Source organism: Rhinatrema bivittatum, chromosome 19, assembly GCF_901001135.1.
Source record: "Rhinatrema bivittatum chromosome 19, aRhiBiv1.1, whole genome shotgun sequence".
Classification (NCBI taxonomy): Eukaryota; Metazoa; Chordata; class Amphibia; order Gymnophiona; family Rhinatrematidae; genus Rhinatrema; species Rhinatrema bivittatum.
The window spans coordinates 11465739-11537827 of record NC_042633.1 but is presented as its reverse complement, the minus strand read 5'-3'; the positions used below and the strand labels follow the sequence as shown (position 1 = coordinate 11537827).

The 72089-nt window shown below is 44.9% G+C and overlaps 1 protein-coding gene across 1 annotated transcript; it reads right to left on the bottom strand.

Moving 5' to 3' along the window:
* Positions 1 to 18859: 18859 nt before the first annotated feature.
* On the bottom strand, positions 18860 to 68099 carry LOC115081146 (extracellular calcium-sensing receptor-like). Its single transcript, XM_029585652.1, has 5 exons — positions 67956 to 68099; positions 65605 to 66444; positions 61658 to 61885; positions 42436 to 42559; positions 18860 to 19773 (listed from the first exon to the last, which is right to left on the bottom strand). The coding sequence occupies exons 1-5, from the start codon at positions 68097 to 68099 to the stop codon at positions 18860 to 18862; spliced, it is 2250 nt and encodes a 749-aa protein (XP_029441512.1).
* Between the last annotated feature and the right edge of the window lie 3990 nt (positions 68100 to 72089).

The following is a 72089-nucleotide window of genomic DNA, read 5'->3' as shown; positions in this document are numbered from 1 at the left end:
AATTAAGCTGCACATCAAACTTTTTGCACAATGTCCTCCAGTAGCGAGCGGTGAACTGGGGTCCCCGATCAGACACTATATCTTGCGGGAGTCCATGAATTCGGAAGACATGTTGTGCGAAGAACTGGGCCAATTCTGGTGCAGTCGGTAATTTGGAAAGTGGAACAAAGTGGGCCATCTTAGAGAAGTGATCCACTGTTACCCAGATGACTGTGTTTCCTTCAGAAACAGGCAGGTCTACCACGAAATCCGTGGCGATGTGTGACCAGGGTTCTACAGGTATGGGCAAAGGTTGCAGCAACCCCCATGATTTTCCAGATCGCGGTTTTTGTTTAGTACAGGTGGGACATGAACTGACGTAGGCGTGGACATCTTGCCTTATGGTGGGCCACCAGTAATAGCAATTTAACAAATGAAGTGTTCTTTCGCGGCCAGCATGGCCACCTGTAAGGGATTCGTGGGCCCAAATCAGAACTCTCCTTCGAGAACGTCATGGAACCATAGTCCTCCCCAGAAGGCGTACAATTGTACTGGATAAATTAACTTTTGCAGGATCTAGAATATACCGAGGAAGTTCCCCCTCCTCCTCCAACTCTGAGGTACGAGATAACGCATCTGCTCGCACATTTTTGGATGCAGGCCGGTAGCAAAGCACGAAGTCAAAGTGTTGAAAAATAGAGACCAATGGGCTTGCCTGGAATGTAAGCGTTGTGCCTGACATAGGAACTCCAAGTTCTTGTGGTCCATGTAGACAGTGACAGGATGTGCAGCCCCCTCCAGCCATTGTCTCCATTCTTCGAAGGCCAGCTTGATTGCCAACAGTTCTTTATTTCCTATGCTGTAATTACATTCGGTTGCAGAGAATTTCTTAGAGAAGTACGAGCATGGTAATAATCTCCCCGAACTGGTGCTTTGGCTAAGCATGGCTCCCACTGCTATATTGGAAGCATCCACCTCCACTATAAACGGGCGAAGGGGGTCTGGATGACGCAGGCAAATATCCAGTAAAAAGGCCTTCTTAAGGTCTTCAAGTGCCTGACAAGCCGCCTCCGGCCATTCCACGGCATCAGCCCCTTTTTTAGTGAGTGCGGTGAGTGGCGCCACCCTGAGGGAGTAGTGAGGAATGAAGTGTCTGTAAAAGTTTGCGAAGCTGAGAAAATGCTGCAAGGCTTTTAATCCTTTAGGATGAGGCTAATCCTTAATAGCTGCCACTTTCTCAGGATCCATCAGGAATCCAGTTGCCGATACAATATATCCCAGAAAGGGAAGAGACTCCTGCTCGAACATTCATTTTTCCAACTTAGCATACAAATGATTGTCTCTGAGGATTTGTAAAACTTGTCTTACATGTTGTCGATGCAACTCTAGGTCTCGGGAATAAATTATTACGTCATCCAGATATACAATGACTGAAGAATGTAGTAGATCACGAAGTACTTCGTTCATTAGGTGTTGGAAGACTGCCGGGGCATTGCATAACCCAAACGGCATGACAAGGTACTCATAATGCCCGTCCCTGGTGTTAAAGGCAGTCTTCCACTCATCACCAGGATGAATCCGGACCAAGTTATAAGTGCCCCGCAGATCCAGCTTGGTGAAGATCCTGGCTCCTTGTAACCTGTCTAGGAGTTCAGGAATCAACGGAAGGGGGTAGCAATCTCACTTGCTAATGGCATTAAGGCCTCTATAGTCGATGCATGGCCTTAGGGAACCATCCTTTTTCCCCTCAAAGAAAAACCCCACCCCTGCAGGCAACTTGGAGGGTCTGATGAATCCTCTAGCAAGGTTCTCGGCAATGTACTCCGACATAGCTCGTGTCTCTGGCAAGAATAATGGATACACCCTCAAACGAGGTGGTGTGGTCCCTGGTAACAGTTCAATCGCACAGTCAAAAGGATGATGTTGTGGCAGAATCTATGCCTTTTTCTTGGAAAATACATCTGCAAAGTCTGCGTAGGGTGCAGGCGGAGAAATGGAGGTGTGCGAGAGGGAGATGCAGGGTGCGCACGGAACTTTGAGACAATTGGTGAAACAAAATGGACTCCATTCCGCAACCTGTAGAGTGTCCCAATGGATGACTGGAGAATGTAGCTGTAACCATGGTAATCCCAGTACCACAGGGTGGATGGCTTTCTCCAAGATTAGAAAAGAAATTTATTCCGAATGCAGAACAACGGTACGAAGCTTGCTGGGCAGACTGGATGGGCCGATTGGTCTTCTGCCATCATTTCTATGTTTCTATGTTTCTATGAAGAGTGAGAGGAACCGTGGAGGTGGAGATATTCCCTGGAAGGAGTGTCCCTCGAATAGAGTTAATTTGTAAAGGAGGTTCACATGGAAGGATGGGAATTCGTAGCTGTTGTACCAGTTCAGCCAAGATAAAATTCCCACCAGCCCCAGAATCAATGAAGGCGAGAGTCTCAAAAGAACCACCAGGATATTCCAAGGTAATAGGTACAGTACATTGAGGAGCAGAGTGACACAGCCTAGGAGCAGCTCCCCTATACATCCTAGGCTCTGGCGTTTTCCGAGCGCTCCTTACATTGGGCTAAAAAGTGTCCCTTATTGCCACAGTAGAGACATAAGCCCAAAGTTCAGCGACATCGCCTCTCCTCCGGAGTTTGCCCCAACTGCATGGGCTCCTCTGCTGAACCTTCAGAGCGCACTGCTCCTTGGCTCGGCCCCGACGACATGGGTCTGGAGAACACAGGGGCTAATGGCACTGTACACCGAATTGGAAGGCCCTCTTTGGCCCTCTGTTGTAAGCGGCGGTCAATTCGCCCAGCCAAGTCGATGACCTCATTAATACCGTCAGGGATATCCCGAGCTGCCAATTCATCCTTGATACACGCCGACAGGCCCTCCAAAAAGACTCACCGCAGACTATCCTCCCGCCACCCTACTTCTAGGGCGAGAGTACGGAATTCAATAGCGTAATCTGCCAAGGAACGGGACCCTTGTCATAACTGTAGTAGTTCCGATGTGGCTGTAGATAAGCATGCGGGTTCATCAAAGGCTTGTTTGCAGCTAGTTATGAACTGTGGCAGGCTGTTTAGCAAAGGGTCATTACGTTCCCTCATGGGAGAGGCCCAAGTCATCGCCTTCCCATCAAGCAAAGACAGGATGTATGCCACCTTCACGGAGTCTGTAGGAAACTGGTTGGGTATGAGAGAGAACCTGATGTAACATTGGTTCAAGAACCCTTGGCAAGCTTTAGCCTCCCCAGAATAGCGAAAAGGTGCCGGCAACTGAGTAGGCGTGTTCACACTAACCACAGGAGCAGAAGGGAGCACCTGGGGAGATTCCGGAGGCATGGCATCCAAACGGTTCGCCAAGCATTCCACAGTAGCTGCAAGAACATCCAGGCAGTGTTGCTGCTGCTGCAAGCGCTGAGCCATTCCGGGAATGGCCTGGAGGCCAGGTCCATGACCTTACAAACTGTTGCGGACGTAACGGTGGACCCTTGGACTGGCCTGATGGAGTGGGATGGAAGAAGAAGATGAGCACTCCGCTGTGAAGAGATAGGCAAGAAGGCGGAGCCAAACTGGACGTAGAGCCAAAGTCTTCACCCTGGAAGCCCGATATCTCCCCGGGAGGAGCCTGTGAGGACCTGGGCCGTTGGGACTTAGGTGGCAGCGAGGCTGGAAGAAGAAATGACGTCTTCACCCTGGAAGCCCGAGATCCCCCTGGGAGGAGCCCGTGAAGACCCGGGCCGTTGGGACTTAGGCGAGGGCAGCGAATAGATGAGAAGACAAACCAGGGTCGAGGCGGGCGGCAGACACGGAGAGTCAGAAGCAGGCAGGAGTCAGGAACCAGGGAAGTAAGCCAGGAAGAGTCCGGAACAAAGGTGAAGATCTGGAGCTGGAACTGAAGCGAGACCAGGAACAGGAACAGAATGTCCGGAGCTGGAACTTAAGCGAGACCAGGAACTGAAACAGAAGAGCTGGAGCTGGAACTGAAGCGGGACCAGGAACAGGAACAGAAGATCCAGAGCTGGAACTGAAGTGGGACCAGGAACAGGAACCAACGGAATATCCAAGCAAGAAGAGAACAGCACAGTGCAACTAACACCCAACAGAGAACCTCGTTGCAAGGCAATTTGTTCAGTCAGACGCCAGGCTTAAATACTTGCTGGCATCTGACGTCACTCCTGGGGGTGGCCCGCGGCCTGGCGGGAAAAGCCCTTTAAAAGGTACCTCCTTGCGCGCACGTGCGACTAGGAGAGGAGGGGCCTTGTTTTGAGGCTCGGTGGCGTCTCCCTCGTGGAGACGCCGCTGCAAGAATGCCTGAGCAGGCTCGACCACCAACGGGTCCTATCGTCAGCAGACCGGGGAAGGGAACACGAGCCCAGCGAGTAGCGGACCCCGTCGTCGGCGTCCCGGAGGAGGAGGTAAGGGCCCGGTCGTGAGACTTGCGACCGGGACCACAACAAATTGAGCTCAGTCCGTTCTTCCTTTAGATGGTTGAGTAGCCTATTAGATATATTACTCACTATATTTATAAATGCTCTTTAATACCTTTTGCTTAATGTTCCCCTTTTGTGTTTTTTTCTTTTTTATGTTTGTAATTGGATCCCTTATAGTGGATTTATGGAATTGTAGGAAAGTGTTTTGTATTTCCTTTGTTTGTTTTTGGATACATATTTATTTTCCTTCTTCCTTTACTATTTCAAGATTGTATTTCTTGATTCTAACTAAAATCCATAAATAAAAAGTTTAAAAAAATGAAAAATTCATCTAGCCCTTTCAACACTTGTCCAGTTTACCTTTTAAAAGCTGCTCATGAGGCAAAGTTAACTATTTGGGAATATTATTTAGTGTGTTTGTGTGTTTGTGCCTTTAATAGTCAGAAACCAGTGAATAAACAAGTTAGACTGTTTGCATTTTTAAATAGTCAGTCAATAAGGTAGCAGTAGGTAGGCAGTGAATAAACAAGTTAGACTGTTTGTATTTTTAGTCAGTCAATAAGGTAGCAGTAGGTAGGCAGTGAATAAACAAGTTAGACTGTTTGTATTTTTAGTCAGTCAATAAGGTAGCAGTAGATAGTGTGTTTATTTTTAAAAGTCTGCAGAACTGAGTGTTCTCCAGACTTTTAAAGAGCTGTTTGTTTTAATACTAACTGAGTGCATTGTATTGAAAAAAAAAACCCACAAAAAACAAAACCCACAAAAAAGTAGCCAGAAGCTAGAAATAAGCTAGGAGCAGTATATACCAAAGTAAAAAAGTTGAATAGTTCAGCTCAGTTACTCACCTTGGAAAGGTGTTGAGGTAGTGTGATTGGGTTTGAATAGGGACCAACATTTGTTAATCAAGGGAGCAGTGAGTCACTCAGGCTGACTAAGTGTGAAGATTGTGTGTTTGTGAATAGGTACTATTCTTTGTTAATCAGCACAGCAGTGAGTCACGCAGGAAATCTAACTGAAAGGTCACTCAGGAAATCTAACTGAAGTGTACATCTCCTAAGGGATTGTTTTGTACTAATTAACCTTAGAAGCACATTATAAATTCGAAGGAAAGAGCTCAGTAACCCACATTCCAGTGGAAACACTGAGAGGAGAGGATCACCTTGCTGGTGGCTGAAAGGAATCAGTAAGTTTTTGCTTGGGACATTGACTTTTTTAAAAGTATTGGGGCAAACTTAACTATTTGGGAATATTATTCAGTGTGTTTGTGTGTTTGTACCTTTAATAGTCAGAAACCAGTGAATAAACAAGTTAGACTGTTTGCATTTTTAAATAGTCAGTCAATAAGGTAGCAGTAGGTAGGCAGTGAATAAACAAGTTAGACTGTTTGTATTTTTAGTCAGTCAATAAGGTAGCAGTAGGTAGGCAGTGAATAAACAAGTTAGACTGTTTGTATTTTTAGTCAGTCAATAAGGTAGCAGTAGGTAGGCAGTGAATAAACAAGTTAGACTGTTTGTATTTTTAGTCAGTCAATAAGGTAGCATTAGGTAGTGTGTTTATTGAACTGAGTGTTCTCCAGACTTTTAAAGAGCTGAGTGTTTGTATTTAATACTAACTGAGTGCATTGTATTGAAAAAAAAAAACCACAAAAAAAAAAAAAAAACAACCCACAAAAAAGTATCCAGAAGCTAGAAATAAGCTAGGAGCAGTATATACCAAAGTAAAAAAGTTGAATAGTTCAGCTCAGTTACTCACCTTGGAAAGGTGTTGAGGTAGTGTGATTGGGTTTGAATAGGGACCAACATTTGTTAATCAAGGGAGCAGTGAGTCACTCAGGCTGACTAACTGAAGTTAGACTGTATTTCCCAACCTTCCCACCCCTCACCCACCCACCCCTAGCTCATCCCTTAATTTATAGGCAGGTGCCACTTTCACAAAAAAAAAAAAAACCATCAACAAAAACTTTATTGAGAATTCGATCAGACCCCGGTAGGCCACTACCAGACACATAGTGAATTCACTAATACATTTAAAGGAAGTTAGACACATTCCTACTCCCATAGCAACCTAAAACTTAACTAGGAACTGATCAAAATTGAGATGAAGGCAGCAGTCCAGCAGCAAGAGGGGGGCTTCCCAGCCTTTTGCATCGAGTGTCACATGTATGATTTTTTACCAACCTGTGAGAAGTTGTACATGTGCATGCAATGCAAAGAGCTCCTGGCTCTCAGAGAACGAGTCCGATCTCTGGAGGCTAGAGTGGCAGACCTGGAGGAGCTGAGGCAGACAGAGAGGTATATAGATGAGACCTTCAGGGACATAGTAGTCAAGTCCCAACTTCAGACTGGCAGCCCTGGTGCTGCCTTGGAGGAAGAAGGTCTCATAATGGGAGAGCACCAACCAGGTGTAGCAGGAAAGGATCCTTTAGCAAGGACCTGCTCTCTAGGTGATGCATTGTCCTTTCGCACTGAGGATATCTCCCCAAGGCCTACTGCCCAGGAGGGAAGGGTTAGGTCGGCAGTCATAGTTGGTGATTCGATTATTAGGAATGTAGATAGCTGGGTGGCTGGTGGGCGTGAGGATCGCCTGGTAACATGCCTACCTGGTGCGAAGGTGGCGGACCTCACGCGTCACCTAGATAGGATTTTAGACAGTGCTGGGGAGGAGCCGGCTGTCGTGGTACACGTGGGCACCAACGACATAGGAAAATGTGGGAGGGAGGTTCTGGAAGCCAAATTTAGGCTCTTAGGTAGAAAGATTAAATCCAGAACCTCCAGGGTAGCATTCTCTGAAATGCTCCCTGTTCCACGCGCAGGTCACCAGAGGCAGGCAGAGCTCCGGAGTCTCAATGCATGGATGAGACGATGGTGCAAGGAAGAGGGATTCAGTTTTGTTAGGAACTGGGGAACCTTTTGGGGAAGGGGGAGTCTCTTCCAAAGGGATGGGCTCCACCTTAACCAGGGTGGAACCAGACTGCTGGCGCTAACCTTTAAAAAGGAGATAGAGCAGCTTTTAAACTAGAATAAAGGGGAAAGCCGACAGTCGCTCAGCAGAGCATGGTTCGGAGAGAGGTATCTTTAAAGGATACTAATGATGCATTAGAATTAGGGCATCCCGACAGTGAGGTTCCAATAATTAGAAAAGTAGTCCAAGTGCCTGTAACTAAAAACTCACCTGAGCTAAAAAATTCTAACTTATCCCTATCAATTAAAAAGCAGAATAAAAATACAAACAAAAAACAAACTTTGAAATGTTTGTATGCTAATGCCAGAAGTCTAAGAAGTAAGATGGGAGAATTAGAATGTATAGCAGTAAATGATGACATAGACTTAATTGGCATCTCAGAGACATGGTGGAAAGAGGATAACCAATGGGACAGTGCTATACCGGGGTACAAATTATATTGCAATGACAGAGAGGAGCAGTCGGGAGGAGGTGTGGCGCTTTATGTCCGGGATGGCATAGAGTCCAACAGGATAAACATCCTGCATGAGACTAAATACAAAATTGAATCTTTATGGGTAGAATTCCCTTGTGTGTCAGGGAAGACTACAGTGATAGGGGTATACTACCGTCCACCTGGTCAAGATGGTGAGATGGACAGTGAAATGCTAAGAGAAATTAGGGAAGCTAACCAAATTGGTAGTGCAGTAATAATGGGAGACTTCAATTACTCCAATATATAGACTGGGTAAATGTATCATCGGGTCACACTAGAGAGATAACGTTCCTGGATGGAATAAATGATAGCTTTATGGAGCAATTGGTTCAGGAACCGACGAGAGAGGGAGCAATTTTAGATCTAATTCTCAGTGGAGCACAGGACTTGGTGAGAGAGGTAACGGTGGTGGGGCCGCTTGGCAATAGTGATCATAATATGATCAAATTTGATTTAATGACTGGAAGAGGAACAGTGTGCAAATCCAAGGCTCTCATGCTAAACTTTCAAAAGGGAAACTTTGATAAAATGAGAAAAATTGTTAGAAAAAAACTGAAAGGAGCAGCTACAAAAGTAAAAAATGTCCAAGAGGTGTGGTCATTGTTAAAAAATACCATTCTAGAAGCACAGTCCAGATGTATTCCACACATTAAGAAAGGTGGAAAGAAGGCAAAACGATTACCGGCATGGTTAAAAGGGGAGGTGAAAGAAGCTATTTTAGCCAAAAGATCTTCATTCAAAAATTGGAAGAAGGATCCAACAGAAGAAAATAGGATAAAGCATAAACATTGGCAAGTTAAATGTAAGACATTGATAAGACAGGCTAAGAGAGAATTTGAAAAGAAGTTGGCTGTAGAGGCAAAAACTCACAGTAAAAACTTTTTAAAATATATCCGAAGCAGAAAGCCCGTGAGGGAGTCAGTTGGACCGTTAGATGATCGAGGGGTTAAAGGGGCACTTAGAGAAGATAAGGTCATCGCGGAAAGATTAAATGATTTCTTTGCTTCGGTGTTTACTGAAGAGGATGTTGGGGAGGTACCCGTAATGGAGAAGGTTTTCATGGGTAATGATTCAGATGGACTGAATCAAATCACGGTGAATCTAGAAGATGTGGTAGGCCTGATTGACAAACTGAAGAGTAGTAAATCACCTGGACCGGATGGTATACACCCCAGAGTTCTGAAGGAACTAAAAAATGAAATTTCAGACCTATTAGTAAAAATTTGTAACTTATCATTAAAATCATCCATTGTACCTGAAGACTGGAGGATAGCAAATGTAACCCCAATATTTAAAAAGGGCTCCAGAGGCGATCCGGGAAACTACAGACCGGTTAGCCTGACTTCAGTGCCAGGAAAAATAGTGGAAAGTGTTCTAAACATCAAAATCACAGAACATATAGAAAGACATGGTTTAATGGAACAAAGTCAGCAAGGCTTTACCCAGGGCAAGTCTTGCCTCACAAATCTGCTTCACTTTTTTGAAGGAGTTAATAAACATGTGGATAAAGGTGAACCAGTAGATATAGTATACTTGGATTTTCAGAAGGCGTTTGACAAAGTTCCTCATGAGAGGCTTCTAGGAAAAGTAAAAAGTCATGGGATAGGTGGCGATGTCCTTTCGTGGATTGCAAACTGGCTAAAAGACAGGAAACAGAGAGTAGGATTGAATGGGCAATTTTCTCAGTGGAAGGGAGTGGACAGTGGAGTGCCTCAGGGATCTGTATTGGGACCCTTACTGTTCAATATATTTATAAATGATCTGGAAAGAAATACGATGAGTGAGATAATCAAATTTGCAGATGACACAAAATTGTTCAGAGTAGTTAAATCACAAGCAGATTGTGATAAATTGCAGGAAGACCTTGTGAGACTGGAAAATTGGGCATCCAAATGGCAGATGAAATTTAATGTGGATAAGTGCAAGGTGATGCATATAGGGAAAAATAACCCATGCTATAATTACACAATGTTGGGTTCCATATTAGGTGCTACAACCCAAGAAAGAGATCTAGGTGTCATAGTGGATAACACATTGAAATCGTCGGTGCAGTGTGCTGCGGCAGTCAAAAAAGCAAACAGAATGTTGGGAATTATTAGAAAAGGAATGATGAATAAAACGGAAAATGTCATAATGCCTCTGTATCGCTCCATGGTGAGACCGCACCTTGAATACTGTGTACAATTCTGGTCGCCGCATCTCAAAAAAGATATAATTGCGATGGAGAAGGTACAGAGAAGGGCTACCAAAATGATAAGGGTAATGGAACAACTCCCCTATGAGGAAAGACTAAAGAGGTTAGGACTTTTCAGCTTGGAGAAGAGACGACTGAGGGGGGATATGATAGAGGTGTTTAAAATCATGAGAGGTCTAGAACGGGTAGATGTGAATCGGTTATTTACTCTTTCGGATAGTAGAAAGACTAGGGGGCACTCCATGAAGTTAGCATGGGGCACATTTAAAACTAATCGGAGAAAGTTCTTTTTTACTCAACGCACAATTAAACTCTGGAATTTGTTGCCAGAGAATGTGGTTCGTGCAGTTAGTATAGCTGTGTTGAAAAAAGGATTGGATAAGTTCTTGGAGGAGAAGTCCATTACCTGCTATTAAGTTCACTTAGAGAATAGCCACTGCCATTAGCAATGGTTACATGGAATAGACTTAGTTTTTGGGTACTTGCCAGGTTCTTATGGCCTGGATTGGCCACTGTTGGAAACAGGATGCTGGGCTTGATGGACCCTTGGTCTGACCCAGTATGGCATTTTCTTATGTTCTTATGTTCTTATTTCTCCCCGACTTTAGCTCATCTCATAAACATTTTCCTCAATTTGGGTATTTTTCCTGATCAATTAATTCAAACTTCTATTCTACCCATTCCTAAGGAAACAAAGTCAGATGTCACTGATTTCAATAACCTACAGCCAATTGCTACACTAATCACACTTGCAAAAATTCTTGAATCAGTCATTTTACACCAATTCTCTGACTACATCAGAAAGAATGCCATTTTTCATCGAAATCAGCAAGATTTCTGGAAAGGACACCACATGGAGATGTTACTTATATATTCATTCAATACAATCATTAACGGATTTGATAGATATCTCAGGTGCATTCAACACCATTGGTCATTCAATTTTACTAACAGGTCTTCAATCAATTGGCATTACGGGATTAGTCCTCAACTGGAGAAAGTGCAGAGAAGGGCAACTAAAATGATAAGGGGCATAGAATGGCTGCCCTATGAGCAAAGGCTAAAGAAGTTAGGGCTGTTCAGTTTGGAGAAGACCCAATACGGTAACTATAACAGGGGTAATATACCTGTCCTTAACTCAGTAACATATACAAACAGATAAGGACATACATGTACTTATTCTCAAATATATTTTGTACACAATTATACTAGTTTTTTTTTTTTTTCCTTTTTTTTGTTATAGATAATTATACTATTTAAAATATTTAATCCAATTATTAAAATATCAAAATAATTCTCTAAATGATGTCATTTAATTTAAACAGTATTCCATTAAAAAACTAATGGTTACCAAATGTAATAAATTAATCAATTAAATTAATTAATTTCAAATTTATTTTTGTTCATTTTTAAACAATTTTCTTATCATGTGGATACCCCAAACATCCCCAAAATATTCATAAATATACAACACATATACCCATAAAATACATGTATCCATTCATTCACACCATGCACACATACTTAAAATCCCCAACATATTGCACATTTCCCATAAACATCTATGGTAAGAACATACAGTACACGAGTATTACAAGAATGAATCTTCAAACATCAATTTTTTATACAAATTCACCATTATTATATGTTTTTAACACATTAATTAAACTTCCTCAACAATAGTTAGAAGATCCCACTCTATTCAATCAGTTGCAATCGCAATTGTTGAGGAAGTTTAATTAATGTGTTAAAAACATATAATAATGGTGAATTTGTATGAAAAATTTGTATGAAAAATTGATGTTTGAAGATTCATTCTTGTAATACTAGTGTACTGTATGTTCTTACCATAGATGTTTATGGGAAATGTGCAATATGTTGGGGATTTTAAGTATGTGTGCATGGTGTGAATGAATGGATACATGTATTTTATGGGTATATGTGTTGTATATTTATGAATATTTTGGGGATGTTTGGGGTATCCACATGATAAGAAAATTGTTTAAAAATGAACAAAAATAAATTTGAAATTAATTAATTTAATTGATTAATTTATTACATTTGGTAACCATTAGTTTTTTAATGGAATACTGTTTAAATTAAATGACATCATTTTGAGAATCAGTTTGGAGAAGAGACAACTTAGGGGGCAATATGATAGAAGTCTAAAAAATCATGAAAGGACTTGCACAAGATAATGTAAATTGGTTATTTACTCTCTCAGATAATAGAAGGACCAGGGGGCACTCCATGTAGTTAGCAAGTAGCTCATGTAAAACAACATGAAGAAAATTCTTTTTCACTCGGCACATAGTTAAGCTTTGGAATTCAGTGCCAGAGGATGTGGTTATAGCAGTTAGTGTAACTGGGTTTAAAAAAGGTTTGGATAAGTTCCTAGAGGAAAAATCCGTGAAATGATATTACAGTAATTAATAAGCAATAGTAGCTTGTGATTTTTCTTAAGTTTGGGTACTTGCCAGATACGTGTGACTTGGATTGGCCACTGTTGGAAACAGGATATTGCGCCTGTTTGACCATTGGTCTGACCCAGTATGACATATCTTATGTTCTTATGTTCGAACTGGTTTAGGTCTTTCCTAACTATACACACTCAACAAATTCATGTTATGGTTTTGAGGTGTTTGGGTGATTCTTGGGTGCTGCAGTGATGGCCACTCCCACGGGGAGGAGCCCCGTGAGGAACTGCAGTACCATGCTAGACTCAGAACGCACAAACACAGAAGATTGTCTTTTATTAAACAGCTTGTAATTACCACCAGAGGTGGCAGTAGTGAGTTGATTCTGTAGCAGCAGTCTAGGGGTCCTCGGTTGAGGAGACCCGTCCCACAATGGTGGTGTAGGGAGCTCCGATGCAGGTTTTCAATATGGAGCTGTAGGTGAGACAGACTGGCAAAGGTTAAGTTACTCACAACACTGTAGCTGTATAGATGACGATTCCAGCAGGCAGAAGTAGTTAGCTCACAGGCACCAAGATAGACAGCACAGGCCCTCGAGGAGCAAGTACCGGGATCCCTGGATAGGCACCTGAAAATAAGCATAGGGCCCCCGAGGAGTGGGTACCCAAGTTAGTAGAACCTCGGAGCTTCTAGTGGCAGAGTAGCTCAGACCGGACAAGTCCAGTCCTTGCTAACTCAATCAGTCAGCAAACGAAGGGCAGGCTAAATACCTGGATGGCATGACGTCACTCGAGGGGGATGCCCCCGAGGTTCACGCCATAGCTGGAATAAAGACGTGGGTGGTGCACGCGAAGACACCCTAGGAGGCCCTCAGGAGTAACATGGCAGAATGCCTTGTCATAGCCATTCCGGGGATGCCGGGGAGTCCGGCTTGCAGATGCGGTGGTAGCCATCTTCCCAAGGCTAGTGGAGAAAGCGAGAATTGAGGTGAGGCACAAAGGACAAAGCCATCTGAGTCTGACAGACGCAACAGTACCCCCCTTCATAGGTCGTCCTCCAGACGCCCTACCTGGTCTTGGTTTCTGATGATGCGATCGCTGGAACTGATTCAGCATCTCCTTGTCCATGATATTAGCCAAAGGTTCCCATGAGTTTTCTTCAGGTCTATAACCCTCCTATGACAGGAGGTATTCCCAAACTCTGCCTCTCTTTCTTACATCAAGGATTGCATCTACTTTGTACTCGATGTCCTCTTCTGCGTCTACAGGCGTAGGATCAGGTGTCTTGGTGGTAAATTTGTTGAGAATGAGCGGTTTCAGTAGTGAGACATGAAATGCGTTATGAATCTTAATTGCTTGAGGATGACGTAGACTGTAAGTGAGATTACACAGACGTCAGAGGATGGGAAAGGGTCCGACACAGCGTGGAGTGAAGCGAGCTGATGGTAGCTTGAGTCTGAGGTGTTTTGTAGACAGCCAGACCTTGTCACCAGACTTGAAGTCAACGAGCCTTGCAGTGATGAGCGTCATAACCCTTTTTAGCTCAGAGTCCAGATTTATGGAGCATCACCTTAGTCTTCTTCCATAGTTGTTGAATTTCATTGGCACTAGATTGAGCTGTCGGGGATGACACTGAAAGATGGTAAGGTTAGTCGTCCATAGACCACTTTGAAAAGTGTAGATCCAGTAGATGTTGCTGGATGGGAGTTGATGGTGAACTCGGCCCATGGTAACAGTTCAGCCCAGTCATTCTGATGTGAACCAATGCAGGCACGGAGGAACTGCTTGAGGGTATGGTTCATCCTCTCAGTTTGACCATTTGACTGAGGATGGTAGGATGAGGTGAAGTCGAGAGTGATATCAAACTTCTTGCACAATGCCTTCCAGAATTTAGCTGTGAATTGGACACCTCTATCTGAGACGATGTGTTTAGGCATGCTGTGCAGGCGAAAGATGTGGCTGATGAATAGTTTTTCAAGTTCCATAGCTGTAGGCAAGCCAGGAAGAGCCACAAAGTGAGCCATCTTTGAGAAACGGTCCACTGTTACCCAGATGGTATTGTTGCCTCCAGAGAGTGATAAGTCCAACACAAAGTCTGTGGCAATGTGAGTCCAGGGCTCATCTGGTACTGACAAGGGTTGAAGCAGGCCCCAAGGACGTCCGGGCTCAGATTTTTGTCTGGCACAATTGGAACAGGCAGCTACATATACAACAGTGTCCTCTTTCATTGACGGCCACCATAAGAACATAAGAACATAAGAAAATGCCATACTGGGTCAGACCAAGGGTCCATCAAGCCCAGGGGCTGATGGCCAGCGCCATCTTTAAAGATGGCGCCGGCCATCTTTACTCATCAGCCCCTATTATACTATACTCTATAATAGGGGCTGATGAGTACAGATGGCCGACGCCATCTTTAAAGATGGGGCCGGCAATCCAGTGCTCCTACCATGTGACAGGGGCCGGCCAATGGCACGGATACCCTGTCACATGGTAAGCGCAAAGGGGCATCGGCGCCATTTTTTTTTTAGCTCAGCTGATGCCTGGGAAAGGGAAATAGCTCCCCGAGGCCCCCCTGGACCACCAGGTAATTTTAAAAGGTTATGGGGGGGGCGGGGTCGGGAGGGTGGGGGAGGCTAAGAGGAGTCGATTTAAAGGGTTGGGTGGGGTTTTTTTAATCTGACCATCGGCGCCATTTTAATTAGTGGCAGCCAAAATGGCGCCAATGGCCCGAAAGGGGGAGATCGCACCGGGACCCCCCCCCCCCACTGGACCACCAGGTAATTTAACATTTTGGGGGGGGGGGGTTCCGGAGGGTGGGGGAGGGTAAGGAATTGGTTTTAAAGGGTCGGGGTGGGTTTAGGGGTTGTTTTGGTGTGCCAGTTTTCCCGCCCTCCCCCAAATAATTCCCGTGCCCTATTTAATGATTTAGGATGATTTATGACGATAAATCGGGGGCATTTGTATTGTATCGTGCACTCTAATGATTTAGGATAATTTTAAAATTATCTGATGATAATTTTAATCGTTCAAAAACGATTCACATCCCTACTGTCCACTATTCCACTGTCGACCTCCTACTTACCTTCACCTTAATAATTATACTATCCCCAGAGCTCAGAGATGTGCTGGCGGGACCGCTGTGCGACCTGTTCAATAGATCCCTAGAAACGGGTGTGGTGCCGAGTGATTGGAGAAGAGCGGTGGAGGTCCCGCTTCACAAGAGTGGGAACAGAGAGGAGACTGGTAACTACAGACCGGTTAGCCTCACTTCAGTGGTGGGAAAAGTAATGGAGTCACTGTTGAAAGAGAGAATAGTGAACTATCTACAGTCGGGAGAATTGATGGACCAGAGGCAGCATGGATTCACCAGGGGAAGATCCTGTCAGACAAATCTGATTGACTTTTTTGACTGGGTAACCAAGGAATTGGATCGAGGAAGAGCGCTCGATATCATATACTTGGATTTCAGCAAAGCTTTTGATACGGTTCCGCACAGGAGACTGGTGAATAAAACGAGAAGCTTGGGAGTGAGTGCCGAGGTGGTGACCTGGATTGCAAATTGGTTGACGGACAGAAGACAATGTGTGATGGTAAATGGAACCTTCTCTGAAGAGAGAGCGGTTTTAAGTGGTGTACCGCAAGGATCGGTGTTGGGACCGGTCCTGTTCAATATCTTTGAGAGCGACATTGCGGATGGATAGAAGGTAAGGTTTGTCTTTTTGCAGATGACACTAAGATCTGCAACAGAGTGGACACGCCGGAAGGAGTGGAGAGAATGAGACGAGATCTAAGGAAACTGAAAGAGTGGTCGAAGATATGGCAGCTGAGATTCAATGCCAAGAAGTGCAAAGTCATGCATATGGGGAGTGGAAATCCGAATGAACTGTATTCGATGGGGGGGGGGGGTGGGGGGGGGGGGGGGGGGGGGGGAAGGCTGATGTGCACGGAGCAGGAGAGGGACCTTGGGGTGATGGTGTCTAATGATCTGAAGTCGGCGAAACAATGCGACAAGGCGATAGCTAAAGCCAGAAGAATGCTGGGCTGCATAGAGAGAGGAATATCGAGTAAGAAAAGGGAAGTGATTATTCCCTTGTACAGGTCCTTGGTGAGGCCTCACCTGGAGTACTGTGTTCAGTTCTGGAGACCGTATCTTCAAAAAGACAAAGACAAGATGGAGGCGGTACAGAGAAGGGCGACCAGGAAGGTGGAGGATCTTCATCGGATGCCGTACGAGGAGAGATTGAAGAATCTAAATATGTACACCCTGGAGGAAAGGAGGAGCAGAGGTGATATGATACAGACTTTCAGATACTTGAAAGGTGTTAATGATCAAAAGACAACGACAAACCTTTTCCGTAGGAAAAAAATCAGCAGAACCAGGGGTCACGATTTGAAGCTCCAGGGAGGAAGATTCAGAACCAATGTCAGGAAGTATTTCTTCACGGAGAGGGTGGTGGATGCCTGGAATGCCCTTCCGGAGGATATGGTGAAGACCAGAACTGTGAAGGACTTCAAAGGGGCGTGGGATAAACACTGTGGATCCATAAAGTCAAGAGGCTGCCAATGAAGAGTGGGTGACTCGCCAGAATGATGGCTACTGCCTGGAGTCAATACCCTTATTAAATAAACATACACATGTTTACTGTGACTCGAACATCGCTCTAAGCTTCAACAGCAAGAGGAAATGTGGAAAAAAGGATTCACACTCACAAAGAGGGGAGTAGCTGGCTTGTTACGGCGGTTACTACCCCAAATCAAATAAGCCTGATACTTCACTTTCAATGCATATACAGCATAGCTCTCTGATTCAACGGCAGGGGAGAAGAAAAACTGATACTTCACACATCCAGCAGAGCTCTCTGCTTCAACGGCAGGGGAGAAGAAAAGAGGGTTCACACTCACAAAGCGAGGAGTAGCTGGCTTGTTACGGCGGTTACTACCCCAAACCAAATGTGCCTGATACTTCACTTTCGATGCACATCCAGCATGGCTCTCTGCTTCAACAGCATGGGAGAAGACTGATACTTCACGCATATCCAGCATAGCTCCCTGCTTCAACGGCAGGGGAGAAGAAAAACAACCAATAAGGGCTGTATAACATAGTCTGGGTAAAACAAATAAGCATGGGTGTAGCTTGCTTATTGCGGCAGCTACTACCCCTAACTAATCAAGCTAGATATTTCACTTGGATGCAGCTCCATCACTGCTCTCTACATTAAAGGTGGGGGTGGAAGGGAAATAGAACCAAGAGCTAAGAGAAACAGATAAGTATGAGAGAAAAAATGTGTGAAGCTTGCTGGGCAGACTGGATGGGCCATTTGGTCTTCTTCTGCCGTCATTTCTATGTTTCTATGTTTCTATGTATTACAATGAAAGTCTGTAATCTCAGAATCACCATTGACTCTGCTCTATCCATGTCTAACAATATTTCTGCTTCGTTTAAAACATCATTTTTCAAGATTCATCTACTAAAGCGCCTTAAGCCACTACTATATCCATATGATTTCCGGACTATATTACAGGCCCTAATTCTTACAGGCCTTGATTACTGCAATGCTCTATACCTAGGTCTTCCATCCACTGACTACTATCTGCCCCCTTCAACTGATCCAAAATGCTGCTGCACACATCTTGGTTGATGCAAAGCATTGCGATCATATAACACCTGTTCTTGCTTCAGTACTTTGGCTGCCTGTCTCTTACCGCATTCAATACTAAATCATTATGATTATTCACAATTTCCGTTATACAACTTTGTCAATTTGGTTATGTTCAAGTTTACATATTTATCAACTGATTTGTCATCTTTGTTCATTAAACAAGTCTCCTTGAAGTACCTTTCATAAAACTAGCCAGTTTAGATTTAAGAAAGTGTGCCTTCTCCGTTGCAGGTCCTATATTATGGAATTCTCTCCATGATTCCTTAAGGCTTGACTCCAGCTCTAAAGAATAAAAAAAAAATTAAAATCCTATTTCTGCAGCTTGGCATTTAATCATTTAGCTCCTACTTAAGGCTCCATTTCTCTAGTTTTGATGTGAGTTTATGTAACCCCTCCTTTTTATGAGAAACATATTGCCTTATGTTCACGTTGTCTTAATGATTTGTGTTGTTGTAGATCTTATTTTATTATGTACGTTTTTATTGGAAAATGCTTCAATACTTCCCTATAAAGAAATGGTACACAAGCATTTTTAAAATAAATAAATAAATGTGTTGATTCAACCTTGTTACTTCTAAGTTTTAATATTCAGCTTCACAGAGGGGTGATTTTTTTAGATCAACTGTCAAGCAAGTCCTTATTTACTAGGGCTGCTGCTTCAAGAAACTGTATTTTAAGAAAACACGATTACATCATGCAAACTCAGATGTTTATTAATGAATATGATACAATTCAAATACATTGTTTACTTGAGGCTCCCTATGGCTTTCCCCATTAGGTATTCCTTGGTGTTCATGTCTGGTCTGATTAGGATGATATAACATTTGGGGAAGAATATACAACCCAACAACCCAACACTGGAGGACAATATTGCAAATATTTCCACAGCCACTGTGTATTTTCCTGTTGTGCTTAGATAAGCAGGAATAAAAGAGATCCAGACAGCAATGAATATAAGCATGCTGAAGGTGATGAACTTAGCCTCATTAAAGCTATCGGGCAACTTTCTAGCTAAAAAGGCTACAATGAAGCTAACAGTAGACAACAAGCCCATGTATCCCAGCATGCAGTAGAATGCAGCCAATAATCCTTCATTGCATTCAAGGACTATCTTTCCCATCTGGGATTTCATGCTCATTTGGAAAAATGGGGGAGCCACTATCAGCCAAGTGACACAGATAAGGACCTGGACGAGGCTGCAGGCTAATACCAGGGCGTTGGGCAGTCGTGGACCCACCCATAACTTTAAGTTGCTGGTTGGCTTGGTGGCCTTGAAGGCTATGACCACCATGATGGTCTTGGCCAGCAGGCAAGAAATACATATAACAAATACAATGCCAAATGCCATCTGACGCAGCAAGCAGGTCAGTTTTGTGGGGTGGCCTATGAACACTAATGAGCACCCAAAGGACAGGATGAGAGTTAATAACAGGAGATAGCTGAGTTCACGGTTGTTTGCTTTCACAACTGGGGTGTGGCGGTTCTGGATGAAGACAACAAGGATAGCAGCTGGCATCAGGGCACCAAGCACTGAGAAAGCAGCCAAAACAATGCCCAATGGTTCTTGATAGGAGAGAAATTCAATGGTCTTCTTCTGGCATCCATCTTGTCTCCTGGTAGGCCATTGGTCATCGGGGCACTTCATGCACTCCGTGGCATCTATAGGAAGAAAAAATTCCATATGTGGCTTTGATGAGGAAAATTTGCATAGGAACATCATTCCCTTTAGAGATTCTTTATCTTGTCCCATCTTTTTTATATCATCTTGTTGAATTACAAGTTAAATCTATGTAGCCTGTTAGTGGAGGCATAATTATTTTGTGTATAATTTGTAATGATTGTATTGATGTTGCATTTTTTTTTTTAAATGTAACTTGCTTGTGGAAGCTTTGCTGTCTTGAATCCTGCCTTCAGTAAACATTTTCAAACGGAATTGCAGTTTGTAAATTAATACATTAAATTAAATATGGCAAAAGAAAAAGGCTTATTGTTCTGCCTGGTGAAATCCATACAATAAAGTCTAAATGGACAAATTATCCCTTGGACATGAAGCCTTTTACCATAGCAGTTCATATAAATATTTTATTTACTTTCACAGTCCTATGGAAGACAGAATTCTTTCATAGTTGTGTTATTTTCTATTCAATCATCCAAAAGAAATGAGATAATAATGTTACCAGCTAACTTCAACAGGAAATTCTAATGATTGAACCTAGCACTCTTGTTCATCCCCTCTGTCTGACCCTGAACAGTCTCTGACCCTCAGATTAAATTCCTGTCTCCCCACATATTTGTAAGTCTGCTGCCATAATCTCTCATGGAGTCTTCCATACCCCTTTACTCTATTAATCATTGCCATTGTGCTTTCCAGGGATGTGCAGGTTTGCATATTATGTGCGTCAGCTGATGGCCATTTCTCCCTGGAGGTACTGGTTTATCTGGGCCCCTAGGTCAGTCTCCCTCCAACAGATAGACATTACCATGTTAGCTTCCAGGTCCTTATAGGTCTCTTCTTGAAGATGGCACATCATAAATTACTTATTATATGCAAACTACTGAGGGACTTCAACTCAGGAAAACATCACAGGGCCTAAAAGTATAATTTAGTGCATTCAAACCTTCAGAAAGCATGGGATCTTCTTAGTGTTTGGGTAATTGCCAGGTTCTTGTGGCCTGGTTTGGCCTCTGTTGGAAACAGGATGCTGGGCTTGATGGACCCTTGGTCTGACCCAGCATGGCAAGTTCTTATGTTCTAATGTTGTTATCAGGGTTTGTAGACATGCTTTCATTTGATAATGTTCTCTATGCTTTACTAAGTTGTTACTTTAGCTAAGTTCAATGAAGGCTGATGTTTGGTATGGGATGCAGTCTATTCATTTATTGATATCAATTGCTAGATATATTTTTGTTTTTATTATGCATGTTCTTGTACCCTGCTGTGAATGTTGGATTCTGCATGTACAATTTTTTAAATAAATAAATAAAACACAAGGCAATTGGGGGTGCTCTTGAGCAGCGACCAAGATGGCCGCGTGATCCATCTGCTCTGAGAGATCCACACATGTATGGGATATCTCTGCTCTTAAATCTACACTGAGCAGCATCTTTTTTGCTTCATTTGCACATCTATAATGTCAGTGTCAAAGTCTGGGAAGATAGAGGCAGCCTTTGCAACCGGAGGAGGAACTAAACGAGCAAAGGCCTACCCTACATCTCCTGACAAGTCCTCCTCTATGAGGAAGATGGCATAGGTGGACCCCGTCCTAACAGAGCATAGATCACTAAAAGAAATGCTCCAAAATAACATGGACTCTACTGTTGCGATCCACGAGGACCTCTCGGAATTATTGCAATGCTTCTCTAATTTCGCTTCCGGCCATGAAGGGGTAGAAGCGCAAACAGAATCTCTGCTTTTAACATCTGCGCAGCTTCCCATTCTCTTGCAAAAAGTGGAGCACTTGCAACAGGATCTCAAAGACCTCTCCAACAGAAACAGTGTTAGAAATCTGCAGAGTAGCAATCTGTTCTTATTGGCTCCTAAAGAAGGAGGAGTTAGCAATCTTGTAGTGTCTCAGATATCGTCTTGCGAAGAAGTAGCAATCTGTAATGAATCTGATATAGTTGTGGGTGGATCCCTCGGCAGGTGGCAGATGACCACACCCCCGGGAGGATACCCCGAGAGGGACCACCAGCTAGGCTTTAGTATGGAAACAGCCACACAGTAGTTTTTTTATTAAACAGGTTTTTGAAAACACCAGAGGTGGCAGTAGTGAGCTGATATGCCCAGCAGGGCTGTAGTCCCTCAGGTACTGGAACAGTGATCCAGGATGGCTGACCTGTTGAGAAACTGTAGAAAGTGAGTAGGCAGAGTAGGCAGCGTTCATGAACAGAACTAGATGACAAAACTCACATAAGGTCTCAAGGAAGCTCAGAAGCTTGACAGGTTTAGGCCCTTGAGGAGCGAGTACCTGGTTCCAGGGAAAGCTCTGAGAGAACGATGGTAACTCACAATTGTTTGTAGCAGCGATAGCTTCCAAGCAGTAGAGAATCTACAGAGTGTTCAGGAACATGGGTCCTCGAGGAGCGAGTACCGGTTCTTATCTGTAATCTGAAAGTAAGAAAAAGAGCGAGGCTCCCGAGGAGCGGGAACCTCTGGTAAGTCCGAGGAGGCAGAGTAGGTTGGGAGGTGTAGCCGAAGCAATCCCCTTGCTAACTCAGTTAGATAGTGAAATAGAGACCTTTAAATATTGGAAGCAGATGACGTCAACTCAGGGGGACGCCACTGAGGTTCGCGCTCTTGCTGGTACTTCAATCAGAGAGCACACCCTAGGTCTTCAGGCAACATGGCGGATCTGCAACGTCGATCCGGTCTGGGGACGCCGGAGGGAGATGGCATGGAGACGCCGCGGCAGCCAGCTGTCCATCAGACCCGGAGGGAGTCGCCACAGAGGTAAAGAGGGCAGAGTGAGGACGTTGAGCAGCGACGGACGCATCAAACAGGCAGAATAATATTCACCTGTTAGAAATTTCAGAAGGATCGGAAGGCTCTGATATCATAACGTTCCTGACCGAGCTCATTCCCGCATGTCTTCACCTCAAAATAGATTTTCCTTTAGATATTGAACGTGCTCACCGTATTCTTCTTGGCAGCCAACACACTTCAAGCATCTGCAGCCTATTATCCTCAAACTACTGCGATTCCCACAAGTATTGGAAATATTATTGACTGCACAGGCCAAGGTGCCAATCTCTTACCAAGGCAGTATGATTCTCTTTGTTCCTGATCTGGCAAAATCTACATCGGCCCCTAGGAAGGCCTTTCTGATATTACACCCATGCCTGGAAGCTTTAGGTGCTTGTTTTGGTCTGCTATATCCAGCCCATATGAGGGTTACTTGCCATAGTCAAAACAAAACCTTTGAGGCCCTGGAGGCCTTGGAGGCATATCTCTCATCTCTGGAGGAGTCATCTGGAATGGTGACCTGAGCGAGACATGGAAGCAACTTCAATCTCGGCTGTCTCTACTGCTGCAATTATTCTTGGTTTCTCCGGTTTGTGTGATTGGACACTGGGAGATTTCTTATTGGCCAGCGTTTCTTTTCTTTGATATATGCCATCTTCCGTGTCAGCCTTGTTTTGCTCGATAACCTCAATGGGATTTATTTTTTATATATATGTTTTGGTTTTTTTTGTTGGTCCGAAGTTTTTGGCCTTCCTCTCAACTCACTGAGTGTAGGACAGATGGCTTTACAATGGGGGTTTTCCTTCCATTTTTGCTTTTTTCCCTTTTCAACTAATCCGGCAGGATCTCTCTGGTGTTTAGCACTGCTAAGAGGCCCATTTTATTGTCTTAATAGCGAATGGCTTTCGGCTCAAGGTTTGTGCATATGTTTGTCTTTTTTTTCACTCTAAATTGTGTTATTATATTTATGATCACTTTTTTTTCTTTTTTTTGTTGCCCTGCTGGTATTACACGCTACTTTTCGTAGCACCCGAGGGGAGGTCTTGCACAGTGTCTGGATCATTTCTGTTGTGCTGGAGGTGGACCCTTGGCCTGGTGCAGGATTGGTACAGCCCTCCGGTAGGAGCCGGGGAGAGCCTGCCACCAGGAGGTGGAGCACAGGAAGAGACAGAGGCTAGCTGGAGCTTCACCAAAAGCAACCCGGGGTGGGCCTCGCAGGATCTCCTAGAGAGGAAGTGCAGAGGAGTGCCCACCATGAACAAGGGTGCACGGTCGATGTCCAAACAAGAATGTCCAGAGGTCACAGGAGGCCAAAACAGAAAGTCTGAGTGGATAGCGAGGATCAAGGCCAGAGTAACAGTTCAGGATGGTCAGCCGAAGCAGGGGTCAGTACCTGTAGTCAATCAGGAAGTAGTCAGGTCAGGCAGAGGTTACATTCCAGGCAGCAATCAGGAGAAGTCAGTGGTCAGGCAGAGGTCAAGTTCAAGGCAACTATCAGGAGTAGTCAGAGAACAGGCAGAGGTCAGGTCCAGGCATCAATCAAGAGTAGTCATGAGCAAGCAATGGTCAGTACTGTGAGATCAGTCTGAATGGTGTTATGAAAGTGGACCCCTGTTTCGAGGTAGATAGCTACCATCGAAGGGTGAGGCCTGTACATAATAATAGTACATGCTTAGGGCCAGGGACACAAGAACACTTAGACTCAGTAAAAGGTTTAAAGTAAATTTTATTTGGCATTATAAGTGTTCTTGGGAGATGCTGGATACTGGGTGCCCTTTGTCTTTCAAAATGACCAGCATCTCCTTGAATACAGGAAGTGACCCTTCTTTTATAGTTAAACATACAGTATTGTTGAAGTTTCTAGAATTACGTGACTGCCCAAAGACTCATTTACAGAGACACATCATGCTGTTGTCATGACAACCTATCCCTGAACTGCCCTGACAAGTTTTCCCAGATGTAGCTCATTTGCCCCCACTCTCCAGATAATCCTTTTGTCCTGTTAATGATCTTGTCCAGTGAGGTTTCAACAGGATAGTGCTTGAAGCTCCTGCCGTTGGTTTCTTCTGTGTGACCCATTGAATAGGCCTCCCTTGTTGGTGCCAGTATGTCTACCTGCTCAGAGACATTTTGCAAGTCATGCTCAAGTCACTCAGAGTTCATTCAGCTCTGACAGGCCACAGAACAGCAGAGGCGCCTGGGTATTTTCCCTCTCAATATTGGTTGTCTGATCAGGCATATTCTTCATTTCCCTCTTGTGGCACCTTCAATGGTAAAGGTGGCACACCCAAGTACCAAAGGTGAAAACAGAACAGTGAGAAGTGACTATGGCAAATGGGCTAAATATGTAAGCTAACAACTAACCTTGTGTGTGTGTTATCCCTCTAGATTCCCCCTTAAAGTAAATGAGACTCATAGGCAGACATGTACTCATGAATTGACAAAAAATAATCAGCATAACTAATTTTCACTAGGTAGCCATTAGCTCTATAATTGAGCTGTATGGATACCTGCATTATAAAAAAGGACATACTTCATAATAGCAAGCCCACATATGTTATCTTTCAGAGTCAAGTAATTATATAATAGTGGTATAACATGTAAAGATAAGAACAAAGAGAGACCAGTATGAAAGTATTATGTTTCTCATATAATACTAGGTATACTGGGCAAGTCTTTTCAATGAATACTGTTATTGTGAACAACTACCCAGGATAATATTCATTAAAATGGCAAGCAGGGATATAATCAATGCACATTACCAGAAAAGTAAAGGAAACAGAAGGACTCATACCGTGTAGTGCGTAGATAATATGGGATGAGTTATAAAGGTGTTGCAAAGCATAAGACATATTCTGGTCATAGGCTGCAGTGATGGAAGATCCAAATCATCGAAAGCAGAGGCATATGCATGGTAGGCAAAGGCATATCAAAAGTCCAAAACATCATGCTAGTTCTGTAGGGTATTGATGGTGCTATGCAGTATTATGACAACAACCTGTAGCAGTGAAAGCAATCACTGTATGGACAGTCCTAATTCAACTTATGGCAGTCACCTGTCCAAGAGATGATACAGCTGTGGATGGCAAGGTTTCTAAACCAGTTTCGGTCAAGGGGTATAAGTTATTAAGGTAGATGAGGGCTAGTAATACTGCTTCGTCTTCAGATACTTCTAGGGAAGTGGGGCTAATACCCTTCTTAGATGATGGTAAGTCTAAGTGTATTTGGGGATAATCATAAAAACAAGTTAAAGCTGACTCTGTGAGAAAGTCTTTAGCATATTATGTAATCTAAAACAAAATAATGTACTTTGCAGGATTGATAAACCATCAGTGTGAGTCTTTGCACAGGGAAAGGAAGGAATGTAATACAAATAAAAAACAGAAATAAGGAAAATGATATCTTCCCCTCTGGAATCCTAAATGGAAACAAACTAGCTTATAAACAGAATATTTTAAGTCACAGATAGGGTTTATAGTGAAGGGGCCAAGATAAGAAGAAAAGAACAATGAGCAATTAATATACCAAAAGATATAGTAATAGAATGTTGCAGATCCCTATGACAGTGCTCCTCATATGTAAGGTATGTATTTGTTTCAAGGAGAACAATCTCATAATAAAATCACAGGCTACACTAGTAAGAAATATTTGTGAAAGAGAGTGAAACAGTCATTAGGTAAAATCTAATAGATAGTGTCATAGGAAAAAGATATTCAAAAGGGTTCAGCGAAGAAATTAGAATAAAAAATAGAATATTGAGATATTAAAGATCAGCAAAGTGATTACCATAAATGCAAGCTGCAAAACAAAAGAATAGGAATAGCTTATAACTTATGCTGGTGTGAAAGAGAAACATATATAGATCTCCCTCTTGAACCCTAAATTATCCTATTTGAATCACACTGAAACACATCACCCTCTATGTGATCACAGCAGCTTCCATAGATAAAGATAAAGAAAAACCTAGTACATATGCATTTAAGTATTAGAAATTCTAAGACTGGAAAATACTACTAAACTTGAAACATACAAACTAATAAAAATAGCATCACTTCAGATGATAACATTAAACTTGAACACCTAAGTACTGGCAGAGAATGAAAGAACCTAGATTCTGCATAAAGTCACTCCCACAGAACAAAGAGAAAAGCAAAGATCAGGTATAAATTGTAAGCATTTCAGTCCATATAGTATGTAATAACTTCTGTGGCCAAGGATAATTTCTGCAATCAGTGCGTATATAGTAGGGATGTGAATCGTTTTTTGACGATTTAAAATATCGTCCGATATATTTTAAATCATCAAAAATCGTTAGGGCCACGATACAATACCAATTCCCCCGATTTATCGTCAAAAAATCGTAAATCGGGGGAAGGGGGAGGGCAGGAAAACCGGCACACTAAAACACCCTAAAACCCACCCCCGACCCTTTAAATTAAATCCCCCACCCTCCCGAACCCCCCCAAATGCCTTAAATTACCTGGGGGTCCAGCGGCGGTCCGGAACGGTCTCCTGCAATTGAATCGTGTTGTCTTCAGCCGGCGCCATTCTGCGCCGCCATTTTGCAAAATGGCGGCGCAAAATGGCGGCGGCCATAGACCAACACGATTCGACTGCAGGAGGTCGTTCCGGACTCCCGCTGGACTTTTGGCAAGTCTTGTGGGGGTCAGGAGGCCCCCCCCAAGCTGGCCAAAAGTCCCTGGGGGTCCAGCGGGGGTCCGGGAGCGATCTCCTGCCGCGAATCGTTTTCCGTACGGAAAATGGCGCCGGCAGGAGATCGACTGCTGGAGGTCGTTCAGCCGGGGTCCGGAACCCCCGCTGAACGACCTCCTGCAGTCGATCTCCTGCCGGCGCCATTTTCCGTACGGAAAACGATTCGCGGCAGGAGATCGCTCCCGGACCCCCGCTGGACTCCCAGGGACTTTTGGCCAGCTTGGGGGGGCCTCCTGACCCCCACAAGACTTGCCAAAAGTCCAGCGGGGGTCCGGAACGACCTCCTGCAGTCGAATCGTGTTGGTCTATGGCCGCCGCCATTTTGCGCCGCCATTTTGCAAAATGGCGGTGCAGAATGGCGCCGGCTGAAGACAACACGATTCAATTGCAGGAGGCCGTTCCGGACCGCCGCTGGACCCCAGGTAATTTAAGGCATTTGGGGGGGGGGTTCGGGAGGGTGGGGGATTTAATTTAAAGGGTCGGGGTGGGTTTTAGGGTGTTTTAGTGTGCCGGTTTTCCTGCCCTCCCCCTTCCCCCGATTTAGGTACGGACCGCCGCTGGACCCCCAGGTAATTTAAGGCATTTGGGGGGGGTTCGGGAGGCTGGGGGATTTAATTTAAAGGGTCGGGGGTGGGTTTTAGGGGGTTTTAGTGTGCCGGTTCATGATTTTAATGATTTTCACGATACTCTAAACACCCAAACGGCGGCGATACGATTCCCTCCCCCTCCCAGCCGAAATCGATCGTTAAGACGATCGAGGACACGATTCACATCTCTAGTATATAGTTCTTAGTAGGATTCAGTGCTGATGGCCGAGCAGAATCTCTTAGCTCATTAGATTAGATGCATGTGTATGGATTCAAACCTAAATAAAAGTACAACAAATCCGATTAAGTAGTAAGAAAATACTATTATGTCACATACTCCCTATATTTAATTTGCAAAATAATCCCCACATTATTTCAAAACATCATGCAATGGTCCAAACCACAAACATAACTACTCAGACATTACATTAAAACATATATTTCACAAAACTGACTACATAATGCATGCATTCATTCATTCCTCATTTCCCCGTATCACACATTTAACATATAACAGACAACATGACAAACTTTTGAGCTCAAAAAATTAAAAAGTACTTTAAAAATATAAAAGAATTGGATCGATCCACAAAAGAAAACAAAATCAGGATTAAAATTAAAAATAAATCTATTAAAAATGAAAAAGGAATCAAACTGGAAAAAACTGTAATCTTCATCTCCCATGGAATGGAGACAGATGTACTTTGTGCCGTGATACCCTGAAAAGAAATCTAACATATGACAATGAATATAATGATTAAAATTAAATTTAAAAATGACATTACAGTTTCCCTAAAAGTCAAACTTCTGTTATACCTTAATTCAGCAAAAAGCAGTCATAAAGCTACTTTCCTTTCTATTGTTCCACCTCTAGGAGGTGCTGTCCCCTGTGATAAGAGCTACTTCCATTTACAAATCTAAAACCTTTTTTTTTTTTTCTGTGCTATAAACTCCTAACTCACTTAAAGGATAGACTTTGTTATACCCAAGAGCAATTCATTCCCTACTGTGCCCAACCCTGAGCACTCATTCATATGCATTAGCCAGAACCTGCAATTATATATGAGGCAGCTCCCTGTTTTATTGTATTGTTGTTAAGCTATTTCTCCCTTCGGATCTGTATACCTAAGCTCCCATCAACAAAAACCCAATCATTCCCTTCATCTAAAAGTTAGCATCTAGTGAGGTATAATCAAAACTGAGAAATATTATCTATCATCATTAGAATATAACATAAATACTGTAATTAACGCATACTGCCGCATGAAGTTCATGCATATTAGTGCCTTCTGTTTGTTTCTGACCTGTGTTTAATTTAAAATAAATCATATCTTCACACAAGTGTTTAAAAGCAAACCCATGGTAAGAGGTTTAAATGCAACTGACTCACATTTTTTCTCTACTTCTACCAAAACATTCTAAATTTCCCACCACACAGCCTTCTGCATATTCATTCTGACACTGTAACACATAGTTAACTTACTGACAAAGCACTTTACCTACCCGCATCAGCATAAAAATAAATCTCTTCCCTCTTTAACATTACTATGTCCCTGCTAATGGCATCAAATTCACTTTCTTCCACTTTCAACACAAGAAAAAGACAATAAATCCCTTTCCAATGAGAAATCAAATCTAATTATGAATGGCTTTAAATAAACACAGTTTCATGCTTTCTTTCTTACCAAATGAAAATCTGGAATTTCTCAAAAATGAAACACAGCTCACATTGTGCTAAAATCTCTTCACAATAAACTCTCATTAATAACACAGTTCTAAAAACTTAGATGCAAATATGAGCATCCCTACATTCATGGTGGGAAATAGAACCAAAGAGCTAAGAGAAACAAATAAATATAAGAGAAAATATGTGTGAAACTGGCTGGGCAAACCGGACGGACCGCTTGTTCTCCCCCCCCCCCACCGCCATCATTGCTATGTTTCCATGTTTACAGTAAACCACTCCACCCTGTACTATCTTGAGAGGGAGGGGGGAGAAGAAAAACAGCACAAAACTGAAAGATTCCTTTCTCTGTTTAATGAGAACCTAACAGCAATCACGCGTTAACTCCAAAGCAAACTTAAGTATGAACTTATAAAAATAAATCTCATGGACTGAAATAAACTGGATGCATTTATGTACCTCTGATCACATGGAACAGACAGCTGGAAACTATAATATCCAGCCATGCAGTTTCTAGTTTTAAAAGCACCGCATTTTTTTTTCTCACTCCCGCTTTCTCTCTGCTCTACACAAAGAATGCCTACTGCTCCAATAAAACAAATATCCATTTTAGGTTTAACTACAATCACTAATCTATTTAGCAAGGAAACCTTTTACACAAGATCGTAACTTATATAAATAGATTCACACCGACAAAGAAAATAGGCTTCCTTGTTAAAGCTAATCAGAGGAGGAAAAGAAAGAAATTAACCACATGTAGCCTGCTTTAAAAGATTAAAGCCGTTAGCACCTTCCTGTACAAGACAGCAAACAACCCAACTTTTGTAAACAATCCACAAACTAAAAACTCCTTATCATACTAATTATAACTTTCAAACTTACCCTATTTAACTTCACACTTTTCGTGAAAAATCACTCCCGTACCCTCATAGGTGTAACTTGAAACAGCTGCAGAACCAAGCCTCTAAGCCATGCGGTCTGAGGACAAAAGACCACTGTTGCCAGCGAACCCTATGGACACTGAAAGTTTACTAAACACCAAAGAAATGTGAAACAGCTGAATAAAAATATACTACAAACAAACTTCGAAATTTCCTTATCTGGACCCGCTGACCTGCTTTAATAACTTCTATCCCAGTCACCTTATTGATTCTGATCCTCCCCCTTTCTCTCCTCTGTTTTTTTTTTTTAAACAGAAGCCCTACAACACAATATTTTATACAAGATTTAACACACAATCTATACACTGTACACCAGAATAAAACATTTATACTTACAGATTATTTTCTTAAAAACTTCATTAAACATCTTCTCTGAGCTCATCTGTCATCCGAGTAACCCTCCAAAGCACGTAAGGCTTTGGGAACACTTCCTTTGGACGTAAAGCCAATTAAATGTCCGAGAACGTAGTGTACAATTTGTCCACCAGAATCCACACACTACAGCTAAAGAACTATAGCCGCACTATAGGTCCCACCAGAGTCGCCAAAAATGTACATAATATAGTACATGCTTAGGGCCAGGGACACAGAACACTTAGACTCAGTAAAAGGTATAAAGTAAATTTATTTGGCATTATAAGTGTTCTTGGGAGATGCTGGATACTGGGTGCCCTTTGTCTTTCAAAACGACCAGCATCTCCTTGAATACAGGAAGTGACCCTTCTTTTATAGTTAAACATACAGTATTGTCGAAGTTTCTAGAATTACGTGACTGCCCAAAGACTCATTTACAGAGACACATCATGCTGTTGTCATGACAACCTATCCCTGAACTGCCCTGACAAGTTTTCCCAGATGTAGCTCATTTGCCCCCACTCTCCAGATAATCCTTTTGTCCTGTTAATGATCTTGTCCAGTGAGGTTTCAACAGGATAGTGCCTGAAGCTCCCGCTGTTGGTTTCTTCTGTGTGAACCATTGAATAGGCCTCCCTTGTTGGTGCCAGTATGTCTACCTGCTCAGAGACATTTTGCAAGTCATGCTCAAGTCACTCAGAGTTCATTCAGCTCTGACAGGCCACAGAACAGCAGAGGCGTCTGGGTATTTTCCCTCTCAATATTGGTTGTCTGATCAGGCATATTCTTCAGGCCGCTCTGCTTGAAGAGACTTGATAGACGACTTCACCCTGGAAGCACGCAACCCCCGCAGGAGGAGCCTGTAGGGGTCCGGCCGCTGGGACTTAGGCGACTCCTCTGAAGACTGTAGAAAGGCCTGGATGCAGGCACCTCCTGCGGGTCATGGGTTCCAGACGGCTGGCGCCTCCAGCAGGTCGTAGCAGTCTGAGGACGGAGTCGTAGAAGAGTCCAAAGCCGTTCCGAGGTTCGATATACAGGCGGGGTCCAAGTCCAGTCCAGGGTCTAAGCAGGAGAAGGGTCCAAAGCCATACCAGGGTCAAGCCAGGAGAAGGGTCCAACGCTGTACCAGGATCAAGCCAGGAGAAGACACGTCCACCAGTCCAGAAGTCAGTAGCCAAGAATCAATCCATGGAGCAGGAGAGCAGAACGGGATGAAGAACAAAGAACCAGGAACACAGGAACACACTCAGGAAGGAACCTCAATACCAAGGCAAGGACTGAATGCTCAGCCCTTGCCTTAAGTACAGGAAGCCAGGGGAGGAGTCTCAGGGGGAGCCATGACACTTCCTGTCATGGCTCCTTTAAGAATATCCATCAGCCGCACGCGCGGCTCCTAGGAGCAGGGAGGAGGAGCCAGATCGTCGCGGAACTACGCCGCCAATCCCAGCAGTGGTGGCGGCCGTCAGAAAGAAGGAAGGGGCTGCCTGCTCCCGCAGGAACCCTCGGCACTACCCGGCGTCCCGGGTAAGCTATTTCCTGTGCACCCGCCGGCCCGGCCTCAGGACCAGGACGGTCTATTACAATGTCCTGATCGTGTCGGGACATTGTAATAGATGAGTATACCTTTGGGACATTTCCAATAGCTAAGCATTTTAAGTGTTACTAAGTGGTCTATATTTAGAGAGTTTGGCTCCATTTCAAGAAATGATGCAATTAGTTGTGCGATGTATGCATTAACTAACAACGGTTTGGGTCTATAAACATTTTAGGAAAAACAAAAACTAAAAAAATCTAAAATTGACCTCTTGATTAATAAAGCAATTTGGACCTGTATACTACAAAAATGAGTCTGTATGCTTAACAAACTCACATAGTCCAGAGGTCCTACAGATATAGAGATAACACAATTGGTGATTTGTTCATGTGGTTCCACATAGTGATGGATGATTGATGATACCAGTTACCTTTGTAGATTTTGATGTGTGTTGCCCCTATCAGCACCATAGGGACCTGGCTCTACCTCCACTGTACCTGCCTGTATTTCCCTTATCAACACCAGCGGGACCTGACTCTACCTCCACTATGCCTGCTCCTATCAACACCAGAGGGACCTCAACCCTATCCCCACTGTGCCTGCCTGTCCTGCCCCTATCAACTCCAGAGGGGCCCTGACTACCTTCAATGTGCCTGCCTTTCTTGCCCCTATCAACACCAGAGGGACCTGAATATACCTCCACTGTGGCCTGCCTGTCTTGCCCCTATCAACACAAGAGAGACCTGACTCTACCTCCACTGTGCCTTGTCTGTCTTGCCCTATCGACACCAGAGAGACCTGACTAACTCCACTCTACCTGCCTGTCTGCCCCTATGAACACCAGAGGGACCTGTCTACTTCCACTATGCCTGCCTGTCTTGCCCCTATCAACACTAGAGGGACCTGACTCTACCCTACACTGTGCCTGTCTGTCTAGCCCCTATCGACACCAGAGAGACCTAACTAACTCCACTCTGCCTGCCTGTCTTGCCCCTATCAACACCAGAGGGACCTGTCTATCTCAACTGTGCCTTCCTGTCTTGCCCCTATCAACACCGGAGGTGACCTGACTACTTCCACGGTGCCTGGCTGTCTTGCCCCTATCAACACCAGAGGGACCTGACTATACCTCCACTGTGCCCTGCTTATCTTGCCCCTATCAACACAAGAGGGTGCTTACTCTACCTCCACTATGCCTGCCGGTCTTGCCCCTATCAAGACCAGAGGGACCTGACTCTACCTCCACTGTACCTGCCTGTCTTTCCCTTATCAACACCAGAGGGGACCTGACTATACCTCCACACTGCCTGGTTTTCTTACCCCTATCGACACCAGAGGGACCTCACTCTACCTTAACTGTGCCTGCCTGTCCTGCCCCTATCAACACCAGAGGGACCTGACTACTTCCACTGTGCCTCCCTGTCTTGCCCCATCAACACCAGAGGAACCTCACTCTACCTCCACTGTCCTGTCTGTCCTGCCCCTATCAACACCAGAGGGACCTGACTATACCTCCAACTGTGCCTGCCTGTCTCTGCTACTATCAACACTAGAGGGACCTTTCTATACCTCACTGTGCCTGCTTATCTTGCCCCTATAAAGACCAGAGGGACCTGACTCTACCTCCACTGTTGTCTTGTCTTGCCCCTATCAACACCAGAGTGACCTCACTCTACCTCCACTGTGCCTGCCTTTCTTGACCCTATCAACACCAGCAGGACCTGACTACTTCCAATGTGCCTGTCTGTCTTGGCCCTATCAACACCAGAATCACCTGACTATACATCCACTGTGCCTGCTTGTCTTGCCCCTATCAACACCAGAGGGACCTCACTCTACCTCCACTATGCCTGCCTGTCTTTCCCCTATCAAGAACAGAGGGACCTCACTCTACCTCCACTGTACTGTCTGTCTTGCCCCTGTCAACACCAGAGGGGCCTATCTACCTCCACAGTGCCTGTCTGTCCTGCCCCTATCAACACCAGAGGGGCCTGACTACATCACTGTGCCTTCCTGTCTTGCTCCCCTATCAACACCAGAGGAACCTATCTTACTCCATTATGCCGGCCTGTCTTGCCCCAATCAACACCAGAGGGACCTGTCTATCTCCACTGAGCCTGCCTGTCTTGCTCCCATCAACAACCGGAGGTGACATGACTACCTCCACTGTGCCTGCCTGTCTTGCCCCTATCAACACTAGGGTGACCTCACTCTACCTCCACATATGCCTGCCTGTCTTGCCCCTATGTAGACCAGAGGGACCTGACTCTACCTCCACAATGCCTGCCTGTCTTACCCCTATCAAGACCAGAGGGACCTCACTCTATCTCCACTGTGCCTGCCTGTCTTGACCCTATCAACACCAGAGGGACCTGACTACTTCCACTGTGCCTGTCTGTCTTTCCCTATCAACACCAGAAGGACCTGACTACTTCCCACTGTGCCTGCCTGTCTTGCCCCTATCAACAACAGAGGAACCTGACTATACCTCCACTGTGCCCTGCCTGTCTTGCCCTACAAACACCAGAGGGACTTGACTACCTCCACTGTGCCTGTCTGTCTTACTCCTATCGACACCAGAAGGACCTCACTCTATCTCCACTGTGCCTGCCTGTCCTGCCCCTATCAACACAGAGGGACCTGATACCTTTCACTGTGCCTGCCTGTCTTACCCTATCAACACTGGAGGTGACCTGACTACTTCCACTGTGCCTGCCTGTCTTGCCCCTATCAACAACAGAGGAACCTGACTATACCTCTACTGTGGCCTGCCTGTCTTGACCCTATCAACACCAGAGGACCTGACTACTTCCACAGTGCCTGTCTGTTTTTGGCGCTATCAACACCAGAATCACCTGACTATACCTCCACTGTGCCTGCCTGTCTTGCCCCTATCAACACCAGAGGGACCTCACTCTACCTCGACAATGACTGCCTGTCTGACCCTATCAGTCCAGAGGGACCTCACTCTACCTCAACTGTGCCTGCCTGTCTTACCCCTATCAGCACCAGAGGATCATCACTCTACCTCCTATGTATCTGCCTGTCCTGCCCCTAACACCAGAGGGGCCTGACTACCTTCACTGTACCTGTCTGTCTTTACCCTATCAACACCGGAGGTGACCTGACTACTTCCACTGTGCCTGCCTGCCTTGCCAATATCAACACCAGAGGGACCTGTTGTGACTTGGGAGGTGGACCCTTGGTCTGGCGAGAGATGAAGTTCTCTCGTCGGTAGGCGAGGCCGATCACGTAGGTCACTGGAGGTACATGAAGAATATCTGGATGCAGGCGCCTCCTGCAGGCCGTTTAGTCCAGATAGCTGGCATCTTCAGCAGGTCGAGAGAACAGGGGTTAGCACCTCCAGCGGATCGTGGAAACAGAAGCTGGCGCCTCCAGCAGGTCATAAGAATGGAAGCTGGCGCCTCCAGCAGGTCATGGAAACCGAAGAGGTAACAAAAGTCAGTCCAGAGAACAAAAGCCAGCACACTCTGCAGTCAGAACAAGGATCAGGAGCAAAACTACCCCGCCGCCAGTCCAGGGGTCGAGAGCCAGAAGAATCAGCGGCCAGTCCAGGAGTCAGGAGCCAAACAGGAACGACAGCCAGTCCAGAGATCCAATTGAAGAAGCAAACCAAAAGCAGAACCCCACTAGAGCCACGAAGTCAAGGCAAGGTCTGAAGGCTCAGACCTTGCCTTAAATATTACACGGAAGATGAAGTCAGCAGGAAGGAACCCCCTACACTTCCTGTAGGGGTTCCTGTAAGGCCGGGCTCTTGCTGCCCGCGCGGCCCTAAGAGATCTCAGGGGGCGTGGCTTAGCCGCGTCAAGGACGCGGCGGCAATCTTGGGGAGCAGCAACGCTGCCTCGGGGGAGGACTGCCGATGATGGCCCCAACGCCGCGGAGGTGAGTGACCGGCCCCCCGTTCGTGGTTTGCCACGGCCGGCGGTCACAACAGTACCCCCTCCTTTAGGCCTCCCCCTAGAAGGCTTGGGCTTCCCAGGATGACTGATGTGGAAATTTTTGAGGAGATCCTTGTCCAAGATGTTCGTAGCAGGCTCCCACAAATTCTCCTCAGGGCCGAATCCCTCCCAAGCCAGCAGATACTCCCATTGACGACTTTGCCTACGGACATCAAGAACTTCTCGAACTTGATAAGTATCGTCTTCCGCCCTTACTGACGAAGAAACAGGAACCTTCCGGGAGGGCCAGTTGAGGATCAATGGCTTTAAAAGAGAAACATGAAATGAGTTGTTGATGCGTAGAGTAGCCGGGAGGCGTAATCGATAAGTTTCTGGTCCCAATTGCTTGATTACCGTGAAGGGACCAATGTACCGAGGAGCCAGACTCATCGAGGGAACTCGTAGATGAATATATCTGGTACTGAGCCAGACCTTATCTCCAGGGCGAAAACAGGGTGCAGGTCTCCGATGTCAGTCAGTGAATTTCTTAGCGGTCCGAGCCGCTTTCAGTAACATTTGTTGTGTACGAGTCCAAAGTTTTTTAAAGTGGTTGGCAGTGAGCTGGGCTGCCGGAGAGGAGACCGGCAGAGGTAGCGGCACTGGTGGGGCCGATTGATGACCGAAGACAATTTGAAAAGGAGAGGACCCAGTGGAAGTACAGGAATGGAAATTGTGTGAGAATTCTGCCCAAGGCAGCAAAGCCGCCTTGGGCAGAATTGGCGGGAGTTGGCGGGAGTTGATGTAAGAGTGCAGGAATTGTTTCAGAGCTCGATTTGTTCTTTCTGCCTGCCCATTAGCCTGGGGGTGGAAAGCCGTGGTGAAGTCCAGTGCAATCTGAAACTTGGTACAAAGACCTCGCCAATATCGAGCCGTAAATTGAGACCCACGGTCGGACGTGATGTGCTGGGGTATTCTGTGGAGGCGAAAAATATGTGCCATGAAGAGCTGTGCCAATTGAGGAGCAGAGGGAAGGGCGGGTAATGGTGTAAAGTGAGCCATTTTGGAGAATCTATCAACTACCACCCATATTACCGTATGTCCTTCAGAAGCTGGGAGGTCTACAATAAAATCAGTGGAGATGTGTGTCCAAGGTCTTGTGGGTGTAGAAAGTGGTTGCAACTGCCCCCAGGGTTTCCCAGCAGGATTCTTGGGCTGCGCACAAACAGGGCAAGAGTCAACATATGCTTGAATGTCCTTGCGCATCCCTGGCCACCAATAGTGTTGTTGAAGCAGATCCAGAGTACGTCTGCGTCCCGGATGCCCCACCAACTGAGAGTCGTGTCCCCACTTTAGAACTTTGTTACAGAGCCTCTTGGGTACCATGGTCTTACCAACGGGAACCGTGAAGGTTGCTGAAAGAATGACACGGGCAGGGTCAATGATGTACTGTAAAGGTTCTTCTATGTCTTCAGACATAAATGATCGTGATAATGCGTCGGCCTTAATATTCTTACTTGCTGGTTGGTATCTTAATTCGAAGTCAAAACGTGTAAAAAATAGTGCCCAGCGAGCTTGTTGCGGACTCAGGCAGTGGGCTTGTTGTAAATATGTCAAATTTTTATGGTCCGTAAAGACTGTTATCCAATGGAGTTCCCTCTAGCCACTGCCCCCATTCTTCAAATGCAAGTTTGTTGGCTAGCAGTTCTTTATCGCCGATGGAATAATTGCGCTCCGCAGGTGAAAATTTCTTTGAAAAATAGGAACAAGGGTGGAATTTCCCGCCAGCATCGTTCTGACTCAAAACTGCTCCAACCCCCTCCGAAGAAGCGTCTACCTCTACCGTGAATGGACATCTTGGATCTGGATGGCGGAGACAGGGTTGCTGCAGAAAAGCATCCTTGAGAGTTTGGAATGCTTCAATTGCTTCTACCGGCCAGTTTTTGATGTTGACCCCCTTACGTGTAAGTGCAGATAATGGTGCAGTCAGTTTGGAAAAATTCTTGATAAAATGACGATAATAATTGGCGAAACCCAAAAAACGTTGAAGAGCTCATAGCCCATTGGTTGGGTCCATTCTTTTATACACTTCACTTTGGTCGGATCCATTTCGAACCCTTGATTTGAAACAATATATCCTAGAAAGGGTAAGGATTCTGTTTCAAAAATGCATTTCTCCAGTTTGGCATATAGTTGATGTTCCCTTAAACGTTGAAGAACTTGCGTCACATGTTGGCGATGCGACTGTAGATCCCTGGAGAAAATCAAAATATCATCAAGATAAACAATCACACAGATATATAGTAAGTCTCGAAAAATCTCATTAATGAAATGTTGAAAAAAGCAGGGGCATTAGTTAAACCAAAAGGCATAACTAGATATTCATAGTGTCCATCTCTGGTGTTGAATGCTGTTTTCCACTCGTCTCCCTCCCGGATCCAACTAAATTGTACGCTCCCCGCAGGTCCAATTTGGAGAAGATTTGAGCTCCTTGCAGACGATCGAACAGTCAGCAATAAGAGGCAGGGGATAACGATCCTTGATGGTGATGGCATTTAGACCACGAAAGTCAATACAAGGACGTAAAGTCCCATCTTTCTTTTCAACAAAAAAAAACCAGCCCCGCAGGAGAGTTGGATTGGCGGATAAACCCCTTCTGTAGGTTGTCCTGGATGTATTCAGTCATCGCCCGTGTCTCCATGGCAGATAAAGGATAAACTCTACCCCGCGGAGGAGTGGATCCTGGAATCAATCGGATAGCACAGTCGAATTCTCGTTGCGGGGGTAAAATATCCGCGGCCTCTTTGGAAAAAACTTCTGTGAATTGTGCATATTGTGGGGGTAGTTTCTGCAGCACCGAAGTGCAGATGAGGCTAGAATCAGAAGTAGATCTCTGTAAGCAAGTCTCATAGCATCTGGGTCCCCATTGGGTAATTCTCAAAGATGCCCAGTCGAATTGTGGATTGTGGCATTGAAGCCAAGGAATCCCGAGCACAACTGGGTGGATGGCTTTGCTGAGGACGTGGAAGATGATTTGTTCGGTATGGTCGGGTGCAATATGGCAGTTTATAGGTACTGTGTGATGTGTGATTTTCCCAGGTAATGGTTCCCCATGGATGGAAGAGATGATCAACGGTGTGGAGCAGAGTTGAGTGGGGATCCAGAGTTGATCCACTAATTCCTGTAGTATGAATTCTCCCCCCGCACCATAGTCTATCAAAACCAAAGTGTTAAATACCTGTCCACTGATGTCCAGAGTGACTTGTACAGTGAGTGGGGGAGATGGGGAGGTGAGACCTAGAGTGACTCCCCCTGAGCACCCTAGGCTTTGGAGTTTCCCGGCCGATTAGGGCATGTGGCAATACGATGGCCAGCTCCCCCACAGTAAAGACAAAGGCCCGCCTTGCGACGTCTCAGACGTTCTTCAGGTGTTAGAGGTCCGCTGCCCAATTGCATGGGTTCGGCCACAGTCCCTCGGGAACAGAGGGATTCTCTTGATGTAGCAGAAGTGAAAGGCGGAAAGTAAGGGGTAGCCGGGCATCTCCATGATCCTAGTGTCTCCCTGGCCCTTTCTTGTAGCCGTCGGTCGATTCTGGTAGCTATTTCAATTACTGCGTTTAAGGAGGATGGAAGTTCACGAGCGCTAGCTCGTCCTTGATTCTGGCAGATAGTCCCTCTAGATAATGGATCGTAGAACAGTTTCCTTCCCAATGCAATTCCAATCGCCAGAGTCTGAATTCGATGTTGTAATCCGAAATAGATCGTCCTCCTTGTCGAAGATGCAACAGATCCGTACTAGCAGCAGCTTGCTTCCTGGTTCTTCAAACGCCATTCGTAACAGTTCAAGAATCATGGTAGATCCTGTAACACTGGATCTGAGCGCTGCCAGAGCGGAGAGGCCCAGGTCAGAGCTTTACCTTCAAGTAATGAAAGAATATAGGTGGTTTTCGTTATATCATCCGGAAACAGAGTTTGGTTGAAGGCGAAAGTGCATGCTGCACTGATCCAAGAACCCCAAGCAAAGATGAGGATCCCCACCATATCGAGGTGGCTTGGGTAGAGGAAGAACAGGCGGAGGGTGGCTTTGGGTAACAGGCGGAGCTGGTACTGGCGGAGGAATGGAAGCCGGAGGATTAGAATGCGTTGCGACTACAGAGTCTAGCCGAGTGTTGAGTCGTTCTATTGAGGCTGCCATGGATTCCAACATACTCTGTTGCTCCATGATCCTCTGAGCCAAACCAGGAACTGCTCTTAGGGCGGAGGCCTCGGCCGGGTCCATGGCCTTGGCTTACTGTTGTGACTTGGGAGGTGGACCCTTGGTCTGGCGAGAGATGAAGTCCTTTCATCAGTAGGCGAGGCCAATCACGCAGGTCACTGGAGGTACTTGAAGAAGATCTGGATGCAGGCGCCTCCTGCAGGTCGTTTAGTCCAGATAGCTGGCGCCTCCAGCAGGTCGAGAGAACATGGGTTAGCACCTCCAGTGGATCATGGGAAACAGAAGCTGGCGCCTCCAGCAGGTCGTAAGATGGAAGCTGGCGCCATCCAGCAGGTCGTGGAAACCGAAGCATTAACAAAAGTCAGTCCAGAGAACAAAAGCCAGCACCTCCGCAGTCAGAACAGGATCAGGAGCCAGACTACCCGCCGCTAGTCCAGGGGGTCGAGAGCCAAGACCGCGGCCAGTCCAGGGGTCGAGAGCCAGAAGAATCTGCAGGCCAGTCCAGGGTCAAGAATCAAGAGAGAGTCCGCAGCCAATCCAGGAGTCAGGACCAAACAGGAACGACAGCCAGTCCAGAGATCCATTGAAGAAGCAAACCAGAAAGCAGAACCCACTAGAGCCCACGAGCCAAGGCAAGGTCTGAAGGCTCAGACCTTGACTTAAATAGTGCACGGAAGATAGAGTCAGTAGGAAGGAACCCCCTACACTTCCTGTAGGGGTTCCTTTAAGGCCGGGCTCGTGCCGCCCGCGCGGCCCTAGGAGATCTCAGGGGGTGTGGCTTAGCCCGTCGAGGACGCCACGGCCATCTTGGGGAGCAGCAGACGCTGCCTCGGGGGAGGACTGCCGATGATGGCCCAGACGCCAACGGATGTGAGTGACCGTGCCCCCCGGTCGTGGTTTGCCTGGCCGGCGGTACACAACAGGACCTGACTATACCTCCATGTGCCTGCCTGTCTTGCCCATTTCAACACCAGAGGGACGTGACTACCTCCACCGTGCCTGCCTGTCTTGACCCTATCAACACCAGAGGGGCCTGAATCTACCTCCACTGTGCCTGCCTGTCTTGCCCTGTCAACACCAGTGGGACCTGACTATACCTCCATTGTGGCCTTTTTGTCTTGCCCCTAGCAACCCAGAGGGGACCTGTCTATCTCCACTATGCCTGCCTGTCCTTGCCCCTATAACTTTCTGCCACTCTGCCTTGCTTCCATACACCAGACATCAGACGACTCTACTCTTGTGGTATTCTTGCCACTATCATGGTTCCTCATTGTGTTGGTGCTAGTCTTCTGCTACTTTGTCCTTTATCGGTGCCTTGGGGGTTTTTTCTTACAACCTTTTCTGCTGCGTTCTATGTTTCCACCTTCATTGTAACTAATAGGAGGTTGATGCCACTTGTCGTGCCACTTTGCCTCTCACGTGCTGCCTTCAAGAGTTCATGGCTACTGTTATTGGTGCCCTCTTTTGAAGCTGTGGGGGTGTTTTGAGACAACTTGCTATTGCTTTTGCCACCTCTGTTAAAGCTCTCTTGACACTCTCCTGGTACCCGCTGTTGTCCCTTTTATCGGTGCCTTAGGCTATTCATGCTACTTTGGTGCCACTTTGCCAACAGTCTAAAGTACCTTGGAGCTCTTTTGCCCTTCTGATGATTGCTTTCCAGAAGTTCATCCAAATTGAGAAGAAAAACCACAATTCTGCGGCCAAAATAGGCTGCAATACTTCCTACCATTGACTTTAATGGCAAACAAAAAAACGAATCAAACTAATAAACAAAATATTTTTCTTTTGCTTTGAAACTAATGAAACGAATTGGGGTCCCAAATAAACGAATAAATGAACCAAAACAAAAAATTTTTCTTCTGCACATCCCTAATACCAACCCTCAGTTCTACCAAATATTCTCACTAATGAGTGTAATCAATAGCACTCACCTCTTTGGTTACTAAACTCATCCTCAGAGCAGGGGACGCAATCAAAGCAGCAGGCAGGTTGCCCTTCAATAATGGCCTTCCGGAACCCAGGACCACAGCTCTCGCTGCAGGTAGAGACAGGAGCCTTAATGGAGAGAAGTGTGAAGAGGAACAGAGTAAATTTATCTGTTAATAAATTTTAGGCAAGAGTGGTGAATAAGGTTAGACACATTGGAAAAGGTGAAAAAAATGAAGACTCGAAAAGTGATCTAAAAAAGCATGGATAGTAAAAGTAGAAACACAAATAATATATACAAACTTGTCCCTTGATCAATGAACATAAGAACATAAGAAATTGCCATGTTGGGTCAGACCAAGGATCCATCAAGCCCAGCATCCTGTTTCCAACAGAGGCCCAAACCAGGCCACAAGAACCTGGCAATTACCCAAACACTAAGAAGAACCCATGCTACTGAAGCAATTAATAGCAGTGGCTATTCCCTAAGTATAATCGATTAATAGTCATTAATGGACTTCTCCTCCAAGAACTTATCCAAACCTTTTTTGAACCCAGCTACACTAACTGCACTAACCACATCATCTGGCAACAAATTCCAGAGCTTTATTGTGAGTTGAGTGAAAAATAATTTTTTCCGATTAGTCTTAAATGTGCTACTTGCTAACTTCATGGAATGCCCCCTAGTCCTTCTATTACTCGAAAGTGTAAATAACCGAGTCACATCTTCTCGTTCAAGACCTCTCATGATCTTAAAGACCTCTATCATATCCCCCCTCAGCCGTCTCTTCTCCAAGCTGAACAGCCCTAATCTCTTCAGCCTTTCCTCATAGGGGATAGTTATATTATAAGAAATGCTGTATCCAACTTTTATCTATTCAATATAAAAAAAAACTTTTTCAGTATTTTATATTTTATAATTTATTATTAGTAATTGATAGAGATGTGAATCAGAACCGAAATCTGATGGCGCTGGCCGTCCATTACTCCTACCATGTGACAGGGGTCAGCCAATGGCACAGATACCCTGTCACATGGTAAGGGCAAAGGCCATCCGCGCCATTTTTATTAGTGGCAGCCGACAGCTCGAGAGCGAGAGATCGCTCCCGGGACCCCCGCTGGACCACCAGGTACTTTTTAAAAGGTTTGCAGTGATTGAGAAACCCAGTCCTTGTAACCGTGGAGGCAATTTTGATAATTATCTTATGCAAAGGGAACAAAAGTGGATATATTTTTTTGACACAGTAATCCCCAAAGGTCTGAACAAAGAAATCGATTGGTCAGTCTTTTAGGAATATGAAACTGTTAGAGTAGTCTAGATTGCATGATGGGTCAAGTAGTTTGTGATGGTGCTATTAAAACTACAAATCTTCCGGTGACGTATCCCGCTAAGAGTTTAAATTTGATAGGTGGGTTTGAGTTGATGGCAAAGACGTTTAAACGCCATGTCGAGATCTTGAGAGACGTTTGATTCTGTCACAGTAAGTTTCATGATATTTGTTGCTTTGGTGTTCTCCAAGACCTGTGCGAATTTGGATACACGGTTATAAGCTATCAGTGGTGCAGTTTTGATAATTCAGGCTGTAGTGAACTTTCCCGGTGTGTTTAATTGACGGTTGGAGGAGGGTATACCTTTATTTAACATGTGTGTGCTTTTATGTTTTTTAGGATCTGTGAATATTTTGCCAGCATAAATAAAAGGATAAAGATCTGTTCCCCCTGAAGAAGACTTTTTATAGTTGAAACATGGCCCATGTCGGGTTTGGGTGTTGAGTGTTCCTCATTCTTGGCTAAGTATTCTTTTTGTTAACGTTTGACACTAGGCTGGTACACAGTGGCTTAATAGATGCTTGAATAATAGAAATTTTAGTGGTTGAATAAATTATGATTCAAGTGGATGTTGGATATTGGGTATATGAGGAGACATGAGACAATAAATGATTAAATAAATCTTGCTCATAAGGCTGAAAACTGCCTGCGGCCCATTGCGGGCGAGAGACAGCAGATTAAACCATTTTTGAGCATACGCTGATGATATTGTCTCTAGTCTTTGAGTAGTATTTGGTGGTAATAGTTTAGATAACTATTTCCCTCTCTAAGTTCGCTTTGGTCAGAGAAATGTATTTACTTCCCAGGCCCTCACAACACACACAAAACCTGACAGAAGTCTGGGAGGCTCCAGCGGGGGCCAGGACTGGTCCGGGACACATCTCCTGCACTACCGGCCGTCGGCTGCCAGCAATCAACATGGCGCCGATGGCCCTTTCCCTTACTATGCCACTCGGGGACACCAATGGCAGCAGTAGCCCATGTGACATAGTAAGGGTGAGGGCCCCTCGGCACCATTTTCAGGACTGGCAGCCGGCGGACCTTAGCCCTTACTATGTCAGAGGACCTACTACCGCTGCCATTGCTCCACCCCACTGACATAGTAAGGGCAAAGGGCCGTCGGACCCATTTCAGTGCTCGCAGCCGACGGACCAACGCCAATACAATCGCTCCCCCACCCCCCCAGGACTCTCCTGACGCCCGCATCCACCCGACTGACATTTTATCAGGTCTTGGGGGGTCTGGAGGGTGGGGAGTGGTGATGAATTTATTGCGAACATCTTGGGAGGGTCACGAGGGGGGGCAAGTTTCATTCATTCAGCAACTCGGGGGGGCAGGGGGGGCTACTGTTTTTCGCATGGCTGGGGGGAGGGAGGGCAGGAGAGTGTGGGGTGGTTAGTGTAAGATACTTATCTCATAGGGTTGTTTTTTTGGGGGGAAGGAGGAGGTTCACACCACAATACATACAGTAAACTTGCTCGATCTCAGGGAACAGCACCAAAATAGCCCTCGCCAGACCACAAACAAATTTGGAAGTGCAAAATTTGGTTAGGAACTCCCCTATTTGGCTACATAACGCGCACAGGTGCCCAGGGACAGACCACACGTAGCCCCAACAATATTAATTTCCCAGGTCTTGGGAGGGGGCAGGAGGGTGGGGGGTTATTATTTGATTTAAAGGGTTGGGATTGGGGGGGGGGTTCCCACAGAAATAGAAATACAAAGGTTTTCTGATCTGAAGGGTAGGCAGTAGGTGGGGGGAGGTGACAGTGAGGGGAGGGAGAATGAGGGGGAAGTGAGTGTCAGGGGAGGGAGAATGAGGGGAGAGGTGAGTGTCAGGGGAGGGAGGGGAGGTGAGTGTCAGGGGAGGGAGAATGAGGGGAGAGGTGAGTGTGAGGGGAGAAAGTTGGAGTGGGGACAGGGGAGGGAAGGGGGGGTGAGTGACCAAGGGGGAGGAGGATGAGTGACTGAGGTAAATGAGCAAGGGGAAGGGGGGAGGGAGGGTAAAGAACCTGACTCTGCCACTGCAACGCGTGGCGGGCACAGCTAGTATTTTATAGATGTCACACCTGTGACAGGTAAAAACATGCTTTCTGGGAAAAACAGCGCCATCTGTTGGACGGTAAAAGCAACCACACACCATCTACAATATAAATGGGCTCTGACCGACGGCCCGCAAATTGCACAGTAGAGAGCAGCTCTATCGCGCATGTGCGGACCATAGAGCTCTGCGCTACGTGCTGGGTGTCAGAGAGGGGAGGAGGAAAGGGCAGACGAGTCGCCGCTCCGAGAAACGGCTCAACCCGTTCCTCCGCCGCTGGGGAAGGGGGGAGGGAGTAGGGACTGCCGGACAGTTACACACAGGAGGAGGAAAGGGTAGAAGAGTCGCCGAGCCAGTCTGTCCACCGCCGGGGAAGGGGGGGAAGGGAGTTGGGATGGCCGCAGGCAGTTTTCAGCCTTTTTGAGCAATTCTCATATAATCATTTATTGTCTCTTGTTGCAACCTTCTCAAAAAGAGTTGTATTAATTTAATTAAAGTGCTAGAAAATACTTATTAACACATCTCTTTTAGCAAAAAAGTGCAAAAAGCCTCATAACCATTAAAACAGAATCAAAACAAGGATGTCCCCTGAAGAAGACTGCTTTTGCAGTTGAAACATGTGCCATGTTGGGAGAACAATGAAAAATATCGTTTTCGGTTTTTCGAATGATCATCTATTGGGCTAAGTATTCTATTTTAATGGTTATGAGGCTGAAAACTGCCTGCGGCCCATTGCGGGCGAGAGACAGCGGATTATAACAGTTGGAGCATGTGCTGATGATATTGCCTCTTGTTTGTGGAATTATCTTAGCAATAGAATTGTATTCTATTTCCCTCTCTAATGTTTGTGGTTTGTAGTGATTAATACGAGAGGAGGTTTGCTTCTGTGTTTTGTGAAAACTGAATTTGTGCCATGCATTGTTGTATCCAGAGAAACTGAAGATTTTTGCCCATGGCAAGACCATGGTTCTAAATACAGTGAAGAAAGCTGAGCAACGGCTGAAAGGCACCAGCACTTGAACCTCTGATCGGTAGAGACTACTGAGCAATTATTTCTCTACTACTTTACAGTGATGTCAGTCTATGGGAGCTAATGTCGATGGCTTTATAAGTGGTTATGGGTGGAGGTTCCAGTCTTACTCTTCTTCCCAGTGAAGATATACTTTTTGATTCTACACCCTTTTTGATTTTTTTTCCATTTCCTTGCTGCGCATTTTTTATGGGGTCTGTCCTAAGGGACTTTTGTGGGTATCCTCTTACGTGCATGCAGGTTTGCAGTCCCTTTTTGAAATATTTTGCTTTCTTCTGAACTTGTGTTTTCTGGTTCAGGACTCTGGCTCTTAATGTTGGCATGGCAGTGCCAAATTGCTTCTTTTTGTGGCCTTTTTCTTTCGCAGCTGCAGCCACTGGGAATTGCTGATGCCAAAGGAACTGGTTGCGCTATTCTACATTATGGTTAATGGGAATTAAGGACTGCATTTTGATTTTTGGCAATATTTTTGTTGTTTTACCCTAGATTTTATATCTGCATTTTTCTATACTTTTTTTTTTCCTTCACAATGGGGTGTTGTTTATGATTATTACTGTGCTGGGACGGAGTTCTAGAATATTTTGGGTTGTTAGGTGGTCCTTAGGTTGGATTGGTGGGGGTGGTGGGTGGGGTTTCCTTCTGCTGGGGTTCAGTGGTTTGAAAGAGGGTTGTGGGAAGGTTTGTCTGTTTGGGCAGTTGTGATTGCATGGGAGTATGGCAGGTCTCTTCTGGTCTGGATATATATCCCACCACAGAGTACACTGGCTTGTGGGTTGGGAGGGTTCCTTGTTTGAGTGTTGGTTATGGGCGGGTGAGTGGATTCTCAGGGAGCTCCCAGGTTTGAAGTTGAGGTGGGTAAGTTTGTATTGCGGTGGGCTGTTGGGAAGGGTTTTTTCACAAGTTTGATGTGGTGATGTGTGATTTTTGGATCATTGCTTCCTGAGCTGCTTTCCTTGCTAGATACAATTATGGTGCGATTCGCCTTGTTAGGCCTGGCCATGGGAATGGTAGGTTATCTCACTCTAGGGCTGGTATTCATCTTTCCTTGCATCTTGTTTATTCTTCTTTTCCTCTTGGCTTAAGCATTGTTTTGTAGGGATGTGCATTCATTTCATCCGTTTCATACGTTTCCTATACAAGCATGCAATATGAACGTATGAAACATATGAAACGAATGCACATCTAATTGGTATGTAATGGGAAACGTATGAAACAAATTAAACAAATGAAACAAATGCACATCCCTATTGTTTTGCTTATTACAGTTACTCAGGTAAATGACGGATTTAGTTAAGTGTGTTTCATTGAATGTAAGTGTTAGGACCTGGAGCGTGGACCCTTGTTCTGAGGTAGAGTCTGTACTGCCGTCAAGGAGAGAGCCCCTCGTCGGTCTCTACCGTCAGATGGCAAGGCCTGTTGCAGATGTAGATCGGACTTCACCCTGGAAGCATGTGATCCCCCCAGGAGAAGCCCGTAGGGACACGGCCGCTGGGACTTAGGCGACTCCCTGAAGATAAAAGATGGTCTGGATGCAGGCGCCTCCTGCAGGTCGTGGGTTCCAGATGGCTGGTGCCTCCAGCAGGTCGTAAGTAGACTCTGTAGAGAAGTTGAAGAAAATCCAGAAGCCGGTCCAGGACTCAGAGTCCAAAGAGCAGTCCGCAGCCAGTCCAGGAGTTGGAGTCCAGAGAGCGGTCCAAAGCCAGTCCAGGGGTCGAAGTCCAAAGCGCCCCTACTCCTTCCGCGGAAGCATCTACTTCCACTACAAACGGTCGTCTAGGGTCCGGGTGCCACAAGCATGGTTTCTTGAGGAACAAATTCTTGAGCGCCCAAAATGCCTCCTCTGCCTCTGGAGGCCAAGCTTTAATATTAGCGCTTTTGCATGTAAGAGCCGTGAGAGGTGCTGCTAATTTGGAGAAATTTAAAATAAAGCTGCGGTAGTAGTTGGCAAAAGCAAGGAAGCGTTGCAACGCCAGCAGTCCATTGGGTTGAGGCCACTCTTGTATACATTTTAATTTGGATGCGTCCATCTGAAAGCCTTGTTTCGAGATTATATACCCCAAGAATAGTAAGGATTCTTGTTCGAAGATGCATTTTTCGAGCTTGGCATAGAGGTGATTCTCTCTTAAACGTTGTAATACTAGGATAACATGTTGTCGATGCACCTGTAAGTTCTGAGAGAAAATCAAAATGTCATCTAGATAAACAACAACACATACATATAGCAGATCCCTGAATATCTCATTTATGAAATGTTGGAATACCGCTGGAGCGTTGGTTAATCCGAAGGGCATGACTAAATATTCATAATGTCCATCCCTGGTGTTGAATGCCATCTTCCACTCATCCCCCTCTCAAATCCTGACGAGATTATACGCTCCTCGAAGGTCTAATTTTGAGAAAATCTGGGCTCCTTGTAAACAGTCAAAGAGTTCCACTATGAGTGGTAATGGATACCAGTCCTTGATAGTAATGGCGTTAAGCCCATGGAAGTCTATGCATGGACGCAGAGTCCCATCTTTTTTCCCAACAAAAAAGAAACCAGCCCCAGCTGGAGATTTGGAGTGTCTGATGAAACCTTTCTGTAGATTGTCCTGAATATATTCCGACATGGCTCGGGTCTCCAGGGCAGATAATGGATAAACCCTTCCCCGAGGTGGGGTGGTCCCAGGAATCAGATTGATGCTACAATCATACTCCCGATGTGGAGGCAAAATGTCCGCAGCCTTTTTGGAGAAAACATCTGAAAATTGCTGATACGGTAACAGCAGACCCTCCAATCGAGAAGTGCAGATGAAGCTACAAGATGAATTGGATCCGGAGGTACAAGTCCTTTGACAATTTGTTCCCCAGCTGATCAGTTTCAAAGATGTCCAATTGAACTGTGGGTTGTGCTGCTGTAACCATGGAATGCCCAGGACTATGGGGTGAATAGCTCTCTGAATGACGTAGAAAGAGATGCTTTCGGAGTGGTTCGGAGAAATGTGGCATTCCATCGGAATGGTGTGATGAGTTATCCTCCCCGGCAGGGGATCTCCATGGATGGAAGAGATAATCAACGGCTTCAGACATAGGCACGTGGGAATGTGTAATTGTTTGACCACATCTTGGAGAATAAAATTTCCACCAGCTCCCGAGTCTACTAAGGCTAGTGCGGAGAATCGATGTTCTTCAAATTCCAGGGAAACATGCAGAGTGAGTGGGGGAGCCGGAGAGGTGATGCCTAGGGTTACTCCCCCAATGGAGCCTAGGCTTTGGAGTTTCCCGGACGTGTTGGACAACGGGCAATAAGATGACCCGCTTCTCTGCAGTAAAGGCAAAGTCCAGCTTTACGGCGTCTTAGTCTTTCTTCTGGAGAAAGTGGACCCCGACCCAACTGCATGGGTTCTTCCGTAGCTCCTTCAGATTTAGGAGCTGCTGTGGGATTCTGGGACCCGGACGAGGAGAAGCGGCACCAGTTATGTGCCTCCTCACACTAGATCCTTCCCGTGCTCTCTCTTGTAGCCGCCGATCGATTCGGGTCACTAACTCTACGATAGAGTCCAAGGATTGAGGTAACTCTCGGGCTGCCATCTTGTCCTTTATTCTGGGTGACAGGCCCTCAAGAAATATGGATCAGAGACAATTCTCCTCCCAATGGAGTTCGGATGCCAGGGTCCTGAATTTGATGGTATAATCAGCCAACAGTCTCCCTCCTTGTCGAAGTTGTAGAAGTTTGGATCCCGCGACTACTTGTCTCCCCGGATCGTCGAACACAGCTTGAAATAGTTCTAAGAATTTAGACAGATCTCATAGGACTGGATCTGCCCGTCGCCAGTACAGAGAAGCGCATGCAAGAGCCTTACCCTCCAATAATGACAGGATATATGTGGTCTTGGTGAGATCGTCTGGAAACAAGGAAGCTTGCAGATGGAAGTGCATACTGCACTGGTCGAGAAATCCTTGACATGATCGAGAGTCTCCTGCGTAGCGTGGAGGAGTAGGTAGAGGAATCACAGTCCGGGTATTACTCTGTACTATCGGGGGTACGGGTGGCGGAACAGCCTGAGTTGCCGTCATGGAGTCCATCCGGGGCGTTAAGTCATTCTAAAGAAGCTGCCTTGGATTCCAAGATGCGCTGTTGCTCCATGACCTTCTGGGCTAATCCGGGAATAGCCTGCTGGGCTGAGGCCTCTGCCAGATCCATGGCCTTAGTATTCTGTTAGGACCTGGAGCGTGGACCCTTGTTCTGAGGTAGAGTCTGTACTGCCGTCAAGGAGAGAGTCCCTCGTCGGTCTCTACCGTCAGATGGCGAGGCCTGTTGCAGATGTAGATCGAACTTCACCCTGGAAGCACGTGATCCCCCCAGGAGAAGCCCGTAGGGACACGCCCGCTGGGACTTAGGCGACTCCCTGAAGATAGAAAATGGTCTGGATGCAGGCGCCTCCTGCAGGTCGTGGGTTCCAGATGGCTGGCGCCTCCAGCAGGTCGTAAATAGTCTCTGTAGAGAAGTTGAAGAAAATCCAGAAGCCGGTCCAGGACTCAGAGTCCAAAGAGCAGTCCGCAGCCAGTCCAGGGGTCGGAGTCCAGAGCGTGGTCCAAAGCCAGTCCGAGGGTCGATGTCCAGAGAGCGGTCCAAAGCCAGTCCAGGGGTCGAAGTCCAAAGCGCGGTCCAAATCCAGTCCAAGGGTCGAAGTCCAAAGCGCGGTCCAAAGCCAGTCCAGGGGTCAGGGTCCGGAAGAATCAATCCAACAAGGAGGGCAGAGAAGAAGCGGGATGAAGAACCAGGATACCAGGAACACAGGAACCAAGCAAGACCTCAATACTAAGGCAAGGTCTGAGGAGCAGACCTTGCCTTTAAATACCAACCCCAGGAGAAAGTGCTACAGAAGGGAGCCACAACGCTTTCTGTCGTGGCCCCTTTAAATGCTGTCTTCAGCTGCGCACGCAGCCCTAGTGAAGCTGAGAAGGGGGCGGAGCCACAGCAGGAATCAGCGACCCGTGGCCGGCCACACAGCGGCCCGGGCCGCGCGGAGAACGTCGTCTGAGGCTCCCTGCACCAGCAGGAGCCTCTGCGGAGACCCGACGCTGCGGGTGAGTGCTAGGTCCCGGCCGCGGCGGTCCACGGCCGGCAGCCATAACAGTAAGGGGGATATCCTCTCCTATTAAGAAAAAATGTATTTTGCAGTTTGCACATCGACAGGGGGCTCATATCCTAATGTTTCAGGAAATTCATTTGATGATTTTGGAACATGAAACATTGAAACAGGGTTGGCTGGGGGATATTTATTACTCATCCTATAATTCACGTAGTAGAGGTTAAGAATATTAGTAGACAAAAATGTACCTCTTATAGTGCATTGTCAGCATAGAGATATGGAAGGGTGATATGTAATTTGGGATTGTAAGTTTTATAATTATACTTTCACTCTGGTAAATGTATATGGCCCAAAATATGATCAGGCTGTGTTTTATAGGGCATTGACAGGCACAATAGCTATGTTTGGATTTGAACAATTATGTTTGTGAGAAGAATGAAATATCTGCCCAGATTTGATTTTGGATGAAACGTCTTCATCTGCTTCTGTAGTCCCTATGGTGCCAGCTACTAAAGATTTGACGGAGGCATTTGTGCTAATGGATATCTGAGATTCCAGTATCCTACAGCCCAGGATTATATATTTTATTCCACAAGACATAATGTATATGGTAGGTTAGATTATTTTTTGTGCTCCTTTTCTTTTGTTTCCAAAATCAAAAGTAGTAATATCTTGGTTAGTTTGCTGTCTGAGCATTCTCCATGGAGATTACTCTGAGCCTTGGGCTTTGGAAGATGAACACAGCATTGTAGGGTACAGCCAATTTCCAATGTTGCTGAAGGAAGCAATTTCAGAATTTAACACGCATAATCTGGCTGAGGATTATTCCCCGGTTCTTACATAGAAAACTTTTAAAGCATGGTTTTGGGGTAAATTGATTAGTTTTGCAAATTTCCTTAAAAAAAAAAGCATGTGGCTAAGGTGTGTGATTTGACAGCCACAATCAGGAGGTTGAAGGATAAACATAAGTGGAATTGCTTGGCCTGTACATATACGCAGTTGGAGGTCTGTAGGAAAGAATTGAGATCTCTGTAAATGGACAAGGTTGAAAAGGCCCTGAAATTTGTTAAACTTAAATTTTATCAACATGGGAATAAAGCTAGTGGTTTTTTTAGCATGGTCAATTCGGAAGAGAGCTGGGAAATCCACTATTTTATGGATTAAGAGGGCGAGCGGGGAGGATATGTATAATTCATGGGAAATTGAGCAGGCCTTTTTGCAATATTTTTCTCAATTATATACAGATTCTGTCCCTGCTTCCCCTGAAGTTATTAATCAGTTTTTGACGAGCCTACAGCTTTATCGAGTCTCTGATATTGAGGGTGCAGCGTTTGCAGCCCCTATTACTTTGCTTGAGATACAGATAGCGATCAAAGTGTTGATGGGAGGAAGTGCCCAGGGCCTGATGGCTACTCCATCGATTTCTTTAAAAAGTGCCTACTAGAGGTGGCTCCCTTTTTAGTACCCTTATATAACCTGGCTGGGTGATTTGGCTGGGGCCACTATATCCCTCATTTATAAATATGGATGCAATCCCATGGATTGTGGATCCTACAGGCCTATTTCACTTCTCAATTCTAATTTTAAAATTTTGGCCTCAAGTCAGTTCTTCCTTCCCTGGTGCCTAGGGTCCAAACTGGTTTTGCAAAACGGTGAGTGTTGACTTTTAACACTAGACAATTGTTTAACATTATTCACTTGGCTAAGTGTTGGGGTGTCTTGGTGCTTGTTCTGTCTCTGGATGTGGAAAAGGCCTTTGATAGATTGTCTTGGTCATTTTTGTTTGCAGTTTTGCATCATGTGGGTCTGCCTGATAGGTATTTTAACTGGGTCAAAGCTATGTATGCTAATCCTAGAGCTCAGTTTTTGATTAATGGCTCTCTTTCTCCCTTTTTCTCTATAGCACGAGGTACTAGGCAGGGTTGTCCCCAGTCTCCCTTACTTTTTGATTTGGCCACAGAGCCCTTGGCTTCAGCAATCCGACCATATACTGACATTCGGAGGGTGAGGATAGATAGTTATGAGCATAAAATCTCTCTATATGCTGACAGCATACTAATATACCTCACCTCGTTAAGGACTTCCACTCCTGCATTGCGTGGAATTTCACATCAGTATGGGGATATTGCAGGTTATAAGATTAATTGTGATAAATCTGAGGTGTTTCCTTGGGGTAGGAAGGTATTCCTTCTGGATTGTTTGAGTGACTTCCGGTTGGTGACAGAGGGGTTTAAATATGTCTGCATCTGTATCCCTAAGGATTTGGCAGGGCTGTATTCTCATAACCTTGTTGGTCCTATTGGTAGGATCAAGAAAAATGTGCAGGATTGGACAGGCCTCCCTGTTTCCTGGGCTGTGCAGATAGATGTATTAAAAATGAATGTACTACCCAAGCTCTTATATATCTTTCAACTGTGCCATGTAATATTCCTTTGAAAGTGTTTGATGATCAGTTGTATGACTAAATTTATTTGGAATCATAAGCAGGCGCTGATTAGCTTTGCTCAATTATGCAGGCCTAAGAAGCAGGATGGAATGCATTGCTTAAATTAAAAGTTTATTATCCGGCTGCTTGATTGGTGTGCCTTAAGGTATGGGCAGGTCATAGGGTTACCTTGTGGGTAGCATTGGACATTATGCAGTTAGAAGGCAGTTCTCTGGCCATGTTGGCATTTTCCCCAAAGTCTCTCCCGTGAGATGTAGGGTGAGCAAGGGTAATCCTATTATTTCACATACTCTCAAGGTGTGGTCTCAAGTCCATAATTTTCTTGGGGTGCCCAGTGGGGAGTTGTTGCCTATAGCGCCGATTTATGGAAACTCACACATTTTGGGGCACACTTTTTCAGCGGAGTTTAAACTTGGAGGGATTTGGGTTTATTTACAACTATGCAGCTCTGGGATGAAGATAGTCTCCAGTCATTTGAAGATTTAAGTGAGGAGTTTGATTTGCCTGTGCATACATGGGCACATTATCTGTGGTTGTGTGAGGCATTGGCCAGTCATTTTGATGTTCCGCACTGTTGAGGTAGTTACAAAAGATGGAGAGATACTTTGGGGATTTTGCCGCCTATATTAAGCGGATAATGGCTATCTATTGGGGTATACTACTCCGTAGGTTTGGAGAGGAAATGCCCCTGAAACTGATTGAGCAATGGAATTAGGATTTGCATACTGCCTATGATTCTAAACTTTGGAAGCTGTTATGGTTTTGAGGTGTTGGAGTGGATTCTTGGGCACTGCGGTGATAGCCACTCCCACGGGGAGGAGCCCCGTGAGGAACTGCAGTACTAGGCTAGACTCAGACACGTAGACACAGCTGATAGAATTTATTATACAGCTTGGTGGTACTGCCAGGAGGTGGCAGCAGTGAGATAACCCAGATGAAGAAGTCCAGGGACCCTCGGCAGAGGAGTCCAGTCTTACTCAGGATAGATGATAGGCAGCGCGAGCTAAGATAGAAAGTCCTGGATGCAGGCTCCCAGCGCTGAGCTGTAGTTGAGATAGACTTGAGAATGGTTAGATTACTCACAGTAGTTGGTAGCTGTAATGATGGAAATCCTGGCAGGCAGAAGTAGTAGAGTTGCAGGCACCAAGGCAGGGAGCACAGGCCCTCGAGGAGCGAGTACCTGGTATCCTCAATTAGGCACCTAGAAGGAAACAGAAGGGCCCCAGAGGAGTGGGTACCCAAGTTAAAGATGACAGCCCCGGAGGGCAGAGAGAGCTTCCAGCAGCAGAAAAGAAGTGGCAGAGTTGCTTAGACCGAGTCCAAAACCGAGTCTTTACCTGAGTCTTTGCTAACTCGACTAGTCAGCAATGAAGGGAAGGCTAAATGCCCGGATAGCGTGACATCACTCGAGGGGGACGCCCCCGAGGTTCCTGCCATGACATGAATAAAAACGTGGGTGACGTGCACTCGCATACCCTAAGAAGCCCTTAGTAGAGATATGGCGGATAGCCTTGCCATAGCCGTTCCAGGGACACCGGGGAGAGCGTCATGAAGACGCGGCGGTTGCCATCTTCCCAAAGCTAGCGGAGAGAGCAGAAAGAAAGGTGAGGCACAGAGGATGAAGCTGTCTGAGTCCGACGGACGCAACAGAAGCCCATTTGGCTTGCTGTGCACCATAGCTCTATTTGTATTAAGTGGGTTGAATTAATGATTTGACAGTTACACAGAACTAATCGTACACCCCTATTTCATAGTAAAATTAATGGAAATGCAGCAGTGACATGTTGGAGGAGTTGTAGTGAGTTGGGAACATATATACATATGTGGTGGTACTGTCAAAGTGTCATTTTTGGAGACAAGTAACACTGGAAATTGCTGATACCTTGGGATTTCCAATAAGTATAAACCTCACAGTAGGCCTTCTTGGTAGATAGGTGGATTCAGTGATTCCCCAGGAATATAGGTTACTGGTGGGTCAGCTTTCTCTGGCTGCCAGGTTTTTCATAGCCACCTTCTGGAAAACCAGTCCAAAGATGCACCATTTCTGGGATTAGGTTTGAGAAATTTCAGATATTGAGCATTTGAGATTTGCTTTAAAGAATGACAATTTTAAGTATCAAAACATCTGAGGCCCATATCATGCGTATAACCAGACAGGTTAATTTCTGTTTTGAGGGTGGGTTGTTGCATCAGATAATTGTATTGCCTTTACAGTGTTTTGTGAAAGCAATATATATATATTGTCTTTTCTCATATTGTATACTTCAAAAATATGTATAAATAAAAAGTTCTTGTTCCAAGTCAAGTGTTCCTGTTTCCAAATCTAGAGAGTTTCCTGTTTCAACCTGCCCATGCCTGGATGCCAGGATGCACTCACCCATGAGTGGCATGGACCATGGCCAGCACTGAGGTTGTATTAGTCAGGTTGTGGCACAGAGGCTAACGCTCTCGAGCACCCGAACGCATTCACAATACATTTTAATTCTTTTTCTTCAAGCTTGTGAGGAGCAATCATCTTCCCTGGAAGGACAGTCATGGTGACAGCCAGGAGGATCCTAACTGGGTCAATAATATGTCTGGGAGTTTCCAGAATATCCTCAGTCTGGGAGGACTGGGAAAGGGCATCCACTCCAAGGTTCTTGATGGCTGATGGATGCCTTAGCTCAAAGTTGGAACATGCAAAAAATAGGGACTAGTGAGCTGGTTGAGCATACAGTCAATGCACATGATGGAGGTGCTCCAAATTTTTATGATTGGTGTAGATGGTAATGCAATGTTGAGCCCCTTCAAGCCAGTGGTGCTTAATGGCCAGGAGTTCCCTGTCACCAATCCCATAGTTGTGTTCCGCCAGTGAAAATTTTCATGAAAAGAAGGAGTATAGGTAGAGAACATCATTAGCGGAGTGCTGGCTTAGGACTGCCCCTACCCCCAGGGTGGACATGTCTACTTAGACAATGAAGGGGCAAGTAGGGTTTGGATGGTGAAGGCAGGTTTTTATTTTTTTAATTATTATTTATTTATGCATTCTCCAAAAAGAATTTTGAACAGAAAGGAAGGGAAGAAAAAAAAAGGAAAATTTACAAATAACAAGAAAATAAGAAATACAATCTTTCTTCAGTTTCATAATTCTACAATAATGGATCCAATAACAGAATTTCAAAGAAAGGAAAAAGGAAAGCAGTATTAATATAGAGGATTTTACAAATTAAGGGTACTCAACCTACAAAATGAGGAACAGGCTGAACTAACTCATTCCCCATAGACTGCAAAACTGGTTTATTGCTAAGAAAAAAGCTAATTGAGCAAACTCTGGATTGCATCACTAGAAATTGTTGCCTCCTTTTCTGTGTTTGATTTTAAGATGAAAAAAAATTCATAAATAAAAAAAAAGATGAAAAAAAAATTCAGAATGGTGTCTGCCAAATAATCTCAGGACCCAATCACCATCAAGTTAAAATGCAAAGGTGACCACCATTGTGGCCGCTTCCACAATGCACTGTTTGAAGTTTCCAGAAATTGGAATATATCCATACTTGGAGTTAAAGAATATATACCCTGAGATCGGGCTTGATTTTGTTTCCTCTTAAAGGAGGTAAATAATATGATTTGGATAGTGGAAGTTACACCGTCTCAGTAACCTTGAGAATTTCCATAAGATATTTTCTAAATATATCTTTTGGTGACGTGTGGAATTTTAGGAAAATTTATAAAACAAAGATTTTTCCCACATATTACATTTTCCAAATTCTGAAGTTTGTTCAGCAAATGTTGATTTTCTTTTATGAGTAGGTCCTGTGTAGGCTTCAAATTTTGTACCTCCTGTTTAACTTCCTCAATTTCCTTTTGAAGATAGTCATTCCATTTTTCCAACTCTATTTTCACTTGCATTGATTCTGTCCACAACAGGATTAAGTTGCAAAGAATTCAAGTTTCCAAGCTTTTCTATAGCCTCTCATAAAGAATCAAGAGTTATCAAATTGGGTCTTACCAGGGTAAGTTGAGAAAAATGATGCAAATATCTTGAAGCAGGGGTAGAGACAGATTCATCCTGGATCTGGAGTTTCCTTCATTGGTGAGCTAGCACAGCCCACATTGGGGCTTTCACCAGCGTCTTCTCCATCACTCTCTTGACAATTTGACCCTGCATGGGGAAGGCAGGGTTTTTGAAGAAAGGTTATATCCATTGGAAGGTCCAGCTGGTGAGCTGCAGCAAAGCCCAGTCAAATTGCGAAGAGTAGAACTGGAGCCATGGGAGGCCTAACATGTTAAGATGAACAGTTCTATCAATAATGTGGAAAACTAAACTCTTCACCTGCAGAAAGCCAATGCATATAGTCAAGGATGCTGTGGCGAGCGTGATCCAGCCAGAGGAATGGAGGAAATGATCAACAGAGCTCTCCTGGGAACTGTAGGAAGCTGCAGAAGATCAACAAGTTCCTTTATGACAAAATTCCCCCCAGATCCAAGGGTTGCATGGTGAATTTCTCATCATTTACTGCAATCGTCACTGGGAGTATCAATTGAGGTGCTGGGGTCATGAAGCCTAGGACCACCTCCCCTCCTGGTCCTAGGCTCTGAAGTTTCCCAGCTTCACCAGGTATTGCATGAACTGGTGCCCATTAGAGACATAGTTCCAGCTGGCATCAGCGAAGCCTCTCCTCAGGGGCGAGGAAACCCTGGCTGAGCTGCATAGGTTCCTTGAGGAATGTTTGAGCCAATGATACCGTAAGCAAAAGATAGAGCTGGCACTGAAACCAGGGACCTAGCGTAATAGGTCTGCACAGAGGGCAGAGCTCCCTCACCCATTGTTGGAGGTGATGGTCGATCCTCCCAACCAGGTCGATGAGACCATCCATGGATTCCAGAAGGTCACGAGCAGCCATCTCATCCTTGATTTGAGAGGACAGACCCTCTAAGAAGATGATGAGATGACTTTCTTCTCCTCAATTAAACTATCAGGCCAGGGTACAGAATCAAATGGCATAGTCAATCAGGGTCTGGTTCCCTTGGCGCAAGTGAAGGAGGTTCAAACTGATTGTTGCCAGCTGGAAGGGTTCATCGAATACCAGTTTGAAGGCTCTGACAAATTGTTGCAGATCCTAGAGGAAGTGATCTGCACCCTCCCATAAGAAGGAAGCCCAGGCCAAGGTTTTACCATCTAGAAGGGAAAGTACAAAGGTTGTATTTATAGAATCAATGGGGAACAGTGAAGGCTGGAGGGAGAAATGCATATAGCATTGATTCAAGAACTCTCAACACTGTTTTGGGTCCCCAGCATACATGGGTGGAGCTGGCAAATGCAGAGGAGGTTAAGATAGTGTGGCTAGAGGCAGTGGGACGGCCACCAGTGGTACAGGAGCAGCCAAAGTTGCCATTGCATCTAGGCGGGTGCTGAGTGAAATAACCTGGATTAAATAATGAAATAATGAAATAATGAAACAGCTTTGCACAAGTAAAAGAATGTGATTTGTCATTATGAGCAAACAAAACAGTCCTTGGGTGACAGGCAGAAGCAGGTTGCGTAGAAACTTGTTGTGTAAGAAACTTGCTGATGCTTCAAGGCCTGGCTACTGAGCTACCAGGAGTTCCAAAACTGTTGCTGCCCTTGAATCCTCTGTGCTAAGCCTGGAATGACTAGAAAGCCCGAAGTATCCGCTGTGTCCATGGCCTCAACAATCTGTTTTGGGCATGGAGCCCTAGGCAGACGGGGAGTTGGCACAACCTGCTGGGAGGAGCTCTAGAACTCCCCACTGTCAGCTGGCAGAAGAGGCTGAAGCAGAGGCCTAAACAGAGCTTCACCAATATCAGCCCTCGTTCCCCTTAGGTTGAGCCCTCAGGTAATGGGGCCAGCTGGACTTAGGCGTTCACCTCTGTGGTAGTGAAATTCTGTGAAGTAGATGATGTTGCAAGCCAGCTAGCAGAGGTGAAGCAAAGTCAGGGTCCAGCAGCGAAAGTGCTGATGGCAGGTGATCAAGGTCAGGTTCAGGCTGTGATTGGAGGCAAGCAGAGCTCAAGCAGTGTCGGGGTACAGGCAGTGGTCAGTGGCAGGTGGAGTTCAGTCAGAAATGGTAAACAGGCAGTGGTCAGTGGCAGGTAGGGGTCAAACAGAGTCAGAATCCAATCTGAATTCAAGGCCAGAAATCCATCTAAGGGAGATGAGGAATGAAAAGAAGGATGGATGACAAGGAACCATACAGCAGGACAAAGACACTGAAGACTGACCACAAAGAAGAAGACAATAACTCAAAACACAGACCAATTGCTGACACAGGACCAGGAATGAGACACAGAAACTCAGGAATATGAATCAGGAACATAATACCACAGGAACCAGGAATCAGGAACAGGAACAACGCAAAGGCAATGTACTTCTCCAAAGAAGTCAACCTATTGCTGAGGTGTTGACTGAAGGGAGAGGTGGCCTTAAGTACTGGGGAACTATGATGTCAACAAAGGGTGCCGGGGGAATTTTCTATCATGGGCCCTTCAAATAGTGGCAAGTCACACGCCTATGGAATTACTCTGCAGAGGTTGATGTTGGCGGCAGTGGTGACCTAACTACATTGTGATGGAGGACTACTTCTTCGTCAAGGAAACTGGCCACAATGTCAGGAGGCAGTATGCACAGGCCCAGGCTGGAGGTAAGAGAGGCAGTCTGTGGGCTCAACCTGCGGACCATCAAATGCAACAATTTTAAACACCTCGGAGGTTGTTAGTCTGGGCTGACGTGGCCCTGTAAGATATGTGAGACCCCAAATTCTTGGGCCACTTTTGTGTGAAAATTTGGGACCAAATAAAGCAACAGTATTTTTCCCAGTTGTATTTTACTGCCGGGGAAAATAACGCAGTATTTACAAAACAGCAGTAAGTCCCACGGTATTTTCACCACAGGGAAAAATACCATGACTTAGTAAATTACTTCTTTAGATTGTAAGCCCTCTGAGGCTAGCAAAATACCTACAATATCTAAATTTAATCCACTCTGAAGTGTAATGAATGGAAGAAAATAAATACATAAAAATTAGTTCTGACTGTTGCAATGTTTCTCCCATAGAAGCCTTCCCACGATACAGACTTGCAACCCTGGATTTTGGGGTGGTGACTCTACTACTGAGCTAAAGGTGCCAGACAGCTTCTAATGAATGAAAAATAAATCAGACAAATTCAAAGCAATCTGAACTGAATTTGACTGAAAAGATCCAAGTCAAATATTAATGTGTCTGAAATTGGTCTTCAAGTTCCTCCCATTACTACTTCCGAGCATCTTGTTAATTAGTTTGCTAAGAAGACAGGGGGATCATCTAACCTGTGCATAGTCTTCACTCCACGTAATGTCACTGGTGTTGATTATGATGTCCCAGCCATTGGCAGCCCCAGAGTCATAGTGGCCAATCTTTACATAGGCAAAGGAGCCATTGGAAGGCCGTTGCCAGTTAAGAATGTCATAAGCAGCCGGTGGGTTTCCCTTTTGGTCAAAGAAAATCTCCCGACCCATGGTGTTCTGGAAACGCACCTTCCATACATAATGCAGGAGCTGTGTGGAGAAAAGAAGACACGCTTGCATTAATTTTATACAGTGACAGCCTGATTTCATGGGTTTACAGCTGTGTCTCAGCCGTGCCAGTCATATCCAGAATTTGTAATGCATTTCTAGCTGAGATACAAGCATATTAACCAAGTATAAAATATCCTGATAGTCACTGAAGTCTACACACCTAGAATGTGGTTTAAAATATCACTTCAGCAACACTGACTACATTTATCCCTCTTCATTCTGAGCTAACCAGGCAGTTTGATCCAGGCTGCTGGGCTCTTGATAGGCTAAATGAGCAGATTAAATATGCCCAAGGTTTTTAAACTAAATGTTTATATCTTTCTATCTATGCTTTCTGTGCCATAATTATACCTTTGCACTGCAGATAAGGTTTTCAATTGGTGCAGTTACTGCCGATCAAGTAGGTCCATTCCTGGTTTTACTCTCATTCTATCCGTTGGTATCTGTGTTTTTCTTTGAGAAATAAGAATAGATCTTCACATATAATGTGGTAAAACCAGAACTTGATCAGCAGATATGGGACCGACCAGGAAGTCTGTCTTTAGAAACAATGACTTCAACCATCCAAGGTAAAACACTTCTTGAAAAGAGGCAGCTGATATCATTCCATGGGAGCTCTGACTTACCATATTGGCCAAATCTGTGGTTCACAGGACAAAGTAAGCTCATCTCGGGGGGGGGGGGGGGGGAGTGGCAAGGGGATGCTTAGAGGTTAAGCCTATTTAAGATGGATCCTATGTCTCTAATTGAGGGACTCCTGCAGTGCTGGGTTTTGAGCCAAGGAAAGAAGGGACAGGAGGAGATATGAAATGGTGTTTCTCATTCATTGTTCTCTGTAAATGATTTTGTTTCCTTGAAATACACCACAGACCACTAAAATTTCAGTAAAAATCTGTTAACAGCTCTAAAGAGTTGGATTCTCCTTTGTCTTCCTTAGAACATAAGAAATTGCCATGCTGGGTCAGACCAAGGCTCCATCAAGCCCAGCATCCTGTTTCTGACAGAGGCCAAAACCAGGCCACAACAACCTGGCAATTACCCAAACACTAAGAAGATCTCATGCTACTGATGCAATTAATAGCATTCCATAAGTCAACTTGATTAATAGCCGTTAATGGACTTCTTCACCAAGAACCCATCCAAACCTTTTTTGAACCCAGCTACACTAACTGCACTAACCACATCCTCTGGCAACAAATTCCAGAGCTTAATTCTGCATTGAGTGAAAAAGAATTTTCTCTGATTAGTCTTAAATGTGCTACTTGCTAACTTCATGAAATGCCCCCTAGTCCTTTTATTATCTGAAAGTGTAAATAAAAAATTCACATCTACTCGTTCAAGACCTCTTATGATCTTAAAGACCTCTATCATATCCCCCCCTCCCCCTTGCAGACACATTTGCATACAGTCCAGTCAACACATATGTCCTGGCAAACTGGGTTCTTTGCAGGTTTGTCTGTCAAAGGCTCTTGTATCTCTAAAGCTGATGTATAGTAACTTCTTTGGATAAACTTCATATTTATGTAATACAGTGTATCACAACTTGCAATGAAACAAAGAAGCCTTAGAATTTTCTTAAAAGTCGGTGCATTAATACATCACAAAGAAAGAAATGTTTTGAAAAATGCAAATGGGTATATTTTCAAAGAGCTGGTCAGGATCTCTGTACAGAACTTAGGGTGGATTTGCTGAGTCTGCGTAAGTGGATTTTCATTTACCTGAAAGCATGCACACATTTTTCATTTTCCTTCCTCCATATGGGACCCAGACTGGTCCTGTTTCTTCTTCCCCTGTGCAGGAGCTGATTGTTATTTTACACTTTCCATCTTCTACACTGGGACCTAGCTCATAAGGTTTCTTCTTCTATTGCATGAGGGCTGATGCTCCTCTTCTTTCGGCCATATGGCCTCAGTTCGACCCTCCTCCTCCTCTCCTCCCTGTATGGTCCAGATAACTTTCAATGCTGGGGCCTGCTTCTCTAGCAGCACCTGGTGTTTTTCATGTTGAACTGGAAACACAGTAATTTCTTTTGAACTCCAGAGACTCGGGGCCAAATCGAGAGAATTCTCAGGAATAGGCAGCACACCTGCCATATGCACCTACCTCTAAACTATTCTTTGCTTGGTGTTTAATGCTTATTGCCACCTATTTATTGAGCAAGCATATTTATTTGATCCTTGCCGTACACCTGGATTGATTTACTGTACCTCCTCCGTCTCAACCTATATGAGACTACTGTCAGACCTGACTATATGTATCTATGTATTTCTTTCTTTCTTTCTTTATATGCTGCCTATGTAACACAAGTTATGGTGCTATGTTTTATCATTAGGATCCTTCCAGCAATGGGGGTTGAAGGAGATAGTGAGTGAAAGGTGGGAACTTCCCCCAAAGGTTTTAGAAGTGCTATATAAGATGGTTCCATGTCTCAGGGGGGGGAGTTATTAAGAGGATTTCTGAAGTTTTAGAACCTGAATCTGGTCCTGAGGAGATCAGAGATATTGCACAGAGACCTCTCCTCTACTTTGTATATCACCCAGTTAACCCCTCCCCTGTTTATTGTAATTTCCTTTCCTTTCCTTTCTCAGTTATTTGTAAACCGACATGATGTGTCCTACGAATGCCGGTATAAAAAAAAGTTTTAAATAAATAAATAAATAAGTGTCTCTCCCTGGTATGAGCTAAAGAGTAAATGTCTGTCGGAAGGAGTGGAACCGCTAATACATCATCCATCTCAGTGATTTGTATGGTGAAGGAGAAGTTTCCTGTTCTTCAGTGGGGCCTAAAGGAAGAGAAAGGCCTTAATGAGGATCTGAGAGGGAAAACTCTTCATTTGGATCATACTCAAGTGACGTGAGTAACTGTTTTGTGTTTCTGCATTATCTCATAAACAATGGAATCTGCTTTGCCTGCACCCTGGATATTTTCTCTTTTTGCAATAAATTCTTCCTTCTAAGGAATGCCAAGTTGTGGGGAGTACATTTTTTAAATTCCTTGGGCCCCAAAGGTAATCTTGCTCCCCACAGCAGGAATGGATGCATTTTTTCCAGAGACCACAACAGCCGCGAGGAATAGGGGTGGTTAAATATATTTCCTATAACATTTTGTGGTAGATTTTAATAGGTGCGTGCACGTGTCCGTGTCCTCGCACTACCCGGCAGGCACACATGGGCGCGCCGATATTATAACATGCACGCGCCGGCACGCACATGTTATAAAATTGGCAGGTCACATGCACATGCATGCCGGATTTTATAATCTGCGTGTGCATGTGCGCATGGCGTGCATGTGCGCATGGCGGACTGGGAGAGAACTTCCTTACCCCTTTCCCTAACTTCCCTTACCCTTCCCCTCTCCTCCCCACCCCCTAAACCCTTTCCCTTACCTTTATTTTTTCTTATTTTGCTGCTTACTGCTCCAACGGAGCAGTAAGCAGCAAAACTTTTGAATACCACTTAAGTATCCACACAAAATTTTAGCCACTTAAAATATCCTATATTCATTAATGTGAGCAAGTAGCTGGTATTTTATGACCAGTTAAGTTTTTGTAGGCTGAAAAGTATATAGTACACATTCTTCTGCAGTTAGATGCAATTTAAATTTTTTTTCCATACTCTGTGCCAAGGAAATTTAGTAAATTCTACAGGTCATGCATAACTATAATCATATATATATTAAAAAAAACCATTGGCCCATACCTGCCAAGGCTCAAAGTGTTTGATGTCCCCACATGTCCCATTGAAGAAAGGTCCTTTTCCAGGTTCACAGGCATACATGGCATGCAGGGCATGGGCCACAATGTACACAGCATTATAATTGTTATAAACAGTCCTTAAGTTTGTCATATCAAAGAAATGGATATTAAGGGTCCTCAAGTCTTCCTTCCCTGTGCAGAGTTTCCTTTCTCTGCTTAGTTCTTGAAGAGTGGCCTGGTCCATGTTGGGGTCAGCCCACCTGCAGCCAAATGATTCTTCCCAAAATTGCTCAACAAAGATGTCTTCTGAAGTTCTGAATGGATGAAGGTCATAGAGGTAGTCTTTGAACTTTGGAATGTTGCCTGTAGGAAAAGAGATTCCAATTGTGCCTTTCAGAAGTTTAAAGAAATCTTTTTCATTAAATATTGGAAATTCAGACCAGCCATCCGAAGCAATCCAGACTTTCCCAGATATATCACTCTTTGCAATTGCCAGCATCACCGGATAGAGATTCTTGGCAGAGGAAAAGACCACAATGACCTTGGCTGTCATTTTCTTCACCACCTCCACAATATGCCATGTCTTCTCTTGAGAGTAAAACAGGGGGATAATTTCATAGAAGGCTACGCACACCCCAGACTTGACCAGCTTTTCTTTTAGCATCTGACTCCCAATCAATCCATAGTCATTGTTCTCAGCAAGGATTCCAACCCACGTCCAACCAAAGAAGGTGATCAACCGGGCAATGCCCAGAGACTGCAAATCATCACTTGGAACAGTGCGGAGGAAAGAGGGAAATCGGTTTTTATCACTAAGAGTGGCTACAGTAGAGCCATAGCTGATCTAGAAGAATTTCACCAACAACATGTATTAGTTTTTCTTACCCTTGATCAGAATTTCTGAGAGTGATAACATATAGGGATGTGAATCGTTTTAGGACGATTAAAATTATCGTCCGATAATTTTAATATCGTCTTAAACCGTTATGGAACACAATACAATACAGATTCTAACGATTTATCGTTATAAATCGTTAGAATCGTGAGCCGGCACACTAAAACCCCCTAAAACCCACCCCCGACCCTTTAAATTAAATCCCCCACCCTCCCGAACCCCCCCCAAATAACTTAAATAACCTGCGGGTCCAGCGGCGGTCCGGAACGGCAGCGGTCCGGAACGGGCTCCTGCTCTGAATCTTGTCGTCTTCAGCCGGCGCCATTTTCCAAAATGGCGCCGAAAAATGGCGGCGGCCATAGACGAAAAAGATTGGACGGCAGGAGGTCCTTCCGGACCCCCGCTGGACTTTTGGCAAGTCTCGTGGGGGTCAGGAGGCCCCCCACAAGCTGGCCAAAAGTTCCTGGAGGTCCAGCGGGGGTCAGGGAGCGATTTCCCGCCGCGAATCGTTTTCGTACGGAAAATGGCGCCGGCCATACGCGTATGGCCGGCGCCATTTTCCGTATGGAAAATGGCGCCGGCAGGAGATCGACTGCAGGAGGTCGTTCAGCGAGGGTTCCGGCGCCTCGCTGAACGACCTCCTGCAGTCGATCTCCTGCCGGCGCCATTTTCCGTACGAAAACGATTCGCGGCGGGAAATCGCTCCCTGACCCCCGCTGGACCTCCAGGAACTTTTGGCCAGCTTGTGGGGGGCCTCCTGACCCCCACGAGACTTGCCAAAAGTCCAGCGGGGGTCCGGAAGGACCTCCTGCCGTCCAATCTTTTTCGTCTATGGCCGCCGCCATTTTTCGGCGCCATTTTGGAAAATGGCGCCGGCTGAAGACGACAAGATTCAGAGCAGGAGCCCGTTCCGGACCGCTGCCGTTCCGGACCGCCGCTGGACCCGCAGGTTATTTAAGTTATTTGGGGGGGGGTTCGGGAGGGTGGGGGATTTAATTTAAAGGGTCGGGGGTGGGTTTTAGGGGGTTTTAATGTGCCGGTTTTTCGATTTTTCGATTTTTCACGATTTTTAACGATTTTTCACGATATTTTACCCCCCCAAACGGCAACAATACGATTCCCTCCCCCTCCCAGCCGAAATCGATCGTTAAGACGATCGAGGACACGATTCACATCCCTAATAACATATATTATTTTTTCCTTTGTCTTACAGTTTAACTCAAGACACGCAACGTTTTCCTTCCTTAACCATGTCTTTTAGATGAAAGGTGAAGATCAACCAATTTAACTCCACCCATCCATTCTCCTTCTTGAAAATAAGTAATAGTAACCATAATGACTTCCTGTGCACTCACATCTTCACTATGGCTTTTGAAGGGTAATAAAGAATGTATTGACTTTGTCTTTACAACTAGCCAGAGCAGCAAGTTCTTTCAGACTTTGCTTTAACTGATCCGTACCTGTGTCTGTTTGTAGACTCCCAGTAGCTGAGCTATGGTTATGGACATCCAAGACTGGTTATCTCCAATCACTGCAGCTAATGGAGATGTCTCCCTGCAGGCATAATTTGGAATAGAGTCTTTGTTTCCGGTGAGTTGCCACATTGTACCTTGCAGGGACCTGGATGGGGCATTGCAGGAGTCGTATATCCAGAGGCCCAAGGTGATGTTTGGCAGTAGGTAGCTGTTTTTGTTAATTTCTTTTAAGGCAAATGCCATGACATTCACATGTTGGTAAAAAAATAATTGTAGTCTAAATAAATTACAGAAAATATACATAGAAGATAAGCAAATGTACAGCAAAGAAAGAATTTTCAAATGAGTTACACAGGTAAATATAGCATTTATCTTAGCAATTTACAGGGTCATTTATCTGCAATAATGCATGTGATACTCAGCACAGCGCAAATGTAAATGTTTTGAATTTCTTCAAAGGGGCGGGATCAATGAAAATGAGGGGCATTAATGCAGTGTGTAATAGCATAACACATGCTATTGCATGTCTTTAGCACCAGAAATAACTGGAAAGATGCAATCAAATAAAATTGAACAATTAGAAAATCAAATTAGAAGGCCTAACTTACGCATTCTAAATTTTCCTAGGACCCACTTGTTGTCACCTAGAGAGCTCTTCAAAAGTTATCTTGTAAAAGTATTAAAATTCTCAGAAGGAACATTACTTATAATAACTAGGATATACTATATTTCTCAAAAAGCTACAAGTAGCGATTTACTAACACAGGGATCTGGTGAACAAAAAGATGATACAAATTTATCGGAACTCCTTGAAAAATCATCCGATATGGAAATTAAACTTCGTGCTACATTGATAGTACAATTTGCAGATCTCTCGCAGAGAGATACCATTCTCAAATTATATTTTAAAAACCAGAATTCCCAGTTCCATGGTTTTCCAATCAGGATTTTTCCTGATGTTTCTTTAAATACACAAATTAGAAGAAAGGAATTCTTAACTATGAAAGAAAAGGTCATTCAGAGAGGTGCTAAATTTTTATTGCGTTTTCCATGCAAATGTGTTATTGTATACCAAAATACAAGATATGTATTCAGCTATCCAGAACAATTGCGTACATACCTTGACTCCTAATAAATCATCTCTTGGGAGAATTAAATGTTTAGATACGGTTTAGACACAAATCTTAGATCTTTAAGATTATTATAAAAATACATTTCTCCTTATTTCTTTACAGTTAGGTTTTATAATTACTATTATAGACAACGTTCCTAGGTAACACAAATTAATATGCAATAATTTCTTTTTTTTTTCATGTTTCTTGTGTATAAATGCGATGTGCATATAGATTGTGTGTATCTTTTTAAAAAATGAAAAGTTCAATAAAAATAAAATTAAAAAACAAATACAAAAAAACAATTTATGTGTTGGGCATTTGTGGCTGGGAGAGGGGGAGAGGGGAGGGGGGGAGGCAGAGGGAGAGGGAGAGAGAGAAGGAGAGAGAGAGAGAGAGAGAGAGAGAGAGAAAGAGAGAAAGAGATATAGCACATGTGGGATGACACACATAGCAGTCAACTATTTATACCACTATAGAAGGCTAGCTAGTAACTCGAGGAGAGGTTTTTGAGAGTGGCCTAAGGTTTTGGGAACAGCTGGATGTACGAAGAGCACAGTACACATCAATGAAGATTTGATGTGATTTGGAGTGAGGAAAGTCACACAAAAATGAGATTTCTACAATGTTCTCTCACCCTAGCTTGATAGACTCTCTACCAGGGTAATAATCAAGCTAGGGTGAAAGAACACTGTAGAAATCTCATCTTTGTTTGACTTTCCTCACTCCAAATCATGTCAAATCTTCACTGCTGTTTTTATGTCTCACTGTCAGCTCGATCCAGTAAAGTCCGCGGGAGAGCGGACTAACGCCCGCTCTCCCGGCGCGCGCACCGGCCCCTCGCCGGTGCGCGCTATCCAGTATTTAAATGAGGCGACGCGGTGCAAACGGGGAAAAGGAGGCGCTAGGGACACTAGCGCGTCCCTAGCGCCTCCTTTTGGCCTGGAGCGGCGGCTGTCAGCGGGTTTGACAGCCGACGCTCAATTTTGCCGGCGTCGGTTCTCGAGCCCGCTGACAGCCACGGGCTCGGAAACCGGACGCCGGCAAAATTGAGCGTCCGGTTTTCGGCCCGACAGCCGCGGGCCGAATTCAAAATTTTTTTTTTTTTTTTTTTTTTTACTTTTTTTTACTTTTGGGGACCTCCGACTTAATATCGCTATGATATTAAGTCGGAGGGTGCACAGAAAAGCAGTTTTTACTGCTTTTCTGTGCACTTCCCTGGCGCCGGAAGAAATTAGCGCCGACCTTTGGGCGGCGCTAATTTCTTAGAGTAAAATGTGCGGCTTGGCTGCACATTTTACTTACTGGATCGCTAGGGAATACCTAATAGGGCCATCAACATGCATTTGCATGTTGAGGGCGCTATTAGGTGCCGCGGGCGGGCCGCGTGTTTTCCTCCCCTTACTGAATAAGGGGTAAGGGAAAACACGCGTCCAGAGCAGGGTGACAGTGCGCTCCGACGGAGCACACTTTACTGGATCGAGCTGTAAGCAAGTAAAACAGGCCCCCAAACCATAGGCCAGCCCGAAAAGCTTACCTCAAGTTACTAGCTGCCCTCCTATAGTAATATAAATATAGTTGACTACTAGTATGAAACTCTTGCAAAGAGCCTCTCAGTTTCTCTAACTCTCTCTCATGTTGCAAGAAGATTATCACATTTTGATAAATCTATTAATTTGTTGAACCTTTTCAAAATTCTGCCCTATGGAGTGAATTTTCAAAGGAGTTGCAAGCATAAAAGTAGCAATTTGTAACAGCCTTTTAAGTGCATCAATCTTTTTTTTTTTAATTATCTCTAGAGGATATATATTCAATAGAACACCCATCTGGCAATGCACAAACCCAGCTGATTTACAAGCACAAGATACTCACATACAATGAGTTTAAAAATATGCTTATTCTGTGGATAAAATTATGTACATACACTTCAGAACATGCCTCCAAAACACATCCCTGAGTGCATGCAAAAAGTTATTGGTGATTTAATTGTCAAAGTCCCCATTTTGTATGTATAAAAACAGAACATGATAGAAGATAATAGGGATGTGAATCATTTTTGAACAATTAAAATTATCGTCAGATAATTTTTAAATCGTCCAAAATCGTTAGATACGCGATACAATACAAATGCCCCCGATTTATCGTCAGGGGCATTTGTATTGTATCATTAAATAGGGCGCGGGAAAACCGGCACACCAAAAAAACCCTAAAACCCACCCGACCCGTCGCCTGTATGACATAGTGAGGGCAAAGGTAGCACCGGCGCCATTTTGAAGATTGGCAATACGGCCCGCGTGCAGGAGATCGCTCCCGGACCCCCGCTGGACTTTTGGCAAGTCTTGTGGGGGTCAGGAGGCCCCCCCAAGCTGGCCAAAAGTCCCTGGGGGTCCAGCGGGGGTCCGGGGGCGATCTCCCGCACGCGTGACGTCGGGAGCCAGGAAACAAAATGGCTCCAGCGCTACCTTTGCCCTGTCAGATGATAAGGGCAAAGGGCCACCAGCGCCATTTCTCAACGCAGCGGTGGCCAGAGAGCGGGAGGAGATCACGTCGGGACCCCCCCACTGGACCCCAGGTAATTTAAAACATTTTGGGGGGGGGGGGTTCGGGAGGGTGGGGGATTTGTTTTAAAGGTTCGGGTGGGTTTTAGGGTTTTTTTGGTGTGCCGGTTTTCCCGCCCTCTCCCGATTTACGATTTTTAACGATTTTTACAAAAAAAAAACCTCGACGATCAGATTTCCCTCCTCCCCAGCCAAAATCGATCGTTAAGACGATTGATTACACGATTCACACCTCTAGAAGATAAGGTCCATTCAATCTTACTTCTTGATGCAATTCCACAAAGCCTCAACTGATCTCCAAGTTTCCCCTCATTTCTTTACAGTGAGGGATCCTCTGGGCTTATCCCAGACTTTCATGAATTATTTTTGCTTTTATCACCTTCACTGAGAGGCAGATCTATTAATGCACCACACTTTCCATCAAGATGGTAAGATTGTAGATACAGACA

What these genes read in the sequence shown, in the direction of transcription:
- LOC115081146 (XM_029585652.1), bottom strand. Translation starts at nt 68,099, where the DNA reads ATGTGGCAACTCACCGGAAACAAAGACTCTATTCCAAATTATGCCTGC. An exon ending in GGAGTGAAGACTATGCACAG is followed by an intron (nt 42,560 to 61,657) that starts GTTAGATGATCC and finishes CTCTCCATTAAG; the next exon opens with GCTCCTGTCTCTACCTGCAG. An exon ending in TGAGTTTAGTAACCAAAGAG is followed by an intron (nt 19,774 to 42,435) that starts GTGAGTGCTATT and finishes TTCTTCCTATAG; the next exon opens with ATGCCACGGAGTGCATGAAG.